The following is a 72,089-nucleotide window of genomic DNA, read 5'->3' on the forward strand; positions in this document are numbered from 1 at the left end:
CTTGTACATTTAAAAGAGGCAAAGTTCAACTGTAATTTTGAGAAATTATGTACTTTAAAAAATCGAAAGCTATAAAATAGGTAGTAATGTAATGATAAGAATTAAAAAGGTTCATGATGGAATTGTTTCCCTTCAACGCTTCAAATGTTATTTGCTAGCAAAAGTATATTGATTTTAAAACAGATTTAGCAAGGGAGTTTTTACCATTGCACGCAATGTCACTTTTTTGCAAAAACATTAAAACTAGTAATCAAACACATAGAAATTTAAAACTTGATGTACAAGTTTTATGTTTTTGGTGACTCTAAAAGACTCAAATATGGTTGTCCACAAGATTTGGTGTACTGTTCTGTTGCTGGTACATTTCAATTATTTGGTTTGTTTGTTATTAATATTCATTTTGTTACAGTTTACAATCGAACGCTTTTGATATGTATCTTAAAATTTGTGCTGAGACACCACAGACAACTTTGAAAACATCTATAAGTTTGAGTAGAAACTTAATATCGGTTTTGTTAAAACAACAAAAGTATATACACTTGTTTGGTTTTTTTTAAATAAAAATGTGTGGTGTGTGCTAGGTGTATGGCATAGTGGGCTATGTCCGGTGTCTCAGCGGTAATCCTGGTGCACATTGTCATGTGGTGTAATTTGTGTTTAAAGAGATTGTGTGAACATTAACATGTGTGTATGCGTGTATGCGTGTGCGTGAAGTGCGTGGTGTGCGTGTGCGCGTATTTGCGTGGTGTGCGTGTGCGCGTATTTGCGTGTGTGCGTGTGTGTGTGCGTGTGTGCGTGTGTGCGTGTGTGCGTGTATGTGTGTATGTGTGTATGTGTGGTGTTATGGGTGTGTAACTGTTTTAACTCTTGTAACTGTCATAACTGTTGCCTTTGTAACTGTTGCCTGGATTACTTTGCATTTATTTATATAATTGTTACCGCACAGATATTGCGTGGTACTGAAATCAAGCCTTGCTTTAGGAAAAACTAGTTGCATTACCTGCCTACAGGAACAGATTCACAAGTAGCAGAAGGTTTATTGAGAGTTTTCTTTCATACAGCAAAACAACACAAAATATGCAGTCTACTGAAATTGTAGTCCTGCTCAGAGTATGCATGCACATATACATGTCAATTTTAAGGAAAAAAATGGAAATCTGCAATGGCTTGTGCAGCTAGATGCGGGTAAAATTGAGTAAATATTCTAGATTCATGTGTCTAAAATCATGCATCCGTTCATACCCGTCTATATTTGCAGTTGATGATCGCACACTTCTCCCGCTGAGCTCCCACCTCGGCTGACCAGCCTTTACCCGCCTCGCAGTTGACAATCGCGCTCTTGCACTCGCTTCGTAATCAATCACTTCGCACTCGAAATCAATCGCCTTGCAATCAATCGGCCCACACCTGCCTCGCAATCAATTGCCTCGCACTTGCAATCAATCGGCCCGCACCTGCCTCGCAATCAATTGCCTTGCATTCGCCAACTCATTCATTCGGAAAGCCGTGCCTGGAGACTCTCGCTGTACTCGGGGTGAAAAAGGTTGCCTTCACATCCCCAAGTGAAGCCACGGCCCCAAGCCTAGCTGTGCAACCCGGCATTGCTCGGGTAGTAAAAAAGTCTTTGCAGAGAAAGTTGATTTGTATTTAACATATAATAACATTTGCCATTCTAACCTTCAAACTACTTTCAAAGCGTTTGGTGTAGTTGAAATAAATTAAAAGAGAAAATAAAAAAACTGTAAAGGTTTTCAAACTTTTCAAACAACTACAACTTTCAAACTTCATATCATGAGGAAAAGGTTTTTTTTGCAGGACAACTGATTTAAAAATAAATAAAACAACTGTAAAGGTTTTCAAACCAAGGTAAATTTAAAATTTCATAACTTTCAGTGACCTATATATTTTGATAATGTAAAGTGGAGCCTCGGTTCTCAAACATAATCAGTTCCAGAAGTTAGTTCAAAAACCAAGTTGTTTGAGACCTGAAACAATTTTCCCAGGCAAATGAAATAATGAAATTTTAATCCGCTCAAAGGCAAAAAACAACTTCGGTAAAGTACTTTTTTAACATTTTACACCCTAAGCTGTACTTGCTAAGCTTGTACTTGTAGTGGCTATTTTACACCATAAGCTGTACTTGTACCCAGGTAATAAAAAAATCTTTGCACAGAAAATCTATTTGTATTTTTAACATTTTTAACATTGAATTGATTTGAGAGAAAATAAAAACACCTGTAAAGTTTATCAAACTTTTTCAAACTACTGTAACTTTCAAACTTCATATCATGACAAAAAGGTTTTCTGTCAGTCTAATAAATTAAAAAAAATAAAATAATTGTAAAAAGGATTAGATGCAAATTTCAGATAATTAGCAAGTAATAGCTAAATTAAGTCGGTTTTGCAACAATTACATTAAAATATGATACGGTAATGATACAATTAATTCAAACTGGTAAAACAAAATAAAATTTGGATGTTGAATTAATAGTAACAATTTTTGCATAAAAGTGTGTGGGTATAAAAAGGTTGCTGTCCCACCAGAAACTATCCATCAATTCTTTGAATACGACGACACTAAAAAACATGACAGAATGTCATCATAATTTATAGTTGAAATTTTATTAAAACAATTTATGCTAAAAATGGTTGAATAAAAGAATAGTAGTAATATTAATAATTGGAAACTAATCACGTAATAAAATCAGTGATAGGAAAATGAATAATGTTTAAACTTCAAACACGATACTCAATTTATGTTTAAAATAATGTAAGTTGAAATAATAACAACGATGAAACAAACTTTAAAAAGATTATATTATAAACTTCAAAAGTCATAAGAAGTTTATGAATGTAATAAAAGAATTTAAATTTATATATTTATTTATTTATTTCTCAAAGTATGTAAATGTATGTACTGTAAATATAAGAGAGTAGAGGATAACTGATACTTGCAATCTTACACGATGAATCTTACAGTAATGTTTGTTGTGAAATGTGAAATTAATTATGAAAAACTAACTGTTTAGCTTTAAAAGAAAAGATGTGTAAGCTAATACATCTAGCTGTACAACCCAGCGTTGCCAGGGGAATGAAAAAAACTGAGCAGAAAATTGATTTGTATTTAACATATAACAAAATTTGTAACATATAAACAAAACCTAAAACAACTGTAAATGTTTTCAAACTTACTTTGTCAAACAACTTTTTAACTTCATATCAGGAAAAATTCTTTTTGCGCCGGTCAAATAAATTTTAAAAATAAAACGACTGTAAAGGGTTTAGATGCAATAGTGAAATAATTAGCAAGTAATAGTTAAGTTGAGTCTGTTTTGCTACAATTACAATATGAGATCATTTGGTAATGATACAATAAATACGAACTTAGAAAACAAAATAAAATTTGTGAATGTGTTGAATTATTAATAACAATTCTTGCATAGAAGTGTGTGTAGAAAAAAAATACTGCTCCACCAACAGCTATCCATCAAAACTCTGAATACGATGATACTGGTACGACGATACGTTATGTAAAAATAAAATATTGTAGTGTCTTTGTCTGAGAGAATCTAGATGCTATTCCTACTTGAGATAATACAATTTTCCATGTGAAATGTAGTGATCTTAACAGCGATTTAGCAATTGAACCTTAAGAAAAGCCAGAAATCGAGGTTCACAAAAATGGCATGGTGTTTCATAGAGGTAATAAAATTTAATCGCTTTATTCTAATAACGAGAGAGTCTATTGTCGATATCATTTTGCGGAAAACATGTTTGCCCTAATATATGTACTTCAAGGACAAAAAAGCATTGCGTGTCATGAAGCTAAAATAAAGCCATAGAGTGGTAATTATTACGTCATTTTTGTCTGAAATCGGCAAATGATGAATAGGTTATGTATAGAGGCGTGTACTAACCGGATATTCCCGTTAATGCACTTTAGATACCTAGTAGTGGCTAGTAGTCCGAAAAGTGCGGTACTCTATAAGGCGGACACTCAATCACACACACACGCACGCACGCACACACACGCACACGCACACGCACACGCACACGCAGACAGACAACAATTGCTGTTTATATAGTAGATAATCAATCAAATTGATTACAAAATGTCAGCATCGGTAACCTATATACTATTTATTTTCTACTTTAAAAAAAGAACTTAAATAACACTGTTTAGTAGGTAACTTATGGCAGTTATTGATAAGTTTAGAGGTAAAAGGAGAAAAAAAGAAGTGAAGATAAGCAGATAACATGGCACCACTTTTATTTGTGCTCATAATAACAATAATTTTTTAAAAATTGATAATTAAATTCAAACTCAATTGGTTTATGATATTGTTTATATAATTTTTCTAGTTAGTTGTAGTGCCTAATTAAATACAAAGAGACTTGTTTCTAACCTATTTTATACTAGTAATTTTAGCATATTAAAGTCTAACTCCTGCTGCTTGGTTTCTAATATTAGTAAATAACTTGGATAATCACAGTATATTTGGCATTTACAAATATGAATCAAGTTGTAAGACCAAGATGAGAAATAAATTCAAGTTTATCCTTGCAACTAAGCTGCATTTCTGAAGTAGTTAAAATAATAATGACTATGATACCAAAATGCTAATAGTAGGGAAAATTTTCGCATTCGTACGATGAAGCAACCTTGCAGCTTAGTTGTACGATAAAAAAATTCATGACAGCCTTTTTCAAAAGTTTGATCAAATATAATGGTATAAACAGTTGCCACCATTAAATGTACATAGACGACTTCTGATTGTTTAAAATAGTCAGTATGTGCAGAAAAGTTTGTAAAGCATACCACTTGGTCTTATCAGAGCTATCCTCAATCTAAACTAAACTCTGATTTTTATAGTGTAAGTTTAATGAAAATACAGAAGCTTTTTGTTTAAGCTAACTAAAACGCATTCAAAGGTATCAACATTTATTGAATAAATTTGTGTGTTTAGCCTGACAAGATTTCCAGTCAATTGAACTTGGAGGAGGTTACCATAATTAATCAGTATACGAGTAATTCCTTCAACAAGTGGTAAGGTGGCCGAGTGGTGTAAGAGTAGCTGGTTGCTTGTGAATTTGAAGATGAAGTTTCAAGATGCAGGTAAATCCAAAAATTAATCTACTGTATATTATTATGGAATTTTTGAAGTTTCAACACAAGTAGACAGTAACAGGTTAATATTCCTACCATTAGGTTTAGCCAACATTCTGCAATTGATGTTTCAATCTATACTATGCGATGTAGTCTTAATTTTGCAACGCTTTTAACATGGTTGTGAGCAAACAGACAACTGAATTGACAGACAGGTGAACTGACAGACAGATTTTAATATATTAAAGATTATGAAGCTTGAAAAGAGAATAATAAACATCATTATTGTGAATATAAAGAACACTCAAGTGATATATATTGGACTGCAATCCTGCGGATATTCGAGGGGTGGGACATCGAACAGTGAAGGTTGTTCTGAAAGTGATTTTGAAGTATAGTTCACAGACTTCCCAGACAGAGTTTAGAGAAGTTTTTCTCCTGTAAAAGTCTGGTTTAGTTATAGCATTTTAAATCTAGTGATGAAAAATCAATTTGGTAATGAAACTGAATTTTGAAACCCAAAACGTTTAGAGCACATACAAATTGTACTACATTCACGGTTCACCCAACCACTCCTTGCAACCAAATTGTTTGCTAAGATGTAACTCATATATTAATTGCAGCTACCGATCATATGCTCATGATTGCTCATCTGTGTATCTGAATTTATCCAGCTGGAATGCTGAGGTGTGCAATCTTTTTTTACAACCTTTTAGTAAGACAAACAACAAGTTCATTAACAATTTGTGTTTTTCTGTGAGCTGCAGTCCAGTTTTAAAAAAGGCTGTTTTTAAAACATTTGCTTATCTTAGCTAGCTAACACGCTAAATAGCATGCTTGCCATAATCATTAAACACCAACAAACTATTGCCTACTTTCATTATTTACAGTTTTACATTATTTGTTCATTTATTCAAATAAAACTAATTAATTTTCTTCCGATCTTTTATCAATTCCTTTTAGAAATTTGTCACAAGTTTGTATGCATGTTATATACACCTTAACATGCAGAACTTTTTTTTATTACCAGCGCTCATTACAAAAGCTCATTGCAGTATAAGTTTTGTTTTCATTTTCACATGTTTGCTTTGAATTATACAAATGTGCAATTCAGATTCACTCTACTCCGCCAAACAAAGAACACTGTTTACCTTGACGTGCTTCATTGATGTATTTAATTGCAATACCTCATGCTTACATCTGTATAAGCAAATGTGTCTTTTTGAATCTGCTTTCAAAATTTTAATGAATAGCTTCTATGACAGCGGTAATATTTTTCACACATATTCATAATTTCTGTGTACTCCCTGTTAATAACAATTCAGTATGTTCATAATTTTCATTTGATCCTCTCACTTTGTTTCAGTTGTATCTGTATGAACTATTTTTATCGCAATCATTGTAGTGAAACAGACATTATATAACAATTTCTTACGGATTATGTCACACTTAAATACCTCCACTACTGTCTTATTTATTCGGCTTTTTTTTTCAACTGCAGCATAACACATTATTTTTGATATGAAGCTTAAGATAGTTTATATTCTCATTTTCATATAACAAACTTTGTGGGCAACAATCAAATGTTTTGGATTTCACAAAGGGTATAATATTTTGGTGGTTGACATGCCTTCTGGGGAGCCTGCCACCCTTGTTATATTTGTCTGCCTCCTGAAAGTTTAAAAGTTACAAAAGTAGATATCAGCTAAATCAAACACACTGACTGAATATGAAAGTATTCAAATATATAATGAACTAGTTGAATGCCTGCTAGAGGTTTTGTACAAAAAAATTATTTTTCAGTCAACATATGATATAAATAACATCCTTATGATATACCAAACAATTAACTTTTGAATGTATTTTAATAAAAAAGGACCCATGAACCAACTCCTGACCACCAGCGAACTATGTCTCAAAAGCTAAATAGCTTACAGATTCATGGCAATGTGGAATATAGACCACATCTTTTGCTGTGCTTACCATCATCAAGGTAATATATCAGTACTGCGGCAACATCAAACAATCTAAAGAATCATGGCTAGAACTGAGGAAATGTTGCACTGGCACAATTTCTTCAGAAAAAATAGCGGTATTCCCAAAGATAAAAAGGTATACATGTTAGTATGTCATTTTTACAACAGACACCTAGAAACCCATTCGCACAGCCGAGAGATACTAACCTCAAGCCTTTAAATGTTAGAGAAAAATTACCTGTAAAGCTACCTCATGCTGAGTGCACTACCACATATACTATTGGGGAAGCTACAGCATTAATATTCAACACTTCATTTATGGTCAAATTTAACCCAAGACATATTAGTAGCCTCTGAAAATATTAAACCATGGCAGGGTCTAATCAAATGGACCCTCAACTATTAATATCAATTCAGACATAAATATTTTGACAGAATAGATGAACCACGCATATATTGAATTAGATCATAATGAAAATGAGGCTAAATCTTGTCGAGCCCACCTCACCAGAGCATTCAAACCCAAAGCATTAAAGCAATATTTTGTATGGCATATGACAGCAGTGAAATTGAAATCATAGGAATGTGTAAAATATTATATTCTGCACAGATGAAGGTTTCTCACAATATTGTATGAGACACTTTTTGCTACTATATTTTTAGAGGAGCTATCAAGAAGTTATCATACTCGATTATCATAGTTTGATTTTGTAAAAAAGACTAGTTATGTAGGTAAGTAATGGGAACCGATTGGCAGTGGAACGTTTAAGTTGAAAGTGCAACTCCGAGTAATTAAAACCCAACTTATGACACTGAGCTGATTATTTTTTGCTCTGTATTTAGTTTAGCTTTAACTGGATGTTCAAGTAAATTATTTAAAAATATGGAAAAAACATGATTTCTAAGTTTCTTGAAACAGAAGCAAAAATTATATTACCTACTATTTTCATGATGCATTCAAATTTTTTTATGAAAGCAGAACTACCGGTTTATTGTAACTTGTTGTTTACACGATCATGATGGTTTTACCATATCTATATCACTCTGGGTGATGCAGGGTTGTCAGTACTCGACATATCATTAGCCTATGTTATAGTTTTTTATTGTGCAAAAAAAATAAAGTGTAGTGAGAATTTTTACAGAGATTTGTTAGGGAGAGAAATTTTTATTAAGATATAAATATAAACTTTAATTGAAACACCTTTATTAGTTCAGCTAAAACTAAAATAAAAGCTATTAACAAGTTTCTCAATACGCATGATGAAGGATTACTTTTGGCGTGTTTCTTATTTGTTGTCATGTTTCACTACAATTTAACACAAACCGTTCTTCCATCGCTAAGTTTAAACTTTAAATTTCAAACTTTTGTTTCTTTTAGCTGGCTCAAGCGCTTCACAGCTTGTTTGCCACAATTATTGAAAAAAAATATATTCATTATTCACATTTTTTATGTTATTTTTTATTTAAATAATTTATTTAAATAATTACAAACTAATTAGTTCTATAATTAACTATCTTTTATCAATTTTATTTGAAAATTTGTTGCCAAATTGCAACCATGTTTTTATTAAAGCAGTACATTGACATGCAGAATTTCTTTTCACAAACATACAAGTTTTGAGTTCATTATGTGCACTCATTACAAAATTTTATAACAGTATATGTTCTGTTTGTAATCTTACATGTTTTTACTTAAAACTTTTTTAGGTGCAGCTTGCATTTTTTCTTTGTTCAGCCAGACTAAAGAATATTGTTTACCCTCAAAGCTTCAAAGTTGTATTTAATTATGATACTATATTGACCCATTTGTACCAGCATTGCAACATTCAAAATCTTTATAAATAGCTTCTACAGCAATGATAATATTTTGCATACATATTCCCACTTTTTATGTACTCACTGTTAACAATAATTCAGTATATTCAGGATTTCTATTCAGTTTTCTCAGTTTGAATTAACTGCATCTATATGAAAGAATTTTATCGCAATATTGGTAGTAGAACAGACTTCATCAAGCTGTTTTCTACTAACTATATCACATTTGAACACGTTTACTGTTGTGTTAATTTGTCTGTAATTTTAACCGCGGCAAACGCATTCCATATGTTATGAAGTTTTAAATAATTTCTGTTCACATTTTCTTATAATAAAAATTGTGGGCAACAATCAACTTTTTGGGATATTACAAATTGTATAAAATTCTGATGATTAATATGTTTTTGGGAAGCCCGCCACCCTTGTAATATTTTTCTACCACCTGGCAATGTAGAAATTACAAAAGTAGGTATCAGCCAGATCAAACATGCATATGAACCAAATATAAAAGTAATCAAAAATACAGATAAATTATTTGAATGCCAGTAAAAGGTTTTACACAAAAAATTTCCTTTCAATCTACATATCTTTATCAACAAATCTTTATGATATACCAAACAATTAGCATTTAAACATTTATTTTAACAAAAGATGACTCATGAAAATACTCCTGACAAATAATGAACTATGTCTCACAAACGAAAGCGTTCACAGATTCATGACAATGTTCAATATAGACTATGTCTTTAGCTCACCTTACCATCAGCAAGGCAGATTAGATTAGCACATGTGGCTTGAACTGGATGCTCTGTGTAGGAAATGTGGCATTGGCACAATTTCTTCACAAAGAATGTCCGTACTCTGCAAGATAAATAGGGCTACTTGCAAGTAAGTCTTTCTGCTACTAGAGATAGCTAGAAACTCATTCAAACAACAGAAAGATACTCACCTCAACTTTTTGAATGTTTGGGGTAAATTATTTTTAAAATGCCTCAAGCAAAGTGCACTACCACATGTACTATCAAAAAAGTTATTTCGTTGATATTGAAAATATAAGTTATGGTCAACTATACCCAAAGATGTATTAGTAACCTAAGCATATACCAAATTATGGCAGGACCGAATAGAACTATTCCTCAACAATTACCATCTATTCAGACATAGATATTTTGGCAGAATATATAGACCAGGCAGACATTGAATTGGATAATAGCGACAAAGTAAGTGATGCTGAATCTCGTCTAGCACATCTCACCAGAGCATGCAAACCCTAGAGCGATATGGCAATAATTTGTATTGATGGCAATGAGTTTGAAATCATGGGAACGTGTAGAATATTATAAACTATACCTATGAAGGTTTCTCACAGTTGCATGTGTGACATTTTTTGCTACTTCTGTTCTATTATACCTGGTCGGGCTTGATGCAACGCATTACACTATGCACAACAGAAGATGGCTAATGTTCGTATTGAATAAGTTGAGTTGAGTTGGTTGTTCTGCGCTCCTGTTTTTTATACAATACAAACTGCATATTATATGTATCATTCTTTGGTATCCACCTGAATTTTTTAGTCACAAATGCTTATAACACTATTGGCAGTGCCTGATAGCTACAATTTTGCGAAAATATGCGCTTTTTCTCCAACTTGTGGTGAACATTATCACAAAAATAATTGCAGAGAGGACAACAGAGACAAACATCTTCATGGTGTGAGCCTGCTGTTGGAAGTGACATTTGTTTGTGTTACCCGCTAACCTCCAATACTACCGATTTAATACCATGGACTGTACTAGGCTTACCCTCATAAAAAACCAGTAACAATCACTCCCACATTTATAACAATAAACATACATGTAAGCATAGAATAGAAAAAAATAAAAAAAGTTTTTGCAAGAAATCTTTTTAGGCGCTACCAAAAAGCAATCATATTCAATTACCATAGTTTGACTTTGTAAAAAATAATAGTTATGTAAATAAGCTAGAACGGATTGGCTGTGGAATGTTCACATAGAAGGTGTGGCTCCAAGTAAGTCCCACTCATGATACTGGTCTGACTATCTTTTGTTGTGTATTCAGCTTTGCTATCGCTAAGTATCTAAGTAATTAGCACAAGTAGACAGCTCATGATTCCTAAGTTTCCCACAAGAGAAGTCAAAGCCAACGATTCTCATAGATGTCTAAACACTTCTGTACAAACCATCTTCATGATGCATTCAGCATTTCCCATAAAACAGAACTACTGGTTTATTGTAATTTGTTGGTTAAATGATCATAAGGGTTTCACGGTATATATGTGATGTTAGTTCCTTAGGAGTTCCTCAACATGGAGAGGAGTGAATATTTGTTTACCTTTTATTTCGTTTATTTAGTAAGTCTTTTTTAGCTATTTGCACAATTTTTTTTTTACGTCTGAGTATTGATATACGTTGCTAAATTATTAAAACGTAAATTCACCATTTTGTTTTTAGAAAATTTTATTGTTTTACCGAACTTTTTGTTTAAGATAATCCTTATACACAAAAAAAGGCCTTTGACTTAAAGTTGTTAGTTTGATGTATTTTGTTGGTTTAAAATAGAAGAAAACTGCTTTATGGTATTAGTGGAACTGAATGCTTTTAATTTCATACCAGTTCTTCTGTTTATTTATTCAATTCGTGCTTGAAAGTAACTTGGTCGTTGTAGTTGATATTTATTTTTAGTGCACAACATTTTCTACATTCTGTATTTGCCATTGGGTAGTAACAATGCTAAAAGGGAGTAGGTGTTCAATAAACACAAAATTTTCAAACTGAAGTACTCCTGTTTATTATAATATATTTGTTAGATATGGGTCAAAACAAGGGACCATGTCTGACCGTACCACAGGAAAATGATAAATATTCGTTGAAAAGCTAAACCACAATACAAAAAAAGACTTTTTCTAGTTTTTTACTTATATATGCACTGAGACTCTGAAGGTGTCACCTCTGGTGCTGAAATGTATAGAAGTTAACCCATTAACATAATAAAAAACATATAAACACAGACAACCCTATAAATCAACCGTGTAAAATATTTTTAACAAATCAAGTATTCAGTTTGAGTAGGCATCTTTACTAAAACTTTAGATATTTTCTTGAGGTAAATTGTCTTTAGTTGTTCAAACATATTGTGATTTATGTTTTTTGACATTTTGTAAAAGGTGCATAAAATAAATAAGATGTGATGCATAAAATTCATGCAACACTTTTAATTTAACAACTTTCGCCTTTCACCTGTTGCTGTAAGTTTAGCAGCTAAATTAAATAGTTATAGCTTAGCAAAAGTATTCTAAGTTTTCTGTTGGTGTTAAAGTTTTATTAAACATACCAAAATTGTTGAAGTGGTTTTCTGCAAAGTATCTAACATCAAACTTGTGTTGACACAATTTTGAGTGCTAAATAAAATTTGAGTAAAAAAGTACCACCAGATGACTCACCCTCTTGAATTAGAATTAATTAACTTTGTCTATGAAATGGTTATGTCTGAGTTCTGATAACTATAAAACTCTAGAATATTAAATGTTTTGGTTAAATAACTAAACCTACTACTTCAGGACATGAATTAAAGAAGATGAACAGTAACATAAGTAGTGAAACTTTCCTAAAATACTTTCAGCTTGCATTGCAGAGGCAATGCAAATTATTAAACTTTTATTGTTAAACTTAATTGTTAGACTGTACAAATAGCAACAAGAAAAGCTCTTTTGCTGTTATGAATTAAAACTAAAAATTCTTGCTAGGAAATAAATAGGAAGCAAAAACATTATCTGCATGCAATTGCAAGAAAACTTTCAATTTTTAAAGTGTAAATGTAATTTTAAGAATGTTTTATATGATTGGTAATCCATGATATTACATTAATTGAACAAGAAAACAAAATTTTAGCTGATTTTTTTACCAGTTCAGCAAGTTCAAAGTTGAAAATATATTTTGGTGCATTTACCTTGGGGCATCACCGATTCTCGAATCGGCCGTTTCCGGTAACAATTTCTTTACTTATTCCTTAGTAATTCAACACATTTTATTCTCTTTTAGCTGCAACCAGTTAATTTCAATAGGTAGATGTATCTTTGCTAATTGCGAATTTGACACTATAAGTTGTGGCATAACCTTTTTTATAGTTCCTGTCTCTCAGTCGCCAAATTTAGCAAAACTATGATTGTCTAAGGCAAAGCATGTCGACGTAACATTTTGCAGACTACCTTTAGGGCGGTCATGTGCATCAGGCATTTCCATGAGAGCCAGCTTTATCTGGAGTAATTTGGGACAACTACAAGATTAACAGTGAAATAGAGAAAGGTTCCATTCTCTATTGGTGTTGTACCAAACAGCATGAGAGCATCATTGGACAGGATAACCTCAACTGTCAGTAATTTATGAATAACTTTAAATAAATATTATTTACAAATATATGTAGTTATTTTATAATATAATTTATTAAATATGATATGTTTAAATATGTAGTACTGCACATTAGTACAAAAAAATAATTTGATATGACTGAGTGACATTGAGACTCCGGCTGAGTTGCACAGGCTACATTTGATGTTAATCCAATTCGCTTGAATTAATTTGGCTAATTGAGTAAAAGTTAGTAAGGGAATTTCAATTATCTGTTCGCTCTGAATAGTCAAAAATGCCTAATTGTTTAAAAAAATATTTGATAAATATAAACATAAAATTTGGATTGCTTTATTATTGTTATATTCATGCTACCATTACTAGTACAGGCTTTACAGGTCACTTAAAGCGATTAGCCTACAGGATTATATTTGTAGGATTTGCGTTGTTTTGGAGGATTGTTTCATCAAAAGGAAACCTAATCTTTACTATATAACTATATAATAATAAATTGGAGATTTAAATTAGGCCTCAGTTTGTTATTGATTGTGTTGGCATTAATTTTTTCCTCTATAATTCTAGCAATCATTCCATGCAAGCAAAAGTCATGTCGAGTCAAGCCATTAATCGATCCATGCTACCCATATTTAATAGATGGGTACAATAACTGTACCATGTGTAGATATTGTAAACACTACTGATGCTGAGGTTAGATTGTATTTTTTTATTGATTAGTGACAGTATTGCCAAAACTTTGGAGATTTATAATATCTCGAAAAATAACAACAAATAATTTGATGTTTACGGAGAAATGGAAATAAAGGTGAAATCGTTAATTCCAGTGCAGGGCACAAAGTCCTTTGTGATGGGTTAGGGCTAGCGAGACTGCTAAACACATTGCGTCTGTTGAGCCATGGTCAATGCACTGGTGTTTTAGAAAACCTTGCGCAGTATCATATTAAGTTAGCAACCAGAGCGAAGAGACTTTGATCCCCCAGGATGTTTTATGAGAATCAAACTAACAGTGACAGATCACAACACGAATGTGGGAAGATAAGTTTTGACTAGTAAGCTGTATCTACAATATAATTATATATGGATTATACTACTCTTCAGCAGAATTACCACTTTTACAGCTTGTACAACATTAAAGATAAGTTTATGCAGAAATTTTATTAACACAAATGATAACTGGCTTTAAATTTTAGCTATTTTAAATCATTTAGTAAAGATAGTGATGGAGAACTGAAGATAACAGTAAATTACTCTACAGAAGCTAAAAGCTTTCGCACAAGAAATGTATATGCTGGAAATATGCTTGAATTTTGAAGAGAGCTTTTAAAGATTATCTGTAAGGAATCTATGAGGTCAACTTCAAAAGTACCTGCAGTAACTCATACCTAAACTGCAATGTAATAAAAGCACATTTTTTCACCAAAAATTTGGTTCAATTAGTCACTGTCACTCATTCTGCAGAACAATACACAAACATACAGTCAACCTGCAGTTATAAATTACCTTAACACTATACTGTGCGACATTCTGAAATTAATATGATGATGGTGTAACACACACAAATTTTGACCAGTTTGTTATAATCTTAATTGCTCTACATATAGATAATAGTTATGTTGTAAAAAAAGTATAAATATATGAATAGCAGGACAGTGCAGCTTCACTTTCAAAACATCTTACAAAACCAGACTGTAGAACAGCAATAGAATTGCGCAGGTCAAGATTCACATAATAGTGATAGCCAATAATTAGGTCTATATGATGTGTCGTTTTGATAAAGTTAATATAACAGGCTATTCAAATTATAAATATTATGCTGTTCTTTGTAGAACACGATTTAGATTTATGTAACGTAAGCTGTTAAATGTGATGTATTTATGAAATGGCGCAAATCAAATGATTGAAATATAATTATTCATTAAACCATACCATTATTATTGTATCATTTTATTAAAATCACTTATCCACTGTACAAGACATTAACATCAGCTAAGTAAAGATGCTGTCAGATTATGTTAAGATATTTCTAAAAATTATATTTTTCTCAACTCACAACTGAACTTACATTAATTTCATCTATAATAAAAAGCTTCACTTAATCTGCGTCATTCTAGTTATCATCTTCTGATTCTATAACTACCATTTGGATCAGGTAACATTATGTAGGAAATAACGCAAGAAAGCACAAATTTCAAGTTTTTTTCTTTTGAGGTACCTGTAGACGAGCGAGGAGTAGTAGTCTTAGCAGTGAGTTTTTCAGCCTTTGTATTGTGAACATAATAAAAGAATGATAGAAATAAATTATATTTGAAATTTTTAGCGCTATGTATTAGCAATGACGATCATAGAATGTGTTTTATATGTGCACTTGTTTCACTTGGTTGTCACAATTGTTGGGGACGTGCGGTCTCTATCACATTAGATAATCACAAATAAATTGAAACGCTGCGTGTCTCGTTATTGGATGATTGATTGAGAATCAGTGTGCCTAGTGGCAAGTCTGTTTCACACTCATTTTCGCAATGGCGTTATCTATGCGATTTTTTTACGAAATATGCATTTGAAAAAAGACTCTGTACTCAGTTATATGTGAATGCACGAGCATTTTTTGTTTCTAAAATATTACTCTGAGTGTTTATGTGTTGCAAGAAATAATTTAGATTTTGCTAAACGTAGTAAATTGTACAATACAAATAAGGTAAAAGTTGGCCTTCATCAGTAAATTGTGTTCGGTTTCCCTTCAAGTAACATAAGAAATCTCTTAGAAGAGCATTGCTAGCTTTTGAGTTATTAGAGTATTTTACTTTTTACTTCTATACAACATTATATGTTAACCACAGTAAAGTTCAAAGCCATATGAAATCACAGTATATTGTAACAGAAATGGACAGTCTAAGCATTGAGTTAACAACTACTCATACACTTACGAACATTTTGGCTCAGAAAATAAATATCTCAATAAAGTTAGACATTGACATAAGCCGTTTCTCTCTCATGTCACTAATCTTTGCTAATAATCGCTAAACTTCAATAATATGATCTACTATCAGTTGCACCCACATACCACTCTAATACCTACAGACATGCTGCGAATGCGCCTGCATGTTTTGTGTTTCGTTATCAAGTAATTTAAAACAAACACACTTTTAAATTTGCCGTAAAATATAAACACTATATGCCAAACTTATGTGTTTTAAAGCTAACACTATAAACAGCAAAATATATAATAGCTGAAAATATCTAGCTAAATATAGATTGTATTTGTAGAAGTGCACAGTGTTACATGTATATGGAGATAACAGTAGAATTAATAAACTCTTCGAAATTTAAAATGTTATCTTTTTGTTAAATAAGTAAATAATTGTTAAATATATTTTCATAAGAAGTGGTGTTTGCTACATTGTAATATTAGGAGAAAGTATTTAATATCCATTCTGCTCATTTTGTATTTTTCTATATTTTTATAATATAACTGCATTATGGTTAAAAATGATATGTTTCTAAAAAGATATGCTTTTAGAACTTTGTACCAGAACTGGGAGGTAATCTAATGACAAAAAATTAAATGGTCAATGGTGGAGTTGTTTCCTCCGAAAGCTTCGAGTGTTTTTTAGCCAGAAAGATTATATTAATTTTACATTTATTTCAGTAAAAGAGCTATTTATATTTCTCCTACTGCAACTAATTACCACCTTTTTCAGAAATATACAATTTGATAGTCAGAAACATTAAAACCTTAAACTAGATGTACAAGTTTGCCGGCTTTGATTACTCTATATGGATAAAAGATATTGCTCACACAGTTCGTTCTACAGTTCTATTGCTGGGACACATAATTTCCATGGAATGGCATACTAATATTGTTTTCATTATAGTCCACACAAAAAAAACACATAAACAAATTTAAAATGTTTTGCTAAAACGCTATGGATTTTTGAAAAAAATCTCGAGGTTGCAGTTGAAACTAATTTGCAATTTTGTTAAATGAAAAAAAGCAGATAGGTTTCTTATAACAACAAATCTTTTGCCTGTAGAGTTGTTGTAAGGCGTAAGTTTGGTGCACACAAGACGTGCATGCAAAGGTATTACGTATTCTGTGCCTGTGGTATATTTGTGATGTATATGGTACAAATTGTCAGAGATGCACATTAAATGTTGCAAATGTATTTTAAGTGATTGTTTGTACATTATCAGGTATCTGTTCTAAAAAAATTAGATTTAATACAGGACTTTATGTGACTCTGTACAACTGCATTAAAATATGTTTGTATACTTCAGTTTTGATGTTAAATATGCACGAAATATGATTTTTGAAAATATTTGAAGTTTTTAAGTTATTTTCGTAAACTTTCGTGACACTTGCATTTGTTGTTACAAAAGATATCATATATTTGATACTTTCCCAAAGTCAGTCATTTGTTTTCAGATTTACACAGTCAAGGCAAATAGAAAATCTTCATATACTCCGTGTAAGCAAGTGTAATGTATCCAAGGATCTCCAGGACCTCCCATGATCTTTTTTATAACATATTTAATGGAAAACTTATTATATTTAGACTGGTGCTCTTTTTAGTGCGGTCATTGCGAGAGATTGTCATGAGTAACCTATGATGTGGTAAGGCACTTGAATGGTGTAGTGGTAGTGTGCTCACTTTTAAATCTGACATCCAAGTTTGAGTTCTGTGTGGCCTAATCTTATTTATGTAATGCCTTTAGCATGGCTGTTGGCAGACAGATAGACAGATAGGTGAACAAACAGACACTGTTTTTATTATTGTAAATACTATGAAGTTTGTACTGATACATAGACACATCAATTATTATTCTAAATATAAATATCATTCAAGTGGTATTGGACAATATTTCTGCAGATATCAAAGAGGTGGTACATCAAACAACAAGGGTTGTTCTAAAAGTGAATATTAAATATAGTTCACACAGTTCACAGACAGAGTCTATTTTTGTACAAAAATACAGTGTAACCAGAAAAAATTGTAAAGAATATCTCGCAAAGATACATGTTACTTACGAAAAGAGCAAGGGAACAAATGTCAATTACAAAGTAATTATGTGTTGTGGTTGCAAATGAAATTACACTCGGAGATCCAAATCAACACACGACTATATCATTTACTGGTAAATTCCTCAAGTCGACTAAAAGGCGGATCTAGATTCAGAGTAGCTGGTTTTAATTCAGCCAAACTTTCAAAATACTTTTTTTTTAATTTACTTTAAAAATATGTTTTGTGAACTTTTCTTTGATATTTGGTAAATTCTTTGTTTGCAGCTATCATTTTGAGAAAAGAATGACACAAAACTAACAAACACTAATCTTCATGAACCTTAAGAGTCATTATAAGTGACAAAAAATTCACGTTTCGATAGTATTGTGGAGTAAAGGCCTACTCATCATTTTTCGCACTGATACCAGACATATTTCCAGCAGAACATTTATTCACTGATTTACGCTCAAATTAAGTATATAAACAGTTTTTAAAATCGTATCTGAGACCTTGTTTAAGATGTACACAATTAACTGTGCATTTATGTATGATAAAAAAGAAAAGAGTGCATAGTCAGCTTGTTGCGGATCTTTAACTGGTCAGATTTGGCTGTAACGGATTGCAGCTAAAATCATTTAGCCATCCCTGCCCTAAAGTGTTAGTTTTCAGCATGATGGTTTACAACATGTTTTGCAAAGTACATCAATGAATAAATGTATTGCAATATTGCATTTATAATAGCTTATTGCACCAATTGATTCCTTTTACTCCACTATACAGTTTTACCTTTAGCAATCTGATGTAGAATAAAACTTCATCTTATAGGATTAGGGGCTCCGTTATTAATATTGGAGATAACGTATTTGCCAATTACAGAATGTCTGAAAAACAAGCACGTTTTAGTTGTTGTCTTGTTGATAAAGTAGCATTTTAAAAGGTATCACTAATAAAACAACTACTTGTAGACACAACTTAAAATTCTTTGTCGATAAACTGGCAGATGCCATTTTTACATAAATATTCAATTAGGGCTATTCAATTGCCTGACCCAAGCTTTTGGCTTAGTAAAAATATTAATGAGAGGCTCAAAAAACCTCGACAACAGTTTTCCAGTACTGGCCACTTTGCCAATAAAATCTTAAGCTAAAAGCATAACACCTACAATAAATACCTGTGAATACAACTTCCAATGTTTGATCATACATGTACCGCTTTGCAATCTTAAATGAGCGCACATATAGGTTTATCAATTGCAAGCTCACAGGCTACAGAATATTCATTTCAGTCTAGAGAATATTATTCATTCAAAGCTAACCTTTTTGAGCAGTAACAATGGTTGAAAAACGACACCATTATAATAGGATTCTTGTGACAAATAAGTGTACGGGAACAATACAAATACTTATACAAACAAGAGATAAGGTATTCGTATAGGAGCAGTCTCCATTACACCTACTACGTAATATAGCACACACCTCATGCAGTGTTTAGCAACTAGTCTGCCTGACTGCTAGGCATTAGCTGATTATTGACCTACTTTCATCATGGCTGCTAACAGCACGGAACTAAAACAACTGATGAGCAGATATTGCGACAGTTGGACAGAGCACTGGAGATTGAGACAAGTGCTGAAGAATACGAGTGCTGAAGATCGGTATGAAGCAATGCTCTCTTGCAAAGGATCTAATGATTACATACCTGCAGTAAGGTCAGCAGCAGCAAAGGATATAGAAACCATGAAGCTTATGCTAGCAGGGTTTACTTCATATCAGTTCTATGAGGTGATGAAGCATGAAGATGATGACAGTGAAATACCTTTACATGAGGCTGCAGCAAAAGGTGACATTGATATGATAATGTATCTTCTAAGTAACCTTTCACTTGAGCACAGGTTTGAGATCTTGAAAACAGCAACTCGTTCTGGGAACACACCCGCGCATTGGGCAGCACTTAAAAAGAAACCTGAAGCATTAAAACTACTGCTGACCTGTGTGACAGCAGAGCAACAGAAAGAGCTGATGAAACTTAAAAGTAGAGATGGAAAGACAATTAAGGATCTCATTACACTACCTGACCTTACTTATGGGTACTTCAGTGAACAAGGTAAGATTACATGAAGAAAATATCGTGATAAGTTGCTAAAACACTATCAATTTTTGGCAGCTGCAAAATCCACAGAAAATAAACTAATTGTCATATGCTTTAACATTTTATTTTTAATACTGTTAAGTAATATTTTTATTTTTTAGTATTTAATACTTTTAACGGGTGGTTAATCAAAAAAAGTTTCGATTTGTGACTCTAACAAATTACAAACTAGTAACTCAACTGGAAAGTAAAATAGTCAATATCAAAGACCCTAAAATTTTTATTTTATGCCTTACTACAGAGATGAAGATCAAAATTACAGTTGAAGATGTTTTTAAAGGCATTGAAGTACATTTGCAGCAGTTAGTCAGCTATATTTGACCAAGTTAGACATCAATTTTTCCTAACAATCTTTGAGCTACATTTATAATACAAGTTTTACTTAACTTCTTTATGACTGAAAATGTTTGACTGAATTGCAGGTATTTTTATGATATTCACAATTAAAATGGTTTACCTAAATGTGATTATGAAACATTTAATGAGATTGAAAGTTTTTGGATGAAAAGACACAAACAAACTTTCAATTTACATTTACAAACTGTATTTACATTCAGGTACTTGTTCAAAAATAAATAATTGTATTTGTGTTATATATTTTACAGTGAATGGCAAAATGCATGTGCCTATACAACTAACAATTGACACCACCCTGGCTTGTTCCTTGCACTTTACCAAAAAGTAATTTCAATTTCCTTTCAGTAACTTTTTGTTACATATTGATGTAAATAAACAGTTTGCACAATTGATGAAGTAAAGCAGGGTGCCGAAGGACTAATGTCAATAAGTCATGACTTGATTTTAACAATAAGTCACACTAGCTTTCCAAGTTTACTCTAACACTATACAATATAACTGTGTTATTCTTTAAAATTTAGTTTTATTTAGAGTGTCTCCGCAAACCGAAGCCATCATAAATTATTCAATTATGTTTGTATCTGCTCATTTTATAACCAACAGTTTTGACGCAGTTTCCTCATAGTGCTTTAGGTTATTAAATAAGGATAACTTTAGTTGGTAATAAATGCGGACATAAATCACTACTTACACAACAGCCTTTCCTGCAGTTGGCATAATGTTCTTTATATCCTTCACACCTGGTAATAGGCAATAAATGTGAAGGAAACCGCTAGTTTTCCTTTTTTCATACACGATATATGAAAAGTTCACTTCCAAAATCAGCTATTTCTATTCTTTTTTAAATTCAATATTTTGACTATGATGGAATAGTCTTACCACAAGCTTTAGCTTGAAACCAATTTTTAGTCAAAAATCAGAAAATTCCAATATAAAATCTAGTGGAAATAGCTTTAGTTTCACATCACTTTTTATTCTACGATAAACTTTATTGCAAATACAGTTATTCGCTGCAAATCATTCTATTGATGGAAAACTAATAGGTCGCGAGTCTCATAAATTCACTTTTTGCTACAGAACCTTCGGGCATATAATTCATAAAAATAAACATTACACTAGTTTAAAATGAGCAACTTTAAACACTGACTGCATTTGACAAAAAAAAAGATATTTATTATTTTTTGGATTCGTGATTCTGACTGTATGCCAAATTCTGCATAATAAGGGCTTGTGAATCAAATTAGTTTTCAAAATAATTTTATTAATAATTAAAATTATTAAATATTTTTGGCAAAAACTAATTATGCATAATGTCATAAAATTTGCTTTAAAAAGATTGCATTGAAATGAAATTAAAGAACTAGTTCTTTCTCAAAACAAGTAACAAACTGAATGGTAACTGTTTAAAAAATTAGCCTATCTGCTCCTGTGGTTTCTCTGGCAGTATTTATTTCTACATATGAAAAAATTCTAGATCGTAGATGTGCTGAAGAAAATGAAAGCCAATTTGACTGCTAGCTATATGATGACTCACTTACGCAGATGTTTGGTGATGTTCTGTTTTTTCACGTTCAGTAAATGTGGATTTATAGCATTTATTTGCAGTTTGATTTAAAATGACTTCAATGAATAGGCCAGTCTATCACTTTATTCTACCAGCAGACACGTTTTGCAGTTATTTTTACAGTTATCCCATTTTGACATATAAAGCAGTTTTAGAGTTTCATGTGTGTGTTTTCTGAAAACTTTGGAAGAAGACAAATTTGATAGCATGTGCACATTAGATAATCTTTTTACAATAATATATTGAAACATTATTTTTGGATATGCAGTAAGTATGCAGCAAATCTAAAATAACTGAGTTTGGAAACAAAAGCTTAGTTTATTTCCCAAACAAAAATTGAGTACATGTGAACTACATTGTATGTTTGCATAAAGTCAACAGTGTGCAGAGAGAATTTAGAATCGCTTCCTTTTTGTTATTTCTTATTATTTTTATATACCCATGTTATAAATATTCTCCGTTCAATGTTTTCTTGACACATTGGCTCTTTGTTGGCTCGATTTGACTCCTTGTTGGCTTCAGTCGGCTTTTTGTTGGGCTTGACTCGGTAGCCCAAGTCTCTCCCCTCCCGGCTGAGTTTCCTGCTGTATCGAGACTCGTCTAATCATGACGTTGGTTGCAGGTTAGCAGGGCAGCCAGCCCTAGCCTTAGTGCTCTGCCACCACACTTCTTTTTCCTGTGGAGCAATTAGGGACCATTCATTCAGCCTAGGAAGCAAGATTAAGTGACACCGTACTGCTAGTACGCCAGGTAAAAGTGTGCGAATGACAATATTTTTCAGTACCTAGCAAGCCCTTTTACCTGCTAGTCGTAGAAGACCTAAGCAGCTGTTGGCTGTTGCTAGTCGACATCTCAGCATTCAACTCGGCTCAACTGTTAAGAGCAGCTATGCGTGAAACTTTTCTGGAAGCAAGCTTGCAGCTTTGACACATAGGGGATCTGAGCTACTACAGAAAGAACCTGCAGTATCAGAGCCGGCAAAGGTTCAAGCAATTATGTTTTTTATTGGGTTGGCCTCTTTTGCGTGTGCACTTGTCAGCAATGACTGAAGTGGCTGCTATTTTTCTAGTGGTGTGATCAGCCTTAGTCAAAAGCGGGGTTGCAGGACTGCATAGGTAGGTCCATCCACTATCCCAAAAATTAATTTGGCTTTCTTCACCATATACATGGTGCTACCACATCCAGCGTCTTTGCGTGCTCTCTGAATTGACATGATCTGGCCACTGGAAACATGCTCCCTATAGCAGTGATACACAGAAAGTACAGAGTGTTGGCTGGATAACGTATTGCCAGCTATTTATGTTGCTAATAATGAAGTCAAATGGGTAACAAGTGTTGATCTCTCATGACCTCATGATCACCTGATCCCACGTTTTGCCTCTGATGTAGCGCTCTGTAGAGATTATCTTTTTCTTTGCCTTGGAAAGAAGCTTCTTCTACTGGATGCAAAGCCACAGAGTTGATGTCTTAGCAGAAGCCAGCAACCAAATGGGCTTGGTTTTCAAAAAACAAGAAAGCAGGACTGGCTTGGCTAACTCATCTCTCTCGACTTCTGCCAGCCAGTTGAAACAATTGTGAATCTTGTAGGGAAGTCTGGTATGGCTCACTTGGCTGGCTGAATTGCATCTCTTTGAAATAAATAATTTGAGCAGGTGCCGACTGGCCAATCACAAACAGGGTGTCAACCAGCCGTGACCTAATATGGGAGTCTCTGAATGAAAAAGATCTGCCTATAAAGGCAGCCTAGATAAAACAGTTTTTTTCTTGGTTGCTGGAAAGTTTCACCGACTCGTCAAAGTTGGCCGAGCTGATGTTTTAGCATGTAAATGAAGCCTCCTCGTTTGAGTCTAGCAAGCCTGCCAAACGCTCGTTTTTCCATCTCTCCATAGACTCTCTTAGGCTCAGTATTTCTGTCAGCGAACTACCTTTGAGCCAAGTTGACGGGTTTGTTAGGAGGTATATCGGTAGCTGTAGCTGCGATGCAGAAGTTGCTGAGTATTTCAAAGAACCTGTTTACTTGTACAGGTTGCTTAAGCAAATAGCCCTGACTCACAAAATCCCAAAGATTGCTGCCTCTCTTTTGCCACTGTATTCCAAAACAAGGGGCTTTTTTACACAAGCCTAAGGGTTATCTTTAAATTGGGAGACTCATAGAAAGCCTAAAAACCGTGCCCAGGCGTCACTAAAAACTTGGAGGAGTTGATCAGTCTTATGAGTAAACTACTTGCCACAGCAGTTGGCGAGATGGTCTAAGACCGATCAAGTTCACTTTGAAGAATGAAAATGTAAAAGGCAAGGACAAGAAGGCAAGGGGTTGAAGTTGTTCTAAGACGTTGCTCTCTATACAGCTATGGCTGCCGAGTGAGCCGAGTCAGTTGATAATTGTGCCCAGTGACTCTAGGTGCTGTTTTCTCCCAACTTAAGAACCTAGCTGGTGTCGTACTTGCAAGTCAGGCTTGCTCTCCAAGAGCCTTGCACCCCCATTTTTAAGCTGCTTACAGAGTTTTTTCAGCTGGACTTCACACCTTAGGCTGAACTTTGAGTTGATAGTAACCTCTGTGTTCTATTTTGCCTACTTTAACTACGTTTTTTAGAAGAACTTCAACTCCTTGCCTTTTTATCCTGGTTCTTACATTTTCAGCCCTTAAAGTGAACTTAATCGGTCTTAGACCATCTCTCCAACTGCTGTGTCAAGTAATTTACTCATAAGAATGATCAACTCATACGTGTGTTTAGTGACCCCTGGGCACAGTTTTTAGGCTTTCTTTGAGTCTCCCAATTTAAAGATAACTCTTCATAGCAAGTTTCTTGTGTGTCGATTCTTTGTCTCGCAGTTCGATAAACTCACACTGTCGAAAGTCTCTACAGGTCGAATAGCTGAACTCATCAGTCTTACAGTGGCGGAGCCCGGTTTGGTGTTCTAGCCTGTACTAAAGCTCGGTTAAAGTCTCCAGCTACATAGCCATCTGGTTTAAACGTTCCACCGCTGTATGCACATTAATGCAAGATCTGTGGTAGACGATAGGATGCCCATTTTTAAGAATTTCCAAGCAATTGCGTAGTAACTGAATTTTATTATTCATTGACAATATGACAAAAGATCTCTAGTACGTTTATGGTATTGACGATATTGTACAAAGATTTTTCTATAATATTGTTCTAAACTAACAAAGGCGTTTTAAATTTATGTTCGAGAATTTCACATCAAAAACACCTATTGTTTCTTTCTGTTGTTTGAACTGTTGAGTGTTATTACCGCTTTCGATGGTACTATCTGAGTTAGAACGCAAAGAATTATTTCTGTTTATGACAATATAGCCAATTTAGCTTTAGATTTTAGTGACTACACAGATAAGGAAAGTGCAGCTCTGACTCTTAAGGTGATAAAAGTAATAGTTTTGTAAGGGCGAGGAACACTGCAGAGGATCACTTTAACTTTGTAATGATTGTAACTTCACTTTGCTTTAGAAATGCAAAAAGTCTAAATATGTTGAATTTTTTGAACAGCGATGTTTTTTAACTCGTTTACAAAGTGAAATATATAACTTAAATTTTCTAGATAGAGAGTTTGAAGTGGAAAAAAAGGGTAAACATACCACAAAGAAAAATGTTCAATTTTCAGTAAAATGGCTGGCAGTCGGCCAATGCTAAGTTTATACATGGATTGCAGTGAAATGGTTTAGGCCTTTTGCCATTGACATGGCATTGAGGGGATGTGTGCGATGTGGAAAGAAAAGAGGGCCGACCTTACATGTATGGCCAGAAATGCTTCACAAGTTATATCACGGCAAGCTGCTTCTTCCCAGTTATACAGTAATCTTTTGTGGTAGGTGCCAGGGTCTTACCGAAGAACTTAATCACCTTCTTGTTTTTTTTCCTGTACATGTAAGAGCAAAGCACCAACTCCGTTGTTACTGACAACTGTATTCACAATATATGACTGACTAAAATCAGGGTAACCCAGTTTTGGATCTCAGACATGCTTTTTAGCTCATTGATAACAATCTGCGTTTTTTGCTCCAAGGCCACATTTTGCCTTTGCCAGTCTGTTCGTACGAAAACTGTATTATGATAGTGAAGATAAGTCTATATTACCAAAAGGAGCCAACTGTACCTGAAAAGCTTTTCCACACTTTGAGAACTTTGAGAGATGGCCATTCTTGGACAGCTCGCATCTTTTTGGATCAGCAGACACACTTTCCGAGCTAAACACATGGCCTAGGCAATGCACCTGTGGTTTGAGCAGCTCACATTGTAAAGGTTTCAGCTTGAGCGTAGTTTATTTTAGGTGCTGGAAATCTTCCTCCCATGTGAGCCTCAATATTGTGGGCATTTACACTGGTGTCATTTTAAGAGAGCAGCGGCGTAATCTTCTGCCAACCATGTAGCATGCCAGCATAGAGATAAATGTAAAGATCAAGACCTTCCACCTACAGAGACCAAACCAAGTAAAGAAAGTTCGGATTTGTTGTGCATTGGTGTTCAAGGGTAGTTACCCATAGCCACCAACCAGGATCAGTGTGTTGAAATGCTTGTTGAAGGCAATGCATCGAGGCTATCATCAATTAGGGTAGGAAGCAGGCGTTCAGTTGAGTGTTGGCATTCACTGACCGTTAGTCAACACAAAACCCTCCGGTCTGTGTCCTGTAGTTCTCTTCTGAACTAACATCATCAGAGAGCTCCAGGTACCTTCAACCAGCTCGATGAGTTCTTTCCTCAGCAGCTATCAGACTTGACCCTTGGCCGCTGCCTCCTTTTTCAGTCCCAACCAATAGGAAGGCTTTCAGATAACTCAGGCCCCTTCTTGAGTAGATTAAAAAGCTTAACTTTAGAGGTCCATATCACAACTTCATTCTAAGTGCTAGATTTACACTGATAATAGGTCAACGACTGTGCCGGCTGCACAGCCTGTCCCAATTATATGCAGATCTGTATGGCTGTGGCCAAAACGTTTTAGGCTTGTTGACACCCCTACATTTGGAGTATTTGCACTTGAAGATGCGACACCTAAACTGGAATCAAGGTGGTTCTACTATCTGGTAGTCCTTTACTCCATTGGAAGTGCTGACTTTGATGTCAGCTTAGATGTGTAAGGGTTGGTCCATAAAATTGAGGCGCAGTGAGACAGTGCTTTTTTTGGCTTAGGCAGTTCAAGTTTGAAGCTAACAGCAGGCAACCTGGACCGCACTCTATGAATTTAAACAGGCAGAAGTTAATAGCGGTTACTTGACACAGCACTGCTATATTGGTCGTGGTTGGCGCCACTGTTTTGCACAACCTCCACTTTACTGAGCAACAATAGCCCAATTAATTAGTCTAGGTCAAGGGGTGACAGTCTACAGAGACTACAGGCTTATGAAATTTTATGGCACACCAGTATGCCACTAGTTATGGCATTCTTAGGATGACATTCCCGCTAATGTGGCTCACCAACAAGACTTCCTTCATCTTCACATTATGGAGCTCTATGGGCAATTGCACAACACCATGGAATGGCCGCCAGACCCCATCGGCTATAAGAAAGTAGCTGTAACTCTCCTTCAACAAGTTTCTCAAGTCCTCAAAGCTTGTCAAGCACTTGATTTCTCAGTAGTTTTGCGATACACCCGGTATTAATCACAAATTAGACAGGTCATCCTTTTAATTTTTTTGAGCAAGTTTATGGTGGAGTGAGGCTATTCCCGCACTCGCGCTTAAGTTGGTTCTATCAGCCCTCAATTTGCAAGGCAAGTTTTTTGAACTCCAACTCCCTTGAGTCTGCTAAAGCAGCCTTTTAAACTGTCTGCTAACTCTGACCGGCGAGCATATGACAAATTGGCTTTGTCGATTTGAAGGCAGGCTTCCAACACACCATGTTGGCAGGTTGCCCTTTAACACGGTTCAGAAATTAACATGGAGAAACTAAACCTCTTGAGCAAGCCCTGTTGGTGTCAGACCATGCCGGTATGAGAATGCATGGCAAATCAGGCTAGTTATTAAGATGTGCTTCTAATGTTGTACCAGCCAAAAGCCTTCAACTAGCTTTCTGAGCGCCCTCCTGGCAGCACAGCCTGCTTTGACAAGGTCTGGTTTGGAACATGTTGCATTTACCACTTGTCCTATGGGTGCGCGGGAATCATTTTTTTTAAAAGCTTGTTCTTATTCTAGTGACCCTCGACTAAAGTCTCCCTCAAGGCTTTTGTGGCAAGTTTGGCAGGTGCACACTTCAGAGGTCTCTTTTTTCTATTACTTCTCAGGCTCTTCCGTGTGATAGCTTTTTTTCTCAGGACATTTTTAGCAGGTGACATTTTGGGCACCATTTCGAGCGGTAGGACAACACTGTCTTCCCTTTTGTCAGGAAAAAACAGTTGGGTTGTCTAGTGCCACTAGTTGTTGTCTTTACTGTGGCTTACCTTGGCCGTTTCCCTGGTGTTGGCGTTTTTTGTTAGGATAGTTCCAACAAACAATTCCTTAGCGCCTGCACCCTTAGCCAAATAGGAGATTCGTTTTGATGGCCTTTTAAGAACAAGCTTGTTTTTGATGCGACTGTTGTACTTGCTTGGTCAGCTGTTGCACAGCCGGTGCTAGGCATTTTGCTTTGGGACTGCTGCAGCCCGCTCTCCTTTGTCCTAAGCATCTTGAAGATGGTCGCTTTTTGTGGAGGGGGATTCTGAGATGTCACCACAGCCACTAATGCGGAAGAAACTGTCGATTCCCTTTACTGTTCTAAAAAATTAAATACACAAAACAACAACATAAATATATATTTCACAAAAAATATATCATTACATGTGAACAATTTGCAGACCCTTAGCATGTGAGCAACATGCTGAGAGAATGCTGCAATCTCTGTCTTGCTATTTTTCTCTTCTCTTTTCATAGACATGCGTGAATGTCAGGCTACGTCCAATACTGTATCATTACGTTGGATTTTTGTTGGTTTTACTTGGCTTTTTGTTGGCTCAATTTGGCTCTTTGTTGGCTTGGCCCAGCAGGCCTAGTCTCATCACTTACGTCCAAGTCTCTTGCTGTGCTGAGACTCGGCCTGATTTTGACGTTCGTCGCAGAATCTGTTGGGCAGCTGGTCTGGGTTTTTGGAAACCTGGCACCAATTAATGACTAATGGTTTGGTTGTTCATACTAATAAAATGGACTGCTGACAGTAGGTGTGAATAGTTTCTGTGGTTGTTCACACTAAAACTACTCACATAAGGAATTTATTTCTCAATATATTAACCAAATAGCAATTATCTTGGTTGTTTATGGTCATAAGATCAATACTGATTTTGTAATTTGAAGCACAAGTATTCTAACAAAGATTGAAACAGTTGAAAACCTATGAAATAACTAGTATTTGTCTAGTTATTTTCACTGTATCATTTTCATAACTGTTGGTTTTCAAGCCCGATTGTCATCATCAACTATGAGCCAGCTTGAATCACAGCTATCTTGCTAGGAAAATCAATGATTTTCACTGAATCAATCAATGAATCAAGACACTGATTACTAACAATAATTTGAGCTAATGTATATTTGTACCTACTCAAAGATTGAGGTTTAGTTTCAGCATCAGACAGGTTATATTATCCCTACTTTCTCTCTTCATGAAAAAGTCACAAAACTAAAAACGCTTTGCTTTTTCGTACTCACCACCACTGGCATAAATTAGACAAAAACACTTTGAGTACGCTTTGCAGATGGAAAGCACAGCTCTAATTCAAATATTCACAGATCTTATTGACGGTTGTTCTGATCATTCCATAAGTATCATGAAATTTCAGCTGACTTACTTATAGAGTAGAATAATTACTATTTGAATAACAATCAAAGGATAAAAATCGATTTCCTTCTGACTAATTTTTTTTACTTTCTGTGAGTGCTCTGGCTGATTTTTACAAAATATGCCTAATAAACTTTGTAATTTTGATAGCCCATATAAAGCATTCACTGTAATCCTATTTAATGGTTAGCTTTTTTTTATAACTTGAAGCTGCAATATGGAGAGTTGAAGAACTAGAGTCAGCTGTTACCAAGCACAACGAAGAAATAACTAAACAAGCTTCGGGTAAGACTGATCACAGGTTATAAAACACCAAAGGAGACTGTTAATTGTAAACTTCAATTTTCTGTATATGTAATAGCTGCTTCTTCCTGCTACACAACTTTATGACAATGCATTGTGCCTTTTAGTGTGAAATGTTTCAGAAGAATGGTAAACTAAAATTATAGGTAATAAATTAAATGTGCGTATTCAACCCCTTACAACTTCTATTGCAGTTGATTATGGCTAAAATGAGGCCCTCGGCTATTATACTGAGCTATTATAGAAATTATTACCAAGCAGATTACAGCAAGATTAGAGACAGACCTAGTAAACTATAACCGAAGGACAATCTGGCTTAGATTCTATTGTACTTATCAAACTACTCCAACACAAAAATTAGCATGCAAAGCAATCTATACATTGAAGTTCATTATCCGATTTGTCCTGATGCAAATAATTTTTAACCATATCTACTGTGTCACAATAGCTGCTATTTTAAAACTTTTTAAGAAACCTCTATTGACTTCATCTCCGAAGCACTGACATTTAATTTATAATTTTATTACCTCATGAAATTAATCTGTGTTGTACTATAAGGTGTTTTGAAAATACCAATTTTCCAACTTTGTTTAAATAAATTATCAAATTTATTAGCAACAAAACAAAGTGACAGCATAAAGCAAATTCATCACATTTACTAATAGACCCTTTCACTGCAGTATGGGCATCTTTGCGAATTTTGCAGCAGTTGCGCGGGGGTTGCGCGGTAACTTAATTTTAGTGCTTGTTGACAAAATCACTGATGATCTTTGATTCATTTACAATATTGACACGGTTGTCCAGAAATTTATCTATAAAATTAGCATAAATTCACAAAGGAATATTAGATTTTCTTTGAGATTTTCCATCTCGAACACTTTGACGTTCAAACTACTGAGTTTTATTAGGATTTTCAGAAGTACCTCCCATATTAGAAAACAAAGAAAACCTATGTTAGTAACATTATAGCCGATTCAGGTTTAGATTTTAGTGATTAAACAGATAATAAAAGTGACAGCACTGACTCTGATGGTGGTGAAAGTAATAATTTTGTAAGAGTAAGGAACGCTGTAGAGTATCCGGAAATAGTTGCAAAAATTTCGAAATTTTCTCATGTAACCTTCATCCATATATTTCTTTGTTTAATTAAATTATGTAGCACTAGGTAAAGTAAATAATATTCAAACCAAATTTCCCATATATATAAATTACCCTATTTACTTCACTTAAATTGAAGAACATACAGATTTTTTTGCTATTTCTGCAGGTGCAACGTCTATCTTCTCCATATAATAGAATGCAAAGCATGTCGAGGTACCCTCTTTGAAATTTATAATTACGTTTTTAGCTCAATTGGTTTCATGTCTTTTTCTCTAGCAAGATCAAGCGACTTCTGTTTCAGCACAACCAGAACCAGAAGTACTTGCTGTAGGCTAGTCCATGTTGATTGTGTTGGAAGTGTCAGACATCACATTCATGCCAGTTTGAACAACTGAGCACTTGTTGACTGACAATAGCTCTGATACAATACTGTCGATGTTGACCATTGACATGTCGTTTTCTTTGTTGGTACCAACATCAGTGCAAGGCTTGTTACAACACACCATATTTAATGATGTATAGAAGAAAACTGAAAATGTCATGAGTACCAGTTTGTGGTATTTAAAAACAAAATTTAATATTGATGACGAAAAATGCTGCGAATATTTAGGTTCCAATTGTTAAAACAATGTGGTCTTATGTACAAAAATACTCACCAATATACCTAGTTTAAAACTTCACTTTCTAGAATAAAAGTTTTTCATGTTTCCTATTTGCATCCTGCATGCTTGTTCATGTCTCATGCAACAAAGCAGCATTGAGTTGTGAGTTGCGTATATGCTATGAAGCAGATTGTATGTTTTATTAAATGGAATTTCAAGTGTCTGAAACCAAGACTGCAAAGGGGAACGGGAATTTCTCCTTTTCTTCAGCAAAAAAACTTTACTAATCGCTGAGAAAGATGAAACGAATTTGTTTAAAATGTTTTATCAACTGACTAAGTAATAAATTTTAAAGTTGCATTAGGACTTTATGCACACCCTGTATATAATGTGCATTGAATAAACCAGTTGAGAGGTTGGAGCTCCAACGATATTGTAGAATAAACCCATTTAGCTGATTTGTATGACTGAAATATCAGAGAAAAATAAAAACTTAGCCAAAATAACTCGTCCATATATTTGTAACTCTATAAACACCCAAAAATGCAATTATCTTAATTTTTTGTCATTTTCGCAGTTAGCTGATAGGAGAACTAAGCCAACAACTGATGTATTGTATGAATTAAAACTCTATGAAAATTCTTAATTCAATAAAACTCTATAAATTTAGTATGATCAATATAAACATTTATGTAATTTTTCTGATGCACGCTATAGACTACAAAGTATTTTTTGGGTAAAAATTTTAGAACTAAGCCTGGCAAATCAAAGAATTCAACAGTCAGAATCAAAACATGATGCGGAAGAGATGGCCATAGCTCAGCAAGCTGCAGGTAAATGTATCTTCACCTTTAATTTGGAAGCTTTTGAAACTTGAAATAAAATATTTGGCCATTAAAAATGTGTGATAAATACTTTTTAGACAATCAACAACAATAACAGAGTTTATAGAGCAAAGAAAAAATGTGAGAACCAGTAGTAAGCTAATATATAAATATACAGCAGTAGCTGCTTTCACTTGGAGCCTTAGACAATAGTCTTAATCTTATTTAGGTCAGTCACTTGCTGAATTATAAAACTTGAAATTGGATAGTTATAAGTATTGCAGTTAATAAGTTAACAGTTTGATGGTTTATAAATTTTTTAGTTTTCATTGTAATCACGTTAGAGATTACGAAGCGACCAGAATATTTCTGGGTTCATCGCGACTAGAGTGATGTGAAGGTCTTGGCAGTCAAACAATAAACAGTAACTGTTCAGCATCTCAGTGTTTGAACACTCTGGACATCATTGTCTGGTTGTCAAAACATGTGCCATTAATTTTACCATGCTAATAAATTACTACATTATGCTTAAGAAGTGTTAGGGGAGAAGCAATTTTTAAGCAGATTCGCTTCTGTTCTTATATCTATGTGCTTTAGAGTACATTACAAAAATTAGTATTATAATAGAGTCAATTTTTAATGATTTTTATGTAAAGTAATTGAGTATAAATTCTTGTTAGTTTGCATCTAGTTTATTTAGGAGCTATGTCTGTTGTATCTTGTCACAAAGTCATCAAACTTGGTCAATGAACTTTAAACATTGGACTTTTATAACGATGAGTGTGTACTTTATTTTAGTTAAAAATAAGCACTACCTTTTTATTTTCATAAAATTAAATCTTTTGGTTGGTAAAAAATGGTTTACAAATCATTAAAATGGTTTACAGCCAATTTTCCCTCTACCAGACTTTAAGAACTTTTCAATACTCATAAAGCTGTAAAAATTACCGATTCTGTATTTCATATTACAACCTTGTATAAAGATTAGTAAATTTAAGTTTTATAAATTAGCTTGTATTTTATATACTTATGCACATCTATATTACAGAACTTCAGAATTCCAACCAGAGAGTACAGGACTTGGAATTAGGTATGTGTGTACGTAAGAATATCTCAATAGCTTAATAATTTAAATTCTTAAGTTCATCAAATAATAGTGAAACAAGTCTGTTTGAAATAATCAAAAAGTTTTTTGGATATACATGTATTCAAGTAATTATTATTTATAAGCGGTATGCGAAATGAAATTTATTAAAGGTATTTTTTTATGGAGCTTCAGCATTCACACCAGAGAGTACTGGAGTTGGAAATAGGTATGTTTGTATTAAGGAGTCTCTCATGAGCATATTGTTTTAATCATAATTATTTACAACATAGCTTACTAGATTTAGGAAAACTAAATTGACTGTTGATATTCAAAAAAATTATAGTTGATAAGAAACAACAGCTAGCTGGTATATTTGGCCCTTGGACTTGAAAAAAATAGATACCCTGTAGTGTTGTGTAAATATTGCATTTACTTGTATTAATTGCTGGTAGTTATTGCAGCTTTTCAAAGGATGACAGAGATGCAGGGAGAGATGCAAAGAGAAACACAGAGATCATTAAGAGAAATGGAAAAGTTCAACAGGATATGTTTCTCTACTACCGATACAGGAGATCAGGAGCATGATGATTAACTAGTGTTATAAAAACAACATGAAAATTGATACTACTTGGTTATGAAATCGAATAATCAGTTATTTAACAGTTTTTTCAGCACTATCAGTATACACCATGTGAATTTAAGACATTTTTCACTGCGGTTAAAGTAACAATTACAATTTTTCACTGCGTACGATAGCATTTATGTTGCTCAATTATGAAACTGCTACACATGCTTCATCTTCTGGTATGGGTTAGACCAATGATGGAATCTTTCAATTTTTGTGATTGACTTTTCTGTTTAACTAATATAACTCTACAATAATTTCCATGATACACTTCATTATATTTAGTCATAAAACCACAGGTTTGTTTGCAAAAGTAATTAATTGGTTGAGTGCTGAATGAGTTTTTGCATCCTAAAGGAGCTGGGTAAATAATACCCCTTTGAATGATCTCTTACTAGTTGATTATCTTGACTTTTGCTATCTGAAGTCATAAGACTCAATCAGTTGTTGATAAAAAAAGCGTATCATAAACTGTGATCATAGGCTACATGTATATTTTTTCGGATAAGCCGAATGCATGGGCTTTATTTGGCAAATATTCATTACATTTGTTGTAATACTCATGCTTAAAGTGCTTGCTCGAGTTAATAACTAGCACTGCTGACCGTTAAAAGTAACAATTGTTAAGCGAGCTTAATCTACAAAAGGTTTTTGTGAAGGATTTTCGTAAAGAACTTTTTTTCAGGTAAGTTACTCAAACTCTTTATGTGATCATTCTATTAACTGTGCAATTAATCTGGTAAGAAAGGGTTAGCAATGAGGTTGTTAACATTGTGCAGTAGTATGCTGATAGAAATTATATTACATTCAGTTGGGTCGTAATATGACAATATTGTACTTCTATTAGCAGTAAACATTGCACATGTCATACAATTATAATACATGTAATTATGAAGTAAAATCTCTACAGAGTTGATAAACCAAGAACTATACAGATTTTTAAAGTGAGCACTGGATAATCAAACAAAGATTCAGTAAAAATGTGGTGTGGCCCAAAATTTAAGCTGCGCCTAACCCATGTTAACTGTGAGCAAACTGGCTGTCTTATTGCTCACATTTGATTTCTTTTAATAATGCAGTCTGTCATACATCTCAATTATCCATCTTTTGATTTTCTAATAAGTATAAATATATATTGTGAAACCTCTGTTTGAATGCCACCATTACTGAAATGCCAACTTCATTTTACGACCAGTATAGGATAAAGGTTGGAAAATAGAGCGACTATATCAACTATTGTTGATGCAGACAGCTATTCAGCCATCGCTTTGACGCTTTTGGATTTTTGTGCACTCGTAGCAGCACGTGATGAAAATCTATGTCCAAAAGGTGGTGCTAACAAACAATTGTTACGCCAGTGATATTATTTTCGCACTGGCGGGTAGTAGCTGAGTCATTTTCTATCTCCAGAGGTGCAATTAGACTTTCACTTTGAAGTTTCGAACGCATAATTACAAAAATAACTAATAACAGTAGCAAATACTAGTACTGAGAGACAAATAGTAGTTTATTGTTTTTATACTTTGACGCATATGAAAAACGGCTTGCTGATCCAATATAATCTTAGCCATTTTTGCAGACTAGATCTTGCGCGTTCATGCTGCTCTAAGTTTATCTTTATTTTCATCAAGTTTTCCAAATAGTAACGTGTAAAAGTTCTGTTAGGCTAAAAAGTTGTTTCGACAATAATATCGACAAGTTCAGCCATGCAAAAGATTGGTTGAGGTAAACAGTCACCAAGGGAGGTATTGATCAATCCGAGAAGATGAAATAGTTTCTTGGAAAGGCCAAAGTCAAAACACTGTAGAAAACACTACCCATGCATTGTTACTGATGCTTTACCAATGACTGCAAGAAGACAGATGACTAGAACGAAGGACAATTCTTATGTAATGAAGAGAGTTAAATAATTATTACACTATACAATGCAAACTGCAACAACCTGTAGAGCAAACAAAACAGATGTTTTTGGTTTAAACAAACTAATCATTGTTTCCAAAGGCATTGTAACTAAGGCTTGTTTAGGTCACTTGTTCCTGGATATAAATTTGAAGGATTTGATAGGTTATTACGGTATAACTTATATAATCACAGATTTATGGTATATTATTGAGGCATATTTGGGGCTTTTGAGTATTTATTGCAATTAACCAGCTAATGCAAAATTTTGTGTATAGTTCTTATTAAGTATTGTATCTGATGAGTGTTACACACCTTTTGTTTAATGTGAAACTTTTAGTAATTTTTATGTTTAGTCAAGTTTTAATAAATTTCTTACCAAATTTACACATACAGTATATATATATACAGTATATATACATATACAGTGTATATATACATATACAGTTTATATATACTGTATATTTATACAAGTTTGAGCACTCGCCTCAAGATCTTAGCTGTTCTCAATAGCACACCTTTCTGCAACTCACCTGAGTTGATTGCTGTTGGTATTTGGGCAAGCCACATTTTATGCGCTGGTGTTATTGCGCCCAGTGTCCCAATGACTACTGGGACTACAATTGTTCTTACATCCTAGCATTTTTAAATCTCTTCTCCAAAGGGGAGATATTTCTCTACCTTTTCTTTTTCTTTGCTGGCTACACTGTAGTCATTGGGTACTGCTAACATATGTTACTGTAGTCCTCTTGTTCTCCTTGTCCACTACCACTATATCTGGTTGGTTTGCTAGGATATGCTTGTCAGTCCGGATGTAGAAGTCTCAGAGGATATTAGCGCTGTCATTTTTCATTGACCTTAACAAGAGCTTCCCACTGATGCTGTGCTTTATAAAGGCCATACTCATCACATAGACTTCTATACACAACACCTGCGATATGATTATGCCGCTCAGTGTATGCGTTTCCTGCTAGCTGCTTGCATCCACTGATGATGTGTTGGATGGTCTCATGCGCATCTTTGCACAGTCTGCATCTAGGACCATCTTTAGTGTAATAGATTTTTGTATGGAGTTGCCTTGTTGGGAGACTTGCTACTGGGCTGCCATGATTAGCGACTCTGTATTGGCCGTTAGGTTTCCTTTGTTCAGCCACCTATATGTCTGGGGAAGGTCGCCAACCTTAAATATTTGTCATTGGTAAGCACCATAAAAAGGTTTCGCGTGCCAGTCAATATCCTCATCATCAGGACGAAGCTCCATTGTAGTATATATATAGCATTGGTATATATATACTAACACTACAGACAGTACTGTTTCGGCTATTGAATCCTCATCAGTGCAGTTCAGAGCTTAGGCAAGGGACACAAATCCCATTACGAATGAGAGTTGACTTCCTACTGTGAAACGACTAGGTTGCCTCACAGACTTTAAGAAAGTCAATGTGCTGGCACCAGAGTGCTCGAATCACAATAGTGATGAGCTTCGCACAAATGCTAATAGCGCTGCAACTCTCAAAGAGTGCTCAACCAAACCGAAGTGACTTGTATATGATACATATCTAAGAATACATATCTAGTGATACACACCTATATACATATATATGCATATATATGTTTATTATTACATTCACGAATCTGTATTACAGGTACAATGTATGTAGGTACTAGTTCTCCAAAACAATTTGCAAATTCTACCCACTGTTTTTGCAACATTATGACCCCAAGATTTTTCCCAGTGAAAGATGAGTCCAGCCAACGGTAAATATCGATATGTATGTTTTAAATAGTTCTTAATCTGTTTTAAAGATTTATTGTACGTAATATGGGTCAAAGTTGTCCTGTTTTCAAGATATGATTCAGTTACAGGCCTTTAAATGTTCCTAAAAAGCTTAATTTGACTTTATTGGTAGACCTTTGCTACTTCAACAATTTACTGACACAAGATTAACCAAACATACATAGGCTCTACATAAAAATTCTATGTTTATGAGCTAGTCAAATCAAGCAAAATTTTAAATTTGATTTGAAGGTTGATCATTTAATTGGGTTCAGCTAATATACTGTTACTTTAACTCAAGTGCATATACCAAAATCATTTGAGCCTTTTAAAAAATATGTATGTATGTATGAGCATTCATACATACGTACATATTTTACATACAAAACATATGTACATATGCATGCAGACATTAGCATACCTCCTGTACTTCCTATATCTCCTATACCTCATATACCTCCTATACCTTCTATACCTCCTATACCTCCTATACCTCCTATACCTCCTATACCTCCTTTTCCAACTGTACCTCCTATACCTCCTGTTCCTCCTATACCTCCTGTACTTTCTGTACTTCCTATACTTCCTATACCTCCTATACATGCTATTCCACCAGTACTTCCTGTACCTTCTATAGCTCCTGTACCTTTTATACCTCCGATACTTCCTACACCTCCTATACCTCCTACACCTCTTATACATCCAATACCTCCTATACCCCTTGTACTTCCCATACCTCCTAAACCTCTTGTACCTCCCATACCTCCTATACGCCCTGTTTTTCCCATACCTCCTATATCTACTATCCCTCCTATACCTCCTATTCCACCTGTACTTCCTGCACTTTCTATCTCTCCTGTATCTCGTATACCTCCTATACCTCCTACACCTCCTATACCTCCTACACCTCATATACCTCTTATATATTCTATACCTCCTGTACCTCCTATACCTCCTATCTCTCCTATACCTCCTATCCCACCTGTACTTCCGGCACCTTCTATCCCTCCTGTATCTCGTATACCTCCCATACCTCCTACACCTCCTTACACGTCTTATACCTCCTATACCTCCTATACCTCCTATACCTCCTATACCTTCAATACCTCATACATCTCATATACCTCATATACCTCGTGTACCGCTTATTCCTACAAAAATTCTATATCAAATAAAGTTCTAATCTGCACTTGCGAGAGAAAAACGCTGCCGGCATAGCAGTATATTTATTATATATACAACTTCCATAATATTTCACTTCGCCGTGCTATATATTTAGAGGTATTAACAAAAGAGAAAATAGGTAACTGTGCAATGGCACAATTACTCCACCCTTTTCCTTTTATCCAGAAAAACTTCAGCTATCAGCATACTGTCAGCCATTTTACTGAAAATTACCGATGTTTCTTCATTGTATGAATACAATTTGTTCATCTTCAAACTCTATCCAGAACATTTTCGTTATATATTTTCTTTTTCCAAGAGGTTAAAAATGGTGCTTTAAAGTTAACTCAATGTATTTATACTTTCTGCATTGCTAAAGCTATGTAAAGCTACAATCGCTACGAAGCTGAAACAGTCCTCTACAATGTCGCTGACTTTTACAAAACTATTACTTTCACCAACATCAGAGTCATTGCTGCCATTTTCATTATTTGTGGCATTACTAATATCTGAATTGGTTATTATGTCATAAAAACAAGCAATTCTTTTTTTTTCCAGCTCTGAAGGTACTTGCAAAAACCATTATATACCAAATAGTTTAAATCTCAGGAAGAAAAAATGTTCGTGTTTCAGTTAAAAATTTCCAAACTATGATTAGAAATTTATTTTTTGACAATTCAAGCTAGTTTTAAAAAAAAATTTTAGATAACGCGTTCAATACCACAAAAGTAGTGAAGATTATAGATTATGTTGTCAACAGATAATAAAATTAAAATACTATGTGATTGCTGGGAAATTCCCAAAATTGCACTTACTACATTCGGCCATACAACAGTTAAAGGAGTAAAGTTGATCAATCAGTACAACTCTATTTTGTGTGGCAAGCCATCAAACTGAATAAGAGGATATTGTCATCAACTGAAGCAAACAAAGAGGGTCTGCGTAAAGAAGCCTGTAATGAACAAACATCGATCGGAGTTCAAAATAATCAATAATTAGTAAGCAGCTGCTTGTCCAATTTTCTAGATTACATTACAATTGCGCACCCACCAACCTTAAAAGGACCAGTATTTTTTTGTAAGTTCAAACTAACTCTCTTTGTTTTATCAGATTTTTGAATTTGTATAAATCTAAACACTCTGTCAATGTAAGTTCTACTAAGTTGATCGACGGCACAATGGCTATGGTTAATAAAAAATAGGATGTAATTCAGGCCATTCATTGGTCTTTACTTGAGACTTTCATAGCTTCCAATGCAATAAAAAATTACAGTGATGCAAGGTCGGCCAACCAATCTCATGTCATGAGTTGAGGAATTGACAAAAGTTTTCTTTTACTCTAACAGTGACCGCTGGATTCAGATAGAGGATGAACCATTAGTACCAACTTTTATGGCAAAAGTTTTTTTTTTGTTCCGCTTTATTGTAGACAAATAAAATAATTGTTACTAGTTATACTTTTAAGAAAAAGCTTTGCTCTAAAAAACATGCAAATTATTCTCAGTGAAAGTCAAATATATGCATTTCTTATACACTTATTGTAAAATTATGACAATCACGGTCTATATAACTTATGCGATTGATCAGAAACTAAACTATTGTGCAAAACAATAGTTTGGTAATTTTGGTACATCCCACTAGATAAAAATATTTATGTCTAGTTTTTCCTTGTAGTATGACCAAAGAGGAGTGTTTGAAAAGATATGTTAGTGGATTTGGCATATTACATGTATTTTCCTGTTCTTATAACATAAAATATCATAATGCAAACGTAAAATAACCTATAACATAAGATTTCTTGGAATATATTATTTACATTTTAGGAGCATCTACTGTACTTGTAATTGAACGATTTTACAAATAACTTCAACTTTGATGTAATTACTAAATAGCCAGGCCATCCTGTACATTAGTATCACTAAATGAGTGGTTTAGATGGCACCACTAATTATACCACTTATTAGCAGGTATTATTAGTACCACTCATGATGTGATTTTATTAGCACCACTCATACAGAGATATTTTTTGTGTGATTTATTATAAAATATCTAGAATGCAGCAACATAATTATAACATTGTTTAAAACCGCTCAAGCAGTGGTATTGGTTTAGTACCATTTGTGGTGTGGTTCTAATGTTCAGAACCTCCCTTTTAAATCCTAGCACTAACCTACCGTGAATGTCAAGGCATCCTGTGACCAAAGATTCCACTTTGCTAATGCTGTGAAATGAATTGCTGTGAAAACAGTTTTTTACCCATCATACTGTGGTATTAGCTAATATCACACCACCAGTGGTGCTAGTTGATACCACTGGACCACTGGTACCACTGGACATTCCATACTATTCATACTGCTTTATAAATGGTAGTAAATAATGTGGGGATACACTGAAATATCAGTGTTGCTGATTAAGGCTTTTACCAAGCCAGACAAGATAAAAGCACTAAGTAGTACCTTATCTGATGCTTGTATTGACCCAAATTCTTAGCCTTACTCTTTCATGCAGTGTTTGAAGCTGCCTAGTGCCTTTTGTCCTCTTAACTCTCAAACTGCTGGCTATGTTATCTAAAGCTGTTTAATAGGGTTATGATTTAGGGAATGGTTGAACAAACCAGCGCCTCACTACTCGCACGACTGATAAAAAAGGTGTTACCTGGCACAAGCCACTCCTAAACTTTGAAAAAAATCAATCTTAATGACATAGTGCTACTTAATTATACATGTCGGTTAATTTGGACCTCAATGCTAAAATCCGATCGTCTATCGCAATAAAGCAGCAATTTATAGAGCATGTCAACAAGAGTTATTCGTTATTCTGTATAGGAGAAGGGCAATAACATTTTGGTAGCCCAAATTGACATCTTTAGCATTATTCATATGAATAAGGCTCGCTTTTTAAAGCTATACTCAACAGTCAAGGTAATTCTCTTCCTAATCCTTCCATAAAACAATTACAATAGTTTTGCAATACAATGCTTCTGCAAACAGTAAACATACAAGAAATGCATCTCACATCAACATTGTTGAATAAATTTAATACATTAGAATTAATCACAATGTCATATCCTTAATCTGGCAATGTGTGAAAAACTTAATACTAGATTTATTAATAGTTTGTAGAGCTGTGATAGCAAACTAGAAGTTATTTCGAAGACATAGAAATCATAATGGTATAATAATAATAATAATAATGACAGAAGTAGTTGTAACTCTAGTCTTAAATGTCCAAACCTCTATGAATATTACAATAAATTAGCAATGAAATTGAGATTTTCAACATGTTTGCTTGCTAACTTGAGTAGAAATGGTTCAGTCATTTATTGTTAACCAAGTTTGACATGCAGTGTAACTCAGACAGGCAATGGTTAGCAGAGTTAGTGTTCTTCATCTTAGCTTAAGAGCTACAATAACGCTCTTCATGCATTTCATGGAAAATCACAGGATATTTGCAGTAAAATGTTGAACCCTATCATATATACACGACCTACACAGCTCGTAAAATAACCATTTTAGAATAATTTGGGCATTTTAGTTATTTATTGATACATTATATTGGTTCTTTAGACATTCTTACAGCATGAAGAGCAGTAAGGAACTTTTTACTCTTTGTCATGTTCGTTTAGTGAGTCTTTTGAGCTATTTCTACAGATTTTCATATAAACATGAAAAGTAAATTACCTTGCAAAATAGGCCTATCTAAAACTTAATATTCACCAGCTTGTATTTAAAATATTTTATTTTTCCATAGAAGGTGTTGTTCAAAAGAGTCCTTATAAATGCAGAGAAATGCTTTTGACTTGCATACTTTAGCTCAATGTAATTTGTTGGTTCCAAATAGAAAGAGAAACTATCTTACAAAAGGTTTTTGATTTACAGATGTCTGTTTGTAGTGTTTGGATATTTTAAAATTGAAAGAACTATGTTAGACAATTTTTTGTGTGAATCTGAACGCTTTAAACTTTGTACCAGTTTTTCTTTATGTTCATTTATTCAAATCATGCTTTAAAGTAACATGGTATTTATACTTTATATGTGATGTTTAGTGTATAACCATTTTTACACTCGGTACTTACTATTGAGTAATAACAATGTTAGAAGGGAGCAGTTGATCAATAACCATGTGTATGCATGTACATGCTCGGAGTTTTATACTCATGTCTACTACAGTATATTACTTTTGTATTGATCATAATCAGGGACTATGTATGATCCAACTATAGGTGAGCTGTTAGATATCTGTTGATAAGATACAACATAATGCTAACAGAAATGACTTTTCAAGTCATTCATTTACATATGCACTGAGACTCTGACTTTGTCACATCCGGCTCTGTAATTTAAAGAAGTGAACTCACTAATTTATTAAAATTATCATGACACAGACAATCTTTTGAATCAATTTTACAAAATGTTTTAATAAATTAAGTTTGTAGTTTGATTAAGCATCTTTACCTAAAATTTACAATTTTATAATGATCGATTGTTTGTACTTATTCAAAAACTTAACCATGAAGGTTTTTTTGACATTCTATAAAAAGTGCATAAAAATAAATAAGATATGATGGATAAAACTGAGACAAAATTTTTAATTTAACACTGCCTTTCAATTGTTGATGTGAGCTAGAGAAATCATTGACTACATTTATTTGCCGTGGCCAATAAATGTATAAACCTTCCAAAAATTGTTTAACATTTCTATTGGTGCTGAAAATTTTCCAAACACACCGAAATAGTAGAAGCTGTTTGCCTACTAGTCATCTAACAGCTAATTGGTGTTGACATCATTTAAAGCACAAACCAAACTTTGCTTAAAACGTTACCGCTAGATGGCCTGCTCTCTTTAAATAAAATTACATGGGCGAATTTTGTGTACCAGATGGTTGTGTCTTTATCTATTTTACCTATGAAGTTCTAGAACGGTAAAGGTTTTGATTACAAAGTTAAAAATACTACTTCAGGACATGAAGTAATGAGAATGAATAAAAAAATAAGAAGAGAAACTTTTCCAAACTACATGTACATTCATTTAGTATTGAATCAGTTTCCTCAATTATTAACTTTCATTGTTAAGCTGTAAAAAGGAAAAAGCAAAACTATTTTGTTGTTATGAAACAGAACTAAATTATATAGCTAGGACATTGATAATCAACAAGAAAGAATTATTTGTAACCCAATTCAATAAAACTTTTTTAAAGAATCTTGTAAAGAGTATAACTTAGTGTTTATTTACTTCAGGTCTCCTCTTAGGACAGATTTACTGTAACAATAGAGTATGTAAAATACAAATTTCAGTAGTAGTTATCTTATCAGTAATACTATAGTAGGAAATCATACAACAGTTTTTGAAAATAAAAGAGCATGCAATACCGCTATGGAAACTTGACACTTACAGCTGTAGTACATGTGTTAAGAATCGTCTTTCCATATCTTCATTACTGACGCTAAATAACCAAGTTGTGACTTGCACAGACTTTATTGTAGAAAAAATCAAAATACAAATTATCTATGCAAGGATTACCCAATAATTAACATATTAAATCTTTTTAGAAAATCATTGCTAGTTTTTAAATTATGAGAGTATTTTACTTTTTGCTTTTATACTTTTATATTATGTATTATACTTCTATGTAAATCACAGACAAGTTCAAGGATCATAAGTATCTAGAGATTATGATAACAGAAATTAAAAGTCTAAGCTTTGATTTAGCAATAGCTCCTACAGTTACTAACATGTTAACTAAGAACAATATCAATCAGGTTAGAGTGTTGAATTAAGAGTAGCTCTTTCATTCAACCAATCTTAGCTAATAATTTCTAAGCATCGACATTGTTATCTACATGTACCATCAGTTGCAGTTTTTAAATAACTTCATGAGAATCAAGTACAAGTTGTGTTTCCTACGGCCTACTTTTAGAAGCGAGATATTCAATAAACTTTCTGGTCGTTTGTTGCCTGCGAAGTTTTAAACTGTATTTGTATATTTCACATATGATAAACCTCTAAAATTGAGCCTTAAAATAAGAAGTAATTTAATGGAAATAAACAAAATGGGTAATGACGGATTTGTCTTCTCTAAATGCTATAAACGTTTTTCAATAGCACGAGTATGACGATTTTTCAACAGATCTATTGAGAGAGTTATTAAAATATTACTGCTGTGACTCGACTCAAAACCATTTTTTTGCGAAAACATTTAAATTAGTAATTTGAGACATTTAAAAACAAAACTATATTTATCATTAAATAAAAAAAAGTGGGCATTAGGTACGACACTGAATTTTTACCGTTGTTGTCACAAAATAGAAACCTTGAAATTGAAATGGTGGCCCTGAAAAGGGCTGAAGCGGGTGATATGACTACTGGCACCCAAACGTTAATTCTTACTGGTGAGTCCAGTAGCCCGAGAGGGTCACTGTCATCTTTAACAGAATCTATTGGTAGATGAACTATCTTAGATTCTACTTTACCACGTGGATTAGGGCAACCATTAGAGGCTGGCCTCTCGTACAGCCATTGGTCTTGTCGGGACCCTGTGTAACAATGCCCTCGGTGATGGTATGGCCAAAGGGAGTGTGGTCTGTGATGCTTTGCAAAGAGAGTTATGTGTGGTGTGTCTGTGGTGTACATATTGTTTGATTGATACACATTTTTAGAGTTGCATGTTGTGCATTGTGTATTTTGTATATAGAGAGATTGTGTGAACATTACCATGCGCGAACTCAGAAAATTTAGACTTAACACAAATGTTTATATGACTGTGTAGAACTCCTATAATATGGAACTCCTACAATATATGTGTACGCTAATATTTCTATGTTGGAAGTGCTGGAAATATGATTTTTCGTAATCTTAAAAGTTTTAAAATAGTTTTCTTCAACTTACACGCATGTGACACTTCTGTTTGTTGTAACCGAATAAGTCATGTTTTCTTTTTGTTTCAAGGACAATCATTTTTGTGCAGGTTTACACAGTCAAGTAGAAAGTTTCCCATAATTTATCTAAAACTAATTAAAAAGAAACAAAACAGATATTAGCAAGATGATTGCTCGCTAAAATTTTTTTCTTGTTTTTAGCACTATAAACTTTATTGAAATTCAAATGTGTACACTGCGAGGCCAAAGGTAACTGTACGCACATTGAAACAAAATTTTTTTTTTCGTAATTTATAATCTTTTCAAATTTTTGTATTCAAAATGTTTTATTGTTGCAACGGTTGACCTAATTATTGTCCAGCCAATCAACTGTTGATTTTCTTCTTGGTTTGCTATATAACGTCTCAGTTTTGTCATTGCTGGTGTGTTAACGCTTGGTGCTTTGAGATATAACACCAATAAAGATACTGTGTTCTCTACTATAGCTCTGCTTGATTTTCCAAGTCAAATAGCGTATAAAATTCAAAAACTACTGTGATCAATAAGAAAGCACAATCTCAGCATGTAAATATATTTTGTTTTCTAAATGCGTAAATGTATTTTTTTAAATTATTACATTTAAAATATCATCAATATTTTATCAGTATTTCAGTGTTATTTCTACATGAATAATTATCCTGAGATGATGTCGTATAAGCTGACTGAGTGGTGTAGCAGTAAAATGCTTAATTATAAATCTGACACCACGTTTGATTACTGTGCAAGAAAATTTTGTTTTTGCATTGCTGTGGGACTGGCAAACATGCTCTGCCCTTATAGTAGTAAAGATTATGAAGCTCTAACAGATAGTAACACTCATTACCTATTATCTACTATATAAACGACAATTGTTCTCTGTGTATCTGTGTTTGTATGTATGTGGGTGTCCGCCTTATAGAGCGGTTTTTCTTTTTTTGTCGTACAAATTTCGGTCGTACAAAGCAAACTGCATTGATATGAGTAGCAACAGTAAATACATTTTAAAGCAGTTTTTCTTTTTCCATACGAAGCCAACTGAATTAATATGACTATGTAGTAAATGTCGTAATTTCAGACTATTAGCTGCTACTTTTGTCGGGCGATTTGAGCCAAGGGGCTTATATACATTACATGTGCGGTAATTATGTTGTTTATCTCTCAACGCTAGGGCCCATTAACCGAAATCTCCTGTTAACACGCCTTTTTACAGTGCCCAACGACACTGTTCTGTTTTAAACAGCAAAGTTGTTGCTGTGTTAAAAAGCACCATCCTGAGTTCTGCGGTTATACAAAGGTGCCTATACAGCTTTACAAATGTACTATTCATTAAATTAAATTAGTTAATAAGTAGTTATTTACATGCAATTAATATCTTCTGCCAACATGTACCGAGAAGGTCACGTAAACGTTTGTTTCTTGCTGCTACTGGAAAAAACGCAGTTATTACCTATTAGATTTCCACATCAAAAAAGTAAGTGCTTCTTATTCAATGTTGCATGTTCCATGAATTGCCACACTTTCAATACATAACCCTTTCACTTGCATACATGTACAAATTTAACTATAGGCCTACTGCCAGCCATTTTGCCGGTATTGCTTCATATGTATACTGTATTTTTTCAATTTCAAACTCTATCTAGAATGTATAGTTTGTTTCACACTATAAACTTGTACAAAGATTAGTTTGCTTGAGTTTTATAAACTAGAACCTATATTATATAATTATGCACATTTCTATTACAGAACTTCAGAATTCTAACCAGAAGATACAGGAGTTAGAATTAGGTATGTTGGTATGAAAAAAGTATCTCATCAACTTATTATTTTGATATGTGATTTTTTTAAAACAATTTTTAACCCGATTTTGGATAATCTAAAAAACTATAAAAACTAACAACTATAAAAATTATAAACTTGTATAAATATTAGTATGTTTGAGCTTTATAAACTAGATCGTAACTTACAACATGTACTTATACATATTTATATTACAGACCTTCAGAATTCAAACCAGAGGGTACAGGATTTGGAGTTAGGGAAGTTAGTTCAGAGGAATATTTTATTACCTCAATAATTTAAATTATAAAGTTCATCATGTATTAATTTAACAAGTTCGTTTAAAAGAATTGCTAAATTTTTTAAACATATTCAATCAATAATTACTGATAAGAGGCAACCAAACGGAAATTTATTTATTTTGCAGAACTTCAGAACTCAAACCTGAGAGTACAGGAGTTGGAATCAGGTATGTTGTTATATAAAATTCTCTCATCAGCTTATTATTTTAATTTACCATTTTTATAAAGCAATACTTAACAGGATTTAGGAAAAATAAATTTCCTGTCTATATTCAAACAACCATATATAAGAAAAAACCACAGCTAGCTGGTATATTTGGCATTTAAATTTGATATAAAATGGTTATGTTGTAGTTTTTGGTAAGTATTGCTTTCACTTATCTATATATTGCTGGTACTTATTGCAGCTTGTCAAAGAATTGTGGAGATGCAAATACAGATGCAGGCAGATACTCAGAGGTCATTGAGAGAAATGAACGACTTCAACAGGAGATGTTTCTCTACAACAGATGCAGGAGATCAAGAGCATGAGGATTAACTAGTAATGTGAGAAACAAGTAAAGAACTATATCACTTGATTGTAAACTAAAGTAAACAGTTAATTAACAGTTTCTTTTAGCACTATCAAAACCCACATTCTGAATTCAAAACATTTTTACCGCAGTTCAAGTAACAATTACTGTTTCTCACGGCGTAACGTAACGTTTACATTGGTCTATTATGAAACTGCTACAAGCGCCTCATCTTTTGGTAAAATCTAGGCCAATGTGAAATTTTTTAAAATTTTATGATTGATTTTTCATGTTTAGCTAAGATAATTTTATAATAATATTCATGATCTGCTTCATCTTTTTAGTAATAAACTATAACTTTGAGAGAGAGACACAGAAAACATTAAGATAAATAGATAAGTTCAACAGGAGATGTTTCTCTACTGAAGACACATGAGATCAAGATCATGATGATTAACTAGCATTATAAGTCAAAAGTAAAAATTTATATCACTTGATTATAAAATAAAATAATCAGTTAATTAACAGCTTCTTTAATAACTATCAGAACCCACATTCTGATTTTAGGACATTTTCACGACAATTCAAGCAACAATTACCGTTTCTTACTGTGTACCATAACAATTACGTTGGTGCATTATGAAACTGCTACATGTGCATCATCTTTTGGTAAAATCTAGGTCGATGTTTATTTTTAAAAGTTTTATGATCGATTTTTCACGTTTAGCTAAGATAATTCTATAATAATTTTTATGACTTGTCTCATCACTTTAGTAATAATCTATAAGTTTTTTTGCGCGAAAGTAATTACTTGGTTGAGTGCTGAGTAAGTTTTAGTGTGATAAAGAACTGTGAGAATAAAACTGCTTTAAAAGATTTATTTTTAAGCAATTATCTTGACTTTAGCTCATTGAAGTCATACGTCTCAGACAGCTGTTGATAATAAGCAAATCATCATCTGTGATCATAATCTATATCTTTTTCAGTTGCTAAACTTCAGAACAGAGCTGAATTTAAATAATTTAATAGAAAGTTTGTTCTTGGCTGCTATTTATTTGCTACCTCTGTCAACCAAAGACTTGAACGAAACTAAAATACTAAACAGTGAAGTATTTAACTTGTCTTCCAACTATTGTTACGTACAGTATATTTAACTGGGATTTTGCAATTAGCACCAAAAACATAATTAATTAAGATTTAGTTCAGCAAAGAGGGCCTGCCTTTGTTGACTTTTACAAAACTAGATACAGCAATTTAGTAAAATATGTAAATTAAATTCTCCCCAAAAATATTTGAGAAATGGTTGCGGATATATTTTTGTAATGACGAGAACTACATTTGGTAGAAATATTAGGTATCAGTGATGTGATTTTAATAAGTTCACTACTTATCATTTCTTTAGCAGTAGATATTTAGACTAAAACACACAAACTCAGTGTATACCAGGGTATTGTACCACAATAGGTGCCAGTATCATTAGTCAGTCAAACAAAAAGTTGAGGACAAGCTGAAAATGACAAATATAAATATTTGTAAGGTATAATTTTATAAGCAGGAAAAGCTACAGTAGATATTACTCGCAATATTTGATAGATCCCCCATAGAGTATTAGAAGGTTTTTTAAGATCAGCACGGAACCATTAGTCTAGCAGTACTGCGTCAAACTATTGAATTAGCATTTACTGCAATGAAGAAACTGGTTTTTCATGACTGGTGTAGTGTTAGCAAGGCTTGGCTAAAATTGACTGTACTGAACCATTATGTTGGTTTGCCTTGTCAGTGTTGCTGACACTTGGCTAGCCTAAAAACATGAACACTTGGTAGCACTTACATGTATATAAGGATTGTGTAAATGTATCAAATGTTGATTTCTACTGTTCCAGGATGCGTTTGATCCACCTGAATACTTCAGATTGTCCTAACCCTGAAACACTGACCTTGTTATCTAATAGTATTATATAAGGTGAAGGCATGAAATAATGTCTGAGCAAACCGATAACACACTCCTTGAGCCACTAGCTAAGAACTTCTCAATTGTCATGAACCTATCTCAAAGTATAAACAACACATATCAAAGATGTAGGCTACCTTTATTTTTACCATAGAAGCTAAGGGTTTTTGTTTTAAACCAAAAAGCTGTCTGCTTGTAACAATAAAGGATAAAAGTTTTCAAAATGCTAACAAGAATATCTCCCAAATTAGTTAGAAAAAGTGAATTATCTTTATATTAACCCAATTTGAACTGTCTTTTCTGATTCAGATAAATATAATATGTCAGGGCTGGCATTGTGAAACTAAGTTCACGAGCCGAAATGAGACTCTTCATGCATTTCTTTGAACATTTTGCTTTGAAATGGCCAAAATTAAAACTGCAAAAATCTAAACAAATGCATATTATGCTAAAGCCGGTAAATAAACAAAACTAATCTATAAATACGAATCTCAATGCTAGTTTTTTGGTAAACCCTGTATTCAGATATAGCGGTAGAAATCAAGCCGTGAAACTTTCTCACGACATTAGATTTGATCTCAGGACCTCTTGATCTAGAAGCAGCAAACTTTGAAATCAATAAAACAGAATGCATTGGTTTTATTCTACAAAGATTTATCACATTTGTTCAGATAATATGATTGAGTTAATAACCAGCACTTTTGACAGTTAAGCGTAACGATTGTTAAGCGAGCTCAAAAACTGAGAACGTTTTGGTAAATATTTAGTAAAGAACTACATGTACTTTTCTAGGCAAGTTACTCAAACGCATTAGGCAATCATTTTATTAGCTCTGCAGCTAATCTGGTAGAAAATGACCGGCAATAAGAATTTATTCGTGTGCAGTACTATGCAGGTAGAAATTGTATCATATAATGTGGAATCGTTCCATGACAACACTGTGAATCTAATAACAACAAACGTTGCACATGTCGTACAATTATATTACATGTAATTATGCAGTGAAATCTTTACAAAGTTGATGAACTAAGCACTATACATATATTTTAGGTGACTACTGGTGAGTCAAACAAAGACTTAGTAAAACAGCAGTGTGACCACAGATTTATAGTTGCACCTAGCCCTTACTAACTCTAAGATTACCGGTCTTGGTAATGCTCATATTGGATTTGTTTTAATAATGCAATCTTACATAATATATACCTCTTTTTGTATATATCAATACATGTGTACCGTAAAATCTCTATTTGAATGCCACATTTATTGAAATGCAACCTTCATTTGACCGCCACCATGAGGAAATGGTAAGAAATTAGATCGAAACACTGTACATGTAGTTGATAGTCACCGCTAGTTAAATGCCCTTTTCAGGTTTTTTGATTTCCATAAACTCATAACAGGAAGATATGAAAATATATATCCACAAAATGGTGCTAATAATGTTGTGATTACATAAATAAAAATCGTTTCTCAGCAACTGTTCGTATCCGTGCCAATTTTCTAAATCCAGAGATTTTTGGTTTTTACCTTAAAAATCTGAAAGCAGGACCAGAAAAATATATTATTACAATAAAAAACTAGAAGAAGGTTCATTAGACCACGGGTAGTTTCTCATTTAATGTAGTTTTGACACTTTGAAATTTATGAAAATTGGTTTGCAGTTCCAATAAAATCTTTGCCACATTTTTCGGACAATAACTTGTATGCTCAGAAGGCTCAATGTTAATCATTATTTCCGTCAAGTTTTCCAAATAGTACTGTGTAAAGGTTTTAGTAGTAGTACTGTAGTAAAGGCTATACATGTATTTTTACCAATGCAAGCTTGCTTTAAAACTTATTGCAGAAATACAGATTACTGAAGGGCAGAATCTAGTTAAGGAACAAAGAGGTTTACATAATACCTTCCATAATAGAATGCAAACTGCAAAAACCTGTGAAGCTAATGACACATATGTTTTTCATTTTAAAAGGGTGAAAAAAGTTTTTGGGAGTATTATAACTAAGGTTTGTTTATGTCACTAGTTCTTCAATTCAAACTCAAAACATTTGATAGGCTATTAATATATAAGTTGGATATGAACACGTTAATAGCATATTATGGGATAGCATCATTACATTTATTAAACTCAGCTCACAATGGATGGACACTGGTAACTTCTCTTCTATTGCACATACAAAACCGATTTTGTCTGCAGACTGTAGCAAACCTGTCAAGGAGTGCAATGTGTTTTACTTCCATATTTTTAAATATACTTCTAAAAAATTGCATTTTAATTCAGAATAAAAAAGTAATGTGAACGCAGGTTATAAGGCTGTCATTGGTTATTGCAAACAATAGATGTCAAACACTGGTAGAAACATTTCTCAGCTTCCTGATGGACACATGTTCATAGATCATCATCAATTCGAAAGCAAGCCAGAATAGATTAATTGTGTTTAAAATGGTTTATTTCACATCCCTTAAAGGAGAGTGCAAAATATAAGCAGTAATCAAATCAGTCATAAATGGTTTAAATGGAGCTTACAAAAGTTCTGAAAAGGTTGTTAGAAACCCACCGTTAAGTTTTTAGAAACCCACCATACATATATAAATATATAATATATATATATATATATATATATATATATATATATATATATATATATATATATATATATATATATATAGACAAAGTGGATGCTGCACAGTTCGTTACAGAGTGCTCAATGATTAATCAGAGCTAAATTATAAAATATGTATAAGTGGAACTTCACTCTATAAGTTAAACATTTTATTACTAATAGTTCCATGTGGTACAATAAGTATCACACTCTTCAGATAAAATGTCTAAGATTTTAGACACTTTATCTGAAGAGTGTGATACTTATTGTACCACATGAAACTATTAGTAATAAAATGTTTAACTTATAGAGTGAAGTTCCACTTATACATATTTTATAATTTAGCTCTGATTAATCATTGAGCACTCTGTAACGAACTGTGCAGCATCCACTTTGTCTATATATATATATATATATATATATATATATATATATATATATATATATATATATATATATATATATATATATATATATATATATAGATACATATACATACATATAGATACATATATATGTAGATACATACAAAAATATATATATCTAAATGTGTCTATTATTATTATCTATATTATATTATTAGGGAACATTCAAATAGAGGATACCGTTGTATTTTCTAAAATGATGATATGACTTTTTTTAAGTTACATTTCAACTATTTGTGGGTGACGTGATTATCGCTTATATATTGTACTGTCCTTTTAGCGGAGCGACATTATGCCTTTTAGATACAATGAATCTATTCTGGCTAACTCCCATTATGTTGATGATCTATCAACATATATGCATCAGAAAGCTTAGAAGCATATTCCTGAATGGATATACATTGCTTACCCTTGACCTACCATTTTCTTATCACTTGAGATGCTAATTGTTAAAGCTTCCAATTTTTTATCCATTTTTGAAGCAAATTGTATATTTCATTTTAAAACTATATTAAAAATGTTGCATTAAAACGCGTGGCACTCATTGATTGGTTTATCAACGATTGCAAGGAAAACTAGTTTTATATTTGCAATAAAAGAGGTGTTATCAGTGCTGACCACTGTTAAGTTGAGTTTTATAAATGTAAAGATGCTATACAAAAACATGCCCTAAACATGGGCATATACAAGTTAAATATTAATAACCTACCAAATGGTTCTAATTTATGGTCAAGAACAAGTATTATGAAAAAACCATAGTTATAATACCTGGAGAAACCAAAGTTAACCTTACCCAAAACCAATTATATATACATATATATATATATATATACATATATATATATATATATATATATATATGTATATATATGTCTAATATCTATACCAAATGTATATATATATATATATAAATATATGTATATAAATATATAAATACACATAAATATATATTTGGTTATATACATGTATTATTGTATATACATATCTTTTATTTATTTGATATTGAGGAATGACAATTGAAACTCTCAAACAATAAATTGCTCCCTCTCATTGACAAGTACAAGTACCTAGTTATTCAATTTACCAATGAACGTTTAGTACCAAGTAGTTTAGTATTACTCCACAATGCTATTGTGTTTGCAATTGTTGTGAGAATTTTTCTAATATGCATTCAACACTACAATGACCATTGCACTGCAACTTTTTTTGTTTCAAAAAATAGTGTTCATGTAACGATGAACTTGAAAACAATTTTATTTATAATGTTAGTTTGTGACTGTGTAAGGTAAGTACAGGTGAAGCTAACAGTGAACGTAATCCACTTTTTTGTTTGTTTCCCACGCCAGCGTTGTAGACATTTGTCTAATCAAAAGAGATAACCACATTTGGCATTTACTTATCTAGGATTTGCATAGGAACCAAGTTTTGATCTTTACTGATGTGTGATGAGTTTTGAACAACCTAGTGATTTCATATCATCTTCATTCAAAAACAGCTGGTCCGGTTATCTAAAGCTGTTAAGATGAAAAGACTGGGGAATGTCGGAGCAAGATAACAGCTCAGACATGGCCCCAAGAACTAATAAACAACCCCTATAGGTGACATAGTGTTATTTTTGCCAAAAAAGTTAGGAATTCTAGTAGTAAACCCCAAACCTATCAGTTTATCACAATAGCATAGGAATTTTATTAAGAGTATCACAGCAGAATTGTCCATTACTTTTGACTTTGAAGATGCAGTCACTTACTGTTAACCCAATTTCAGATGTATTATCAAGATGAATAGAGTGTGTCAGAACTCACATTGTCAAAGTGGGCTCAGCAGCCAAAGTATATACAGTCATACCTTGACTTACGAGCTTAATGCGTTCCGAAACTGAGCTCGTATGCCGATTTATTTGCATGTTGGTGCAATTTATTTATATATAGAACAATTAAATATATATTGATTGGTTTCCATATTATAAAAAATGCAAATAAAACACTCAAAACAAAATACTGTAACAAAAAGAATTTGTTGGTTATTGTCCTAACCTACTACATGCTTTCAAAAAGCAACAAATAAAAATTAATGCAAGGAAATGTGAATGATTTAAATGTAAAATTAAATACATACAATAGCAGCTAAAGCTAGCATTTGCCAGAGAGAGAGATATAAGTTATCCTTCATTACAACAGTTGACTTTAATAAATTTGGATTTTATCAAAATCTTAAAAGACAAACATAGAGGCAAACCAAAAAGCAAACTTTCAGTTTTAATTTAACGTAATTAAAATTTCTTTGGCTTTCATAGTTTGAAGTTTCTCGCTGGTTAGCTAATTTCTCCTTTTTTTGCTTTCACGACTAGCCGGTCGTTTAAGATAAACCTATGTAAGGACGTTTGCCTTTGTCGCCCTTTCAACATGTTACGCTTAGGACGAACACAGGTGTTGTCACAATGTTAATGCACGACCACTAGCCAACTTGTTTGAATCTCTAGTTTTATAGTTTTAATAGATAGCAGCGGCCTTTTCACATGGCATCATTTCAGTTACGATATCACCGACCAATTGTTTATCTTTTATACAATGTCTGAACAGTCTCTCCATCAGCGGTCGTAAAAATCGCTGCACCGTTTAGAAATTATGGTTCGCTTTTTTGCGAACTAAATGCCCTGAATATAACCCTTCTGTTTGATAACTGTTGATGTACTTCTGTCATATTGCTGAGCTAGCTTGATCATGCATACACATTTTGCATATTTTTCAATAATTTCCCGTTTAATATCAATTTTTATCATTTGCTTTTTCTTTGCATTATCTTTCATTGTACTGACAAACTTTCGGTCTACGCACAGTACTTTAATTAACATAATTCTGCACTGAAAATCGCGTACGAAAAAAAGTGGTACAAAAGTATAACCTTAGCAGTTGAAAAATACAGACCGATGTTGTTCTCATAAAACACCTCCGGCATACTTCTCAAGTGTTTCACGTGCTCGCATCTCAAACATGGCTTGTATGTTAGTGCTAAAACTTGCTTAAATGCTGGCTCATATCTCAAGTTTCTTGTATGTTGTAGCAATCGTAAGCTGAAGTATTACTGTATATATATAATATATATAGATATATATATATATATCCATATATATGAGTATATATATTTATAAATATATATATACTTGGATATATAGATATATATATATATATATATATATATATATAAATAAATATATATATACATATATATATATTTATATACATATATATATATAGATACATATACATGTATATACATATGTTTATATAATTGTATATATTTATATATATATACATATATATATATATAGTTATATATATATAGATATATATATATATATATAAATTTGGTAAGAAATTAATTAAAATTTGACTAAGCAAAAAATTACTAAAAGTTTCGTATTACACAAAAGTTGTGTAACACTCATCAGATAAAATGCTTAGTGAGGACGCTTTTAGTGTATGCTTAGTGTATATACATTAGAAAAAATGCTTAGTGTATATATATATATATATATATATATATATATATATATATATATATATATATATATATATATATATATAAGTCAATATGTAAAGCAAAAAGTCAGAAAAGGAAAAAAGTTGTAGTACAAACTGAGAATGCGGCAGTTACAGTATAGCCCACTAGACAAAAAGTTATGTCAAGTTTTTCATCTTTCTGTAGTCAAAGGAGAGAGTTTAGAAAAATCTCGGAAAAATTTCCCCCTGTATATGTATTTTACTTTTCTTACAATGTAACATCCTTATAATGCGAACATAATATAACCTATAACCTATAACGTATAGATTCTTGAGATATGTTATTTAAAATGCTTCCTTTTCTAAATAACTTCAATTTTGATGCATTCAGGAATAACACCTATAAGCATGTTGTGGGACACAGTTTAGGATTTGTTTATTTTTGCAACGCTTAGCTTAATAAGTGAGCGCTCAATTATCCAGTTTATTTCCAATATCAGTGTTGTTTGTTAAGGCTTTCAGCTAGCCAAATAAGATATAAATTCTAAGCGGTCACTTATCTCATGTTTGCATTGACAAAATAAATCTTAAGTCCTACTCAAGCATGCAGTGTTTAGAACCGTGCCTAGTGGTAATTATCATCCTATTTCTCAAACAACTGGCCCTGTTATCTCAAGCTGTTAGATCGGGTTAGGATGTGGAGAATGCCAGAACAAACCACCAACTTGCTACTCGCTTGACTAACCAAAACAAGTTACCTGGTACAAGCCAATCCAGCCACAAAGCCTACAAATGCACTTCACATCAGAAGGTTAAATAAATGTCGAATTAAAATTAATCAAATTGTCATTTGTTTAATCTGGTAATGTGTGGAGGAATTAACACCAGGATTGTTGACAGAGTGTGCCACTGTGTTAGCAAAATAGAAATTACATCAATTACAACAAAATCATAATGGTACAATGATAATAATAATGGCTAAAATAGTTCTAGCTCTAGTGTTAATTGGTCAAACTTCTATGAATATCACAGTAACAATGAAATTGATAGTTCTAACACAATTGTTTGTTCACTTGAGTAGAAATGATTCAGTCATTTATTGTCAACCAAGTTTGATATGTATCGTAACTCACACAGAGGGTGGCAGGGTTTGTATGCTTCATCTGAGCTTAAAAGCTACAATAAGGCTCTTCATGCATTTTAGGAAAAATTACAATTATTTTGCTGTAAAATATTAAGTTCTGCTAGCTATAGAATTAAATAGATGCCTCTGATGCCATAACTGGTGAATGAATGTAATGCAATGCAAGTAATGATGATGATGATGAAAATTGTTTAATATTTCGAAAATGTGTGAAAGAGTTAGAACCAGAAATGTTAACACAGTGTAGCACTGTGATATCAAAGTTGCCATTATATCAAATGTAGAGGAGCCATATTGTTGTAATACAACAGATATAAGATTAGCAGAAACTGCACATGCCATGCATTTAGATTCCATGTAATTTTGCAGTACAATGTTTAAAAATTGGTAAACTGAGCACCATGTGCATTTTTCAACGGTGACTACATGAGCTCCAAACAGATAATCGGTTAGACCTCTGTATTGCTACAAGTGTTGCCTCACATTAACTACATGTTAATTTTAAGAGTACAGGCCACTTTATTGCACTCACTTGAGTCACTCCATGCTTGCCTTATGTGACCCCCTTCCGCTTAATCTACATGATTTGAAGGTATCCCAGCTTGTTTTCACATATTACCCCTAGGAGCCAATGGTGAATAACCATTAGTTAGTAAAATATATAAATGATTGGTTGACTGAGTATTAACAGTATACTGTTAATAATAATGGCTAAAATAGTTCTATCTTTAGTCTTAAATACCCAAACTTCTTTGACTATCGCACTAAAATAGCAATTGAGAGTTCCAATGCAATTGCTTTGTTAACTTGAGTATACCTGGTTCAGCCATTTATTGTTAACCAAGTTTGACAGGTATCGTAACTCACACAGAGGGTGGCAGAGTTGTTATTCTTCATCTGAGCTTAATATCTAACGTAAAGGATCTTAATGCATTCCATGGAAAATCACGAGATATTTGCAATTAAATGTTTAACCCTCCCATTTATATAATCTAACAAATGCATTTGATGTTTTAACTGGTGAATGTGACACAGTGTAAGGCTATGTCAACACTAGATATGCTAACACAGTATAACACTATGTTGGCTCTAGAATTGTTAATACAATGTACCACTATGATAACACTAGAAGCGTTAACACAGTGCAGCACTATGCTAGCACTATAAGTGTTAACCCAGAGTAGCACTTTGTTCGCAGTTTAGGTGTTAACACATTGTAGCCCTGTGAAATCAAGTGGTCATTATACCAAATGTAGAGAAATCAAAATGTAATATTACAAAAAATATAATAACATCAGAATTTCAATGTAGGGGAACCACATTGTTGTAATACAATCGATATAAGAACTGCAAAAACTGTGCATGCCATGCATTTACAATTCATGTAATTTTGCAGTATAATCTTTTAAAATTGGTAAACTGGACACTATGTGCCTCTTTCAACGGTGACTACATGAGCTCCAAACAGATAATCAGTTAGACCTCTGTATTGCAACAAATTTAGCCTCACATCTACTACATGTTAAATTTAAGAGTACAAGCCATTTTATTGCACCTACCTGAGTCTCTATATTTTTACCTTATGTGACCCCCTTCTCATAATCTAGATTATTTGAAGGTATCACAACTTGTTTTCACATACTACCCCTAAGAGCCAATTGTGAATAACCGTTAGTTAGTATAATATGTAAACAATTGGTTGACTGAGTATCATGTAAATGCCTATTCTGAATATAGTGACAGTTGATAATGAATTAGTTGTAATGAAAATAATCTGCCAGTATTAATTTATAGTTATCTACAGCTCTGGAAAAAAATTACTGAATCTCCGGCAATAAAAGTTTTTGGCAGTCAGACAATAATGCTGTGAGTTATTTTTCTCACAGGCATTCTGCAGTTTAGGCAAAGAACATATCTTAAAGCAGTAAAAACTCTCTAGCATCTGGAAAAATTGGTTGCCTAGAATGAAGTTGTCTTCTCATGTTCCTTTGCAAAAAGCAAAATGTGAATAGAGAAATCATAGATTAAATCTTGGTGTGTTTGGCTACTACTTTGAAAAAGCTGCAAAGTCATCAAAATAACAAAATTGTCTTCCAAATATTTTCATCCACTATGACACCTGCCATAATTATATTCTCTGTTTGTTGTGTGAAGTACTTGTAAATGAGTAAATTTACCTTTGGTTCTTCTGTCAGTTAATTTCTATTGGCTAAAGTTTAGCTTTTTTGGTTTTAACCAAGCACAAATTATTTCAAAGTTTGTCTTTTTGAAAAGCTGCTAATTCATTGAAATTTTACACCCATAGCTGATTAAGTTAGCTCTTCATGAGAAGATAACTTTGATAGCAGGTTCACTATATTGTTGTTAACTAAATAAACCCTGCCTGGATGATTGTGTCTGTATTTAAGAGACTCATTTTAAATACACTTTAAAAATTGAGGCAGCAAATTAATATATCAATCTCAAGCTTTAAAGGCAGAGTTATGTTACCTTAGTAAGTTATTTTGTTCAGTTTTATAGTAACAAACGAACTGTTTAAAATCTAGGTGAAAACTAGTTTCTGTATATTAACAAATAATTTCAACAATATTGAGGATAGTTCATTGTAAGCTATTTTTAGCTTTGCTTTGCTCTTGACTCTAAGCAAACTTATTGCAGCTCAGTCACCATCACGGTAAATTAAAATGTATTTAACTGTTGCTGACCAGAACTGTGACTGAAGATTGCTAGCTGAAAAAAGTTTATTAAACTTATTTAAGAGAATAAGCAGAGGTGAAATTTACTGTCCAGCCTTTCCATTTAGTCTTGTAAACAATGAAGATGAATATAGCAACACTGTCGTGGTATGAAATTGTTAATAAGCTACTAGATCAGATTTATTTATATGTCCATATCTCTGACACAATTTTATGTATAAAATAAACTGAGACTTTAGCCAGTCTGTGAATCTGATTGGTTGAAAGTCTAAGGACTTTATTTATTACCACCAACTCTCTAAGGGTTTGCTACAACAAGTGGTCATTGCTTTAATGTGAGATATATTTGTATACTGATATATTCATAATATAAACACAAGCCTGAAACAGGAGTACAGGTAATTTACTGTCTACAGCAGAGCACTGTTTTTGTATACCAATTTGTCTTAAAAAGATGTACCCCTTTTCCTGCTTGGTTATCCAATGTCTGACATACTCAGGCCATGCTGTTCGTTTAGCTCACTAACCTCGGCGGTAGCTTGACTACTTCGACCATACTTGCAAATAGTTTTCTTTGCAAAAACCCACCTGTAACTTATTAAATTTTTATAAAATAAATTACCCTACAGCACTCAACTTATGTATACAAATATCAGTATTGGTTTTGTGTTCTAGTTTTTTGTTTTTTAAACCTTTTTATACACCTTTATTTCAGTTATAGAAGTTTAAATCTAGTGATGAAAAATCAATTTGGTGATAGGAATTTATTCAAAAACCCTAATTGTTTAAAATGTGTACAACTTGTACTTCATGTACCATTTTACCAACCACTACCTGCAACTACTTTGCTTACTAAGACATAGCTCTCAGACTCATTGCAGTTACCGATGAAAGTGTATGTGACTGCGCATTTGTGCATCTGAATAAACCCAGTTTGATTGCTGAAATGTGCAATCTTTGTTCCAAAAGTCTTAGCGGTGAGATAGTCAAGTTTATTAGCGATTCGTGTTTTTCTGTCAGCTGCATTTGCCTTAAAAATGAAGGTTTTTATAACTTTTGCTTCTTTTAGCTGGTTCACGTGCTTCACAGCTTGTTTGCCACCAATATTGAATATAAATAAAACTTTGCCTTTTTTCTTTACTTACATGTACTGTTCTCACGTTATATTTTATTTAATTAAATACAAACTGATTAATTTTATAATTAACTATCTTTAATCAATTTTATTGGAAATTTTATTGCAAGTTTGTAACCATGTTATTGCGTTTTTTATGACGACAGCACATGCAGAATTTCCTTTCATAAACAGACGAGTGTTGAGTTCATTACGCGCACTCATTATAAAGGTTCATATCAGTATAAGTTCTGTTTATAATCTTACATGTTTTTCCTTAAACTTTTTCAAATGCGCAGCTCGCATTCTTTCTTTGTTCAGCCAGGCTAAAGAACATTGTTTACCCTCACAGCTGTGGGAAGGTGTAGAATATTAAATACTGCATATATGACGGTTTCTCACAATTGTATATGTGATATTTTTGCTACTTACTTTTCTATTGTACCTGATAAGGCTTAACCTGATGCAATACAGCACACATAATGAGATGTAGCCAGTGTTTGCATTGATTAGGTCGACTTGAGCTGGTGTTTCTGTGCTCCTGTTATTTTACAATAAAAACTGTGTAATATCACTGTTTTTGACATTCCTTCATTTTTCAGTCATTAATGTTCAGAACACTATTGGCCGTATTTGATAGCTGCAAGTTTGCCAAAATATCCACTTTTCCTTCAATTTTAGTGAACATAGTCAAAAAAGAATTGCTGAGAGGACCATCGAGACCAGTGGAATTACATTGAACACCGGCCTTTAAATGTGACATTTGGTTATGCTACCCGATAACCTCCGATACTACTAATATAATACTATAGACTGTACTAGTCTTACTCTCATAAAAAAACTAGTGACAATCACTCCTATACATGTACTTATAATAACAAACTTAGCTGTATAATAAGAAAAATTATAAACAGTTTTGCAAAAAATATTTTTAATGAGCTACCAAAAAGCCACAATTCTCAATTAACGTAGTTTATCTTTGTAAAAAAAAGCTATGTTCGTATTTTAGAACTACTCGGCAGTGGAACGTTCAACTTATGATACTGATCTGATTATTTTTTATTGTGTGTTTAGTTTAACCATTGTTGATTGTCTAACTAAATAATTATATCAATTAGACAAATTGTGATCCCTAAGTTTCCTGCAACAGAAGCCAAAGTTAACGATTCATCATATAAGTTAAAATATTTTTTAACTACCATGTTCATTATGCATTCATATTTTCCAAAAAAGCCTGATTACTGGTTTATTGTGACTTGTTTAAATGCTCATGATGGTTTCACGGTATCTACTATATAACTCTCGTTGTTACAGGCATGTCTGTACACGACATACCATTACCTTATGTTATATTAACTTATTTTGCAAATACTTAAAGTGTAGTGAGAACTTTCATAAAGATTGCTTAGTGTGAGGAGTTTTCATTAAAGCTTGAAACTTTAATTTGAACACCTTCATATTTATAAACAGTATGTCAAGTTCCTCTATAAACTCTTTTACTAGTGTTAATCTTCAGTCAACTATATAAAATTGATAGCAGAGACTCATGTTATTTGATTTAGTAGCAAGTATAGTCATATTAAATATCTTGCTGGCCTTAGCATTATCAAATATACACCTTAGCTTGGATAAATTAATATTTTCCTAAAATCTCGATTCAATTTTACAATGTCATCAAGTTGCAGGCTTTTATTCCCTGGTTGCAAATTGGAGGGCGACAAATGTTAGGCAACTAATTATGATTCTCTGGAAGTTGAGAGGGGATCGGTGTAAGCCCCTCAACAGGTTTCTCTTGTGTAGGGCCTCAATCGGGCCTCTTACGTAAAGTTTAAAATAAATTTATCGGGAAGTACCAATACTTTTTTATTATTTGAGTTTTTTTGTTTTAGGTGATGTGACTGTCAGGACGTTTTTATGCTAAAAAAAAGAAAAGAAAAGACATATTGTTTTTTAGCGTTTTAACAAAGATCAATTTTGCCTATTCTATTTTAAGTTCATCCGGAGGTTTCCACAATTTTGATGGGTCATTGCCAAGCGGATATTTGGTAAAGCTTGACCTTTCGCAAACCTTTATAATAGTCGTTAACAAAAACATTGTGCCGATGATGATAACAATGACGCCTAAGAACTAATAAAAGTAGATGTTTTTCTTTTTTGGCTTGGAATAACATGATATTCTACAGCAATAAAAACCGTTTCCAAAGTCTTTGGGCAAATAATTGTCTAAGTAAATGATGTTGAGGTCGAATTATCTGAAGCAATTTATCATTGTGTGAGAACGGACCAAACAAATCCGTTTTAGTTAACCATCTGTACGAGGCAAAACTTTTACATTTTATACAAAGGCAAGTTATTTGAGTTTGACTGTACTTAGCTGCCAAAAAGTCCTAAAAAAGGTGGGACGGCTCAGCCGGCCAGCTGCCCCAGGGAATACGGGCCTGTCAAATTGCAACATTATTGGAGACAAAAACTTTTATTAAGTTATAGATTAAAACATTAACTTAGACAACTTGATAGGTTTAAAGTTCAATTACAACATAATGAGTGTCAATCTATCAAGCTGATAGTTGCCAGTGTCAATCTCATTTAGTGCTATATTTTGCCCCTTGCTAAATCATGGCTTTGACTGGCGGATGGACAGACTTTTATACACAGCCATGAATTCATTGGAAAATTATCTTAATTATTTATCCATGATGTTAAATTTTTAAGCATTCCTCGAATAAGAAAAGCAGTGAAAAATTGCTTACCATTTGTCATGTTTATTTAGTGAGTCCTTTTTAGTTATTTGCGCACACTTCTTTATGAAAGCAAGAGTGTTGATATACAATGTAATTTGGAAAATGTTTGAAGACAAATACTTACTAGTTTGTATTTAGGGAATTTTATTGTTCTATGCCAGTTTGTTTCAAAATAATTCTCATGTATGAGGGGAACATCCTTGACTTACATATATTACTTTAATGTATTTAATCTTGAATAATAATAGGTTGGGTGAAGATTGGTGCCAGATCCGGATTTTGATATCGCATGGCAAAAATAGTCATAGTCTGTGCCATGACTACATTATGTTGGAAATTATCTGAAATTCTTTTTTGCCAAGTTTCTATTATTTTGTTAGAACAATGGTAGATTGAAACTGAAATTAGGTTGAAATGGTGGTCCTCGTATCTCCGGAATTTGTATATTTTGTCTCCATGAAGATCTGTCATGCAATAGTAATGTAACTTGTTATTTCCTTTATGTCAATCTGTACGTGGCTGATATCAGATATATTAGTGTTTTAAACTTCATACCAATTCTTTTCAACGTTATTTTATTTACGTCATGCTTCAATGTAACATGGCCTTGCACACTTTATTTTAATATTTAGTGTATAACAAATGTTACACTCTATGTGGGCTATTGAGTAATAACAAGGGTAGAAGGGAGTATGTGATCACTAACACATCCATGCTCAACATGTAATACTCATGTCATTTGTAGTATATTAGGTAATTATTGTTCATAACCATATACTATGTCTTATAATACTACAGGGAAGCTGATAGATATATGTTGAAAAGGTAGAATAGAGTGCTCACAAAGATGGATTTTCTTTTCATCTATTTGTATATGTACTCCGACTCTGACATTGTCTTCCTGGTACTAAAAATTACAGGCATAAACCAAGTAATGTAATAAAAGCACACTGACACTGATGATCTTACTAACCAATGTTACACATTTTTTTTGACAAATTAAACATTTAGCTTAACTTGACATCTGACCTAAAAGTTAAAAGTCCATGGGAACTTTTTGCCACTCGTTCAAAATAGCTACCAGCTGCATTTTGGTATTTAATAGAGAGTGCATAAAAGTAGCAAGATATGATGCCAAAATTAATTTAAGATTTTTAGTTTAACAATGCTTTTTGCCTTTTGCTGTCAGTTAAATGATTCGGAAAGATACAATAAATTTGTATGGCTTCAAAAAAGAACTTTAAAATTATTTTTTTACTTTTATTATTGCTAATATTTTCCAAACAAACTAAAATAGTTTAACCAATTTGTTACATATTGCTTACGGCTGGGAAAGTACCAGCGTCTAAAGGCAATTACTAGAACTATTTGAGCCTTTGACATGACTGCACAAAAACTGCAGCAACCTACAGCACAAATGTGGTAGTTACATGAATTAATATGCATAGGTAAACTGAGAAAGCTCTCTACTAGCTGATATTTTTCCTATTCAGATAGCTTGCAAATGCTTACCAGCAAACATCTCAGATTGTTGAAGCAAATATTTTTTAATATTCATTTTTCATTTTAAATTGCATTTTTCTAATTGCTAAAGGTAATAGACCACGTTGTATAAATACTACTTGCAAGATTCATATGTTCACAACAGTTTGCAAATGAAATTATTTGTTGGAAAGCCTTGAAAGTGGAGTTATGAGCTCTGATGCATTACGGGAGCGCCACTCAAAATTCTCAGCGCCTGACATCAAAATACCAGCAAAAAATGGGGGCCTGACATGGTCGCCTAAACTTCGCTATAACATACGTGTAAATTTGCATAGAGCTGCAAATTATTATGCATCTAAAAACTGAGATATTTTCCTACAGGCAGGTCTTGACAGACTTGTGCAAATCTTTTTATTTGCAGTTATGAATTTCTGCAGTCAAATTGATATGCATTTCTAAAACCTATAGATATATGTATCAGTAACATTTTTGCATATAAGCTCATTGCACAGATTCATATGTGCTGTAGCAAAGATAAACTGGTTGTGTTCAAGAAAAATGTGGTGGTGAGTGATGGACCTGTAAAAAATATGAGTGGTAGGCCTGTATTTACATTTCACACAATTGGTGAAGCAACAGGAACCAACGTTTATTGTGAGCAGAAACAGAAAATCATGACTGCTAGATTGCAAAACAATATAACAACTGAACATTATGATTAGATGAGTGCCCTGAGGAGAGCAGTGGACAACCATTACAATATGATAATGCACAACAAATGCAATAGATTATGACATTTCAGCAAATGTAACGATGTACAAGCTAGCAATACGATGCAATGAAGCATTTGTAGAAACTAAATAACATACAACTGACAAATAAATTTAATTAGCTTGGCAAGGATCAAAACATGACTCGCACCAAGGTACTTCATAAGTGCTTCCACTGCACCTTCAGGTTGCCCTCGCTCATCACTCATGTATACTGACAACTTGTGCACATAGCCAGAGACACCATCGCAGAGAGCTAATAATTTTATTCCAAACCTAGATCTGTTAGATGAATATACTGCCTGAAGTTGAGCCATCCTTTCCATGGCAGCAAGCTTTCATTTATAGGTATAAGTTTATCGGTCAGCAAAACAGATTATAACAAGTTGCATATCATAGCAAAAACATCTAATTTGAACAATTTATTGTCAGCAGGCTGTTCACAATAGTCAGCAAAAAGTAAACCAGTTTTTATTTTTTGTCTCAATCTTTAATTTTATTAAAAATCAGCGTATATAATAAGGTAGTGTGGAGCAGTAAGACAACATAGTAGGCTTTGAGAATACATGTATGCATACCGAAAGCAATGAATTGCCAGATGCCTTTACCATCAACAGGCTCTGAAGCATCGCAGTGGTTTTGAAAGCCATATTTATTTGTTTCATTTAATGTAACATTTATAATGGCCGATGTTATAGAAGGCTTTAAATATTAAAAAAATTATCTGTTTAAAAATTCGAACTATTACTTGCCAAGGTGTCAGCAACACCTAATTCTTCTGGTTTCAAATCAGCTCCTCTTTGAAATCCGTAAATATTCCCTGTTTCATTGTCATCCTTTTCACTGTCACTTTCGCAATCAAATTCACTCTGTCGATTTTTTATCGATTACATTGTCTTCTCCAAATTTTTTCTGACCCAATATCCTCTTTTTCATTTCCAAACAGTCAATGTCTTTTTCTAAACAAACCTTTTTAGCAGAGCTTGAACAATCTTGAGCGTCCATGACAAATAACTTTCCAAAAAGGAAGATAAAATCTTTTGAAATGTGTTTTGCTTGCACATGTGTATTAGGGATTATTTAGAGCCTCAATCAAATAGTATAAAGCCTAGCGAAATTGATGGAATTATTAATTTTAATTTGTAAAACATTTTTCATGAGTAAAAGATTTAAAAAAGTACCTGAAAGAAGTACTAAAGAATGGAAGTGTTGAAGAGCGGTATAAAGTTATGATCTTATGAGAAGGATCAAATCGTTGAACACCAGAATTGAAAGCTGCCTTAGAAAAGGATATAGAAACCATGAGGTGGATGTTAGATGAATTCACTTCATGGCAGTTCTACGACGTGATGAAGTTTAAAAATGGTTAAGGTGATATACCTTTACATCGAGCTGCACAAATTGCTGACACGGTCATGATTATGTATCTCCTAAGTAACCTCACACATGAGCAAAGATTCGAGGCCCTTAAAATAGCAGGGTGCTTTGAGTACACGCCGGACCACCAGAAAACAGTTGAAAAGAAACCTGAATCATTAAAGCTACTGCAGACCTGTGTGGCGGCAGAGCAACGGAAAGAGCTGCTGACACTTACACATAGCGATGGAAAGACAATTCACTGAACAAGGTAAGACTCTTTAAAAATACACAGAGCCAGGTTGTTGCAAAGCCACAGAAACTTCGTCCTTGCTGTAACTTCTACCACAAATAAACTAGATATCTGACTCTTTAATTGTAATATTTGAATCAAATTGCATTTAGTTGTTGCATTAACTTTTAAAGGAATTTGTTGCTGCAATCATCTAGTGATAAACATAAGTTCATTTAGTCTTTGATTGTGAGAAAGGACTAAATAGTAACTGAAATTCTAAGGCACAACTAGTTAATATATATGTTTACCATGAAGTTTTCGTTCAGGCCTGAACACCCAAAATAAAGAGCTAAATTGAATTTTACATTTCATTTATGTATTCGGTTTAAATGTGATGAAGGACACAATATGCTCACTGCTATCCAATAATGTTGTGTGTTTTCTGTATTTGCACAGTGATTTGATAAACTGCACAAGAGTTTAGAATAAAAATATAACAGATCATAATTTAATGACTCTTTCGAAGAAAATGAACTGGAGTTGTAGCATCCTGATGACTCCCACATTATTCATTAATACTTAATAACAATATTATATTAGTACTAAGTTAAAGATTCAGGCTTCCTTAACCCTCTTATAATTATAAATCTTTGAATTGAGGCTATATTATTATTTTCATAGTATAAATTGAGAACTTAAGTAGTTATGAAAGATTAGATTGTATTGAAGTGTTTTGTAAAGAATCCCCTGAGACACATTGGTGTTCAAGTTAAAACACTGATTGTCTGAGTAATAATAAGTATATTTGAGCAATATACTATTACCATAAATGAGATAAACAAGTACACAGAACTAATTACATTGAGACTTTCCACTCTCTGAGTTGCTTGACTCTGACACACTTTTATAAATTGGAGGCATCAAAAACTCCTTCCACATGCTGGCTGGCCTCTCTAGGCCGGCTGGTGTATAGCCAGTTGCTTTCATCACCATGTTAGTAACTCATCTTTATTAGTTGAGTAGGGTTGAGGCAAGGCTGACAAGTTTTTTTGGTCATCCCTGTCTCAGCGTCTTGTCAGCTAGTGTCTCTGCACTTTTCAAAAAAAATCAAAAGGAAAAAGATTTTAAAAGTAGATTTTTTATAAAATGTGATTGAAGCCTTTTAGTATAAAGCTTTTCAGTATGATTTGTATGAAAGTCTCGCAAACAATTAGTTTATCTTATGAAGTAATGTGTGGTGCTTAATGTCTGAAGTCAATAATATGTGACTTGACTATATCTTCAAGTCACTAAGTTTTTAACAGTTTCCTCTAATACCTTACAATAGGAAAGTGATATACTGCTTAATTTCACTAAATTGGGTTGCATTTGCAAACTTAACACATCATGACTTTTACATGACCTTCACAACGATTTTGACAGTTTTGAAAGACCATAGTGATTTAGGTTTTCAAGAAAGAATTATGTTAGTTGATACCTAACACAAACATAGGCTATATAACTGCCTACAACAGGTTATTGTGTGGCTGGTAGGCTGTCCTTTATCAATTTCACAGCTATAGACTAGCAATGATAACTAAAGTCTACTAGTGAGTGTCTGACTACACAGCTTAATAAAATGCATTGCTGACACATAAACTTTGTTTAACAAATGATGGTTACTGCACATGCTGACCTTACTTACCAATGCAACATTTTAACAAATAGATTAACCAACAAGAAATGATCTCAGCTGTGTGAAGGTCATGAAGTTCTTTCCAAAATACCATTAATATACTACACGTACAGTTATAAATTTGTGTATACAGGTTCAGACATATGTAGGCCTACTGTACATAAACATATGTATGTAAGCACCAATGTATGAGCATTTATAGATACTAACAGCCATACATATGCATGTAAATATTTCTTTTTTACGCATTTTGTAAACTAAAAATCTAATAAATCTTCTGAATAACTAAAATCAGTGAATTTAGTTTTCACGATCTAAATGTTTCTTTAAGTTTTCAAAAGCGTGCTACAGATTTCTGTAAGAATTCTGATTAACCATAGTCAGTAAATTTAGTTTCCTCAAACCAAATGTTTATTTGAGTTAATCAACAAAAATGATCTCAGATGTGCGAAGGTCATGAAGTTTTTTCTAAATGTTCTAGGTCAAACTACTGTCAGAGCCTGATACTATAACATGGCTAATAAAATGTGTGATATTATTTAGGTTGTGCAGTTATTTTCATTGGTGTATTTTATTGAAAAATTACATGCTACTGCATGGTCATTTACAAACACAATGAAGTACAACAGTACTTCAAAATTTTAACATAATTTGAACTTTAAAAAAATTACTTTTTTCAAGAAAGCTTTTGTTTATATATAACTAGCTGCTGGGGTTAAACTGCCATTAATATTAAAAGCCAACATTGAACACATGTAGCATGGGTAGGATACAAGTAAATTAGATATGGGGTATAATGATGAAGTATTTCAGCAATCACTGATGCATCAGCTCTTTTTAACTGATGTAGACTAACCTGTTCATTTTACACTGATGCATGGACAACAAATTGCCAGCACGAAGTATAAACAAAAATCTTGTTGTCAATATGAGAAGTCACTGCCTTTATCCTGATGTTTGAAACTAAGAAAGCCCTAATGGTTCATCAACTGACAGCATATGTTAACCTACTTGTAAAATCTACTTAGAAGTATAACATTACCAAAGTATATTTTTGAGCTTGAGTTTAGGCTCGCAACTTTTCTATTTATATACATGTATGTATATACATATACATAAATAATTAAAATGAATACTCACTTTTTTGCATTCTGAACAAGCAATAATGAATCTCAGGAATATTTAAAGAGAAAAAACTTCTGGTATCACAATTACAAAACTTTGTTTGTTGAAATACATGAATATTTTATGGTAACTACTTTTAATTGTAGGCCAACTGACTAATTTAATTAATGAGTAAGCTTATTGTCTCCTCTTCTGGTCTCAAATCATAAATGACATTGGTTCCACACAATACCTTAAGCCAACATGTATCATTTATGTAAAATAAATGATTTTTAAACTATTTAAGTATTTAAAATATA

At 33.1% G+C, this 72,089-nt stretch overlaps 2 protein-coding genes across 2 annotated transcripts; both read left to right on the forward strand.

The window, feature by feature from the left end:
• Positions 1–19,824: 19,824 nt before the first annotated feature.
• On the forward strand, positions 19,825–34,617 carry LOC137402618 (uncharacterized). The gene is made up of 5 exons (XM_068089122.1): positions 19,825–20,383; positions 30,319–30,393; positions 32,864–32,947; positions 33,987–34,028; positions 34,487–34,617. Exons 1-5 carry the CDS (start codon positions 19,825–19,827, stop codon positions 34,615–34,617), a joined length of 891 nt encoding a protein of 296 aa, XP_067945223.1.
• A 4,108-nt stretch (positions 34,618–38,725) lies between these two features.
• Positions 38,726–39,544, forward strand: LOC137402619 (uncharacterized). Its single transcript, XM_068089123.1, has one exon. The coding sequence runs from the start codon at positions 38,726–38,728 to the stop codon at positions 39,542–39,544; it is 819 nt and encodes a 272-aa protein (XP_067945224.1).
• The last annotated feature ends 32,545 nt before the right edge of the window (positions 39,545–72,089 follow it).

Source organism: Watersipora subatra, chromosome 8 (assembly GCF_963576615.1).
Source record: "Watersipora subatra chromosome 8, tzWatSuba1.1, whole genome shotgun sequence".
NCBI classification, from domain to species: Eukaryota; Metazoa; Bryozoa; class Gymnolaemata; order Cheilostomatida; family Watersiporidae; genus Watersipora; species Watersipora subatra.

Excerpts from the sequence above, each read along its gene's own strand:
- LOC137402618 (XM_068089122.1), top strand. The coding sequence starts at position 19,825 with ATGGCTGCTAACAGCACGGAACTAAAACAACTGATGAGCAGATATTGC. Across the intron at positions 20,384-30,318 it reads TGGGTACTTCAGTGAACAAG|CTGCAATATGGAGAGTTGAA; the intron begins GTAAGATTACAT and ends TATAACTTGAAG. Across the intron at positions 32,948-33,986 it reads CATAGCTCAGCAAGCTGCAG|AACTTCAGAATTCCAACCAG; the intron begins GTAAATGTATCT and ends TCTATATTACAG.
- LOC137402619 (XM_068089123.1), top strand. The coding sequence starts at position 38,726 with ATGCATGCAGACATTAGCATACCTCCTGTACTTCCTATATCTCCTATA.